Raw genomic sequence first — 72089 nt, 5'->3', positions numbered from 1 at the left:
ATTATATGATGTCTCATGTGTGTGATGTGTCTTATTTTATTGGTTTAATAAATATTTAATTAAAATAATAAAATAAAGAAAGTTACATGAAAGGAAGTTACATGATTATTTTGAAATGTAACCAACTTGATGCAAGTTGGTTTTTATAAAAACATATCAGGATTCAGTCCTCTCTTCCTACCTATGAAGTCTTTCTTCTTCACTCACCATCAATAATAAAATTGAAGAAAGAATTAAGAAGGCAAAGGAATAGACAAAGTGAATTCTTCCTAATACTATTATTATTATCATGGATCAAGGTTAGTAACTTTTATCATTTCTATTTGTGATAATCATAAATTTCAAGATCTTCTTGTGAATGATAATTTTATAACGTACAGTAAAATTATATTAAGTTTTAACATGTGGTATCAGAGTTTTAGGTTGTGAAATTTGTGATTGCCAATGAAAATGTAATTTTACTGCAAAATTGATATAGCATGAAATCTGCTGTTATAAGAACTTGTAATTATATTTTCAGTTCATGAAGTTTCGTGCATGATTGTTTAATGTATGGATATATATATGATTATAATGGATAATGCTTGTATGTATAAGTGATCAAGACATTGCTATTATGCTGTGTATATATTGAAATTAGTTTTCTCCTGTTAATAAGACCAACGCTCTAACCAACTGAACTATGGGGCCTTAATATGAAATTGGTTTCCATAGTTACGGACTGCGTTATTATGTTTGCATATCTATGAACAGCAATTTTTTTTTAAATCCAAAGTAATGAGGAAGCTCTTTCAATTTCTTTAATTTTTCTACCTATTTGTATAGCAAAGTACTCAAATTTTAGCCAAAAAATAAACAGTATCTTTTATTTTGTAACAATAAAAAAAAATTTTGTATTGAAATTTTAAGGTTTGTTAATCACCAAAGTGATCAAATCTAAAATTTTAGTTAATATCATATTTATTATTTTTATCAATTATATATAAAAAGATGCTAAATGATAATTATTTATATATTAATTGAAGTTCATTATTATGAGACATTTAAGGATCACCCAGAGGTTGATTAGTTGATCTTATAATTAATGAACATGATTGTTAGCATATATATGTACTGTTATTAGTATTTAAATATCCAAAGATATTAAATATTTTTAATTGGTGCATGTATCTTTACTAAATAAAGTTAAATTTATTAGCATCATTATGTTATTGTACATTAATATATCACCCAAAGGAGAATATTAATATACATTGAATGTTTCTATGAATGCTCTTTGAATCTGAATAATGTGTTATCTTATGACTCAAAGTGTTAATATTAAGTATGTGATAATTGCATCAATTCTTCCTATCGCATTACATTTGCATGCTACGTCTGTTCCAATGTTTAATGAGTTGAATTTTTCTGATTGGTCTGAACAAGTCGAATTTCACCTTGGTGTCTTGGATCTTGATTTGGCACTTCAAGTTCAAAAACCTGCTGCTATTATTGTTCTTAGTAGCAATGAAGAAAAAGCCCATTATAAAGCTTGGGAAAAGTCAAACAGACTTAGTCTTATGTTTATGCAGATGAGCATAGCAAACAGCATTAAGTCAACTCTTCCTAAGTCTAATAATGCTAAAGAATTTATGAAACTTGTGGAACAGCGCTCCAAACTGCTGATAAGTCTCTTGTTCGAACGTTAATGGGTACTTTGACCGCCATAAAATTTGATGGTTCTCGTACTATGCATGTGCATGTCATTGAAATGACAAATATTGCAGCAAGACTTAAGTAATTGGGAATAGAAGTGGATGAAAATTTCCTTGTGCAGTTTATTTTAAACTCATTACCGTCTGAGTATGGTCCTTTCCAAATGAACTATAATACCATGAAAGATAAATGGAATGTGTATGAGTTGCATAGTATGTTAGTTCAAGAAGAAACCAGACTTAAGAATCAAGGAAATCATTCCATCCATTACCTGAACCATCAAGGAGTTGGAAAGAAAACTGAAAAGAAGCATGGAAAGGGAAAAGGAAAGGAACCATTAAAGACTGTTGAGTCCTCTTCTAAAATTCAAAAGAAAGATAAGTGTCATTTCTGTAAGAAACCTGGACACTTCCAAAATGATTGTCCAAAGAGGAAGGCTTGGTTTGAAAAGAAAGGTAATAAGCTTAATTATGCTTATATATATATTGAATCAAACTTAGTTGAAGTTCCTCGTAATACATGGTGGATTGATTCTAGAGGTACGACTCATGTTTCTAAATTGATGCAGGAATTCCTTACAATCCGAACCATAAAGTCAAATGAAAAGTTTGTCTACATGGGAAATAAAGATAAAGCTCAAGTAGAAGCTGTTAGGACTTATCGGTTGATTCTCGACACTGGACATCATTTAGATTTGCTAGATACTTTTTATGTACCAAGTATTTCTAGGGATTTAGTTTCTTTATCTAAACTTGATGTTGCTGGATACTCTTTTAATTTCGGTAATAATTGTTTCAGATTGTTTAAGCACAACTATATGGTTGGATCTGGCATACTTTTTGATAGTTTATCTAAATTTAATACTGATGATTTATATGCTGAATCACTTATGACTTTGCATCATAAAGTTGGCACTAAACGTGGTTTAGTGAATGAACGTTCTGCTTACTTGTGGCATAAACGTTTAGGTCACATTTCTAAGAAAGAATGGATAGGTTAATAAAGAATGACATCCTTCCAAATTTTGATTTTACTGATCACAATATTTGTGTAGATTGTATTAAAGGAAAGCAAACAAAACACACAAAGAAAGGAGCCACAAGAAGTACCCAACTTCTTGAAATTATGCACACTGACATATGTGGACCCTTTAATGTAAACTCTTTCAATAAAGAAAAATATTTTATCACCTTTATTGATGATTATTCACGTTATGGTTATGTCTATCTACTTTATGATAAATCTCAAGCAGTTAATGCTTTAGAAATTTATATAAATGATGTAGAAATACAGTTGGATAAAAAGGTGAAAATCGTTAGATCTGATAGAGGTGGTGAATATTATGGAAGATATTATGAAAGAGGACAAAATCCGGGTCCATTTGCTAAATTCCTTGAAAAACGTGGTATATGTGCTTAATACACTATGCCAGGTACACCTCAACAAAATGGTGTATCAGAAAGGCGAAACCGTACTTTAATAGAAATGGTTAGGACAATGATGAGTAATATATCTTTACCTATATCATTGTGGATGTATGCTTTAAAAACTGCTATGTATTTGTTAAATAAGATTCCTAGTAAGGTAGTTCCTAAAACTCCTTTTGAGTTATGGACTGGAAGAAACCTAGTTTAAGACATCTACATGTTTGGAGATGTCAAGCTGAAATAAGAGCTTATAATTCGCAAGAAAAGAAGCTGGATGCAAGAACAATCAGTGGATATTTCATTGGTTATCCAGAAAAATCAAAGGGGTATAGATTTTATTGTCCTACTCATAGTACAAGAATAATTGAAACTGTCAATGCACGGTTTATTGAGAATGGTGAGACCAGTGGGAGTACAACTTCATAAAATGTGGAGATTAAAGAAGTAAAAATTCAAGTTCCTTCAACTTGTACTTCTACTTCTAAAGTTGTTATTCCAAATGTTATTGGGCCTAATCACAATCAACAGGAACAACAAATTATTGATCCTGTTGTTGTTGGACTAAATAACATTTGGAATAAATTATTGATCCTGTTATTAACAAGAACTTATTAATCCCATGGTTAATGAGGAGCTGATAATAGAACAACCACAAGAAATGGCATTAAGAAGGTCTCAAAGAGAAAGAGGATCTGCTATTTCTGATGATTATGTGGTGTATTTACAAGAGTCAGAAAATGACTTGAGTGTTGCTAATCATCCAGTTTCTTTCTCACAAGCCATTAATGGTGATAATGTTGATAAATGGTTAGAGGCCATGAAAGATGAGCTTAAATCAAATGAACAAAATAAAGTATGGAACCTTGTGGAATTACCTAAAGGATGCAAGAGAATTGGGTGTAAATGGGTCTTTAAGACTAAGCGTGACTCTCATGGCAATCTTGAACGTTACAAGGCTCGTCTTGTTGCCAAAGGTTTTACTCAAAAAGATGGCGTTGATTACAAAGAGGCTTTCTCACCAGTTTCTAGAAAAGACTCTTTAAGTATTATCTTGGCTTTGGTGGCTCATTATGACTTAGAGCTACATCAAATGGATGTTAAAACCACCTTTCTTAATGGGGATTTAGAGGAAGATGTTTACATGGATCAACCAACAGGATTTTTGGTTGAAGGGAAAGAACAAATGGTGTGTAAACTTAAGAAATCACTATATGGACTTAAACAAGCATCCCGCCAATGGTTTATCAAATTTAATGATACCATTCTGTCCTTTGGATTTAAGGAAAATACCGTTGATCGGTGTATATACTTGAAGGTCAGTGGGAGTAAATTCATTGTTTTAGTTCTATATGTTGATGATATTTAGCTTGCATCTAATGATCTTGGTCTATTAAGAGAGACTAAGAAATATCTCTCTAATAACTTTGAAATGAAAGATATGGGTGAGGCAAGTTATGTGATTGGAATAGAAATATTCCGAGATAGATTAGTGCACCAAATTGTGATCATCAACAATAGCGCCAAAGACTTGGAGCTCTCAAACGTAAATCACACTTTGTCACAATTCCGCACAACTAACCAGCAAGTGCACTGGGTCGTCCAAGTAATAAACCTTACGTGAGTAAGGGTCGATCCCACGGAGATTGTCGGCTTGAAGCAAGCTATGGTCATCTTGTAAATCTCAGTCAGGCAGATTCAAATGGTTATGGAGTTTAAGGTGATGAAAATAAACATAAAATAAAGATAGAGATACTTATGTAATTCATTGGTGGATTTCAGATAAGCGTATGAAGATGCTTTGTTCCCCTTGAACCTCTACTTTCCTATTGCCTTCTTCCAATCATTCATACTCTTTTCCATGGCAAGCTTTATGTTGGGCATCACCGTTGTCAATGGCTATATCCCGTCTTCTCAGTGAAAATGGTCCTGATGCTCTGTCACAACATCGGCTAATCAGCTGTCGGTTCTCGATCATGTCGGAATAGGATCCATTGATCCTTTTGCGTCTGTCACACGCCCCACAATCACGAGTTTGAAGCTCGTCACAGTCATCCCTTCCCAGATCCTACTCGGAATACCACAGACAAGGTTTAGACTTTCCGAATCTCAGGAATGGCTGCCATTAATTCTAGCCTATACCACGAAGGTTCCAATCTTAGATTAGAAACCCAAGAGATACGCATTCAAGCCATTGCTAGTAGAACAAAGGTGGTTGTCAAGCACATGTTCATAGGTGAGAATGATGATGAGTGTCACGGATCATCACATTCATCAAGTTGAAGAACGAATGAATATCTTGGAGAAGAAATAGACTTGAGTTGAATAGAAAAACAATAGTACTTGTATTAATTCATGAAGAACAGCAGAGCTCCAAACCTTAATCTATGGTGTGTAGAAACTCCACCGTTAAAAATACATAAGAACAAAGTCTAGGCATGGCCAAATGGCCAGCCTCCCAAACGTGATCAAAGGATCAAAAGATAATCCAAAGATGAAAATACAATAGTAAAAGGTCCTATTTATAGAGAACTAGTAGCCTAGGGTTTACAGAAATCAGTAATTAATGCAGAAATCTTCTTCCAGGACCACTTGGTGTGTGCTTGGGCTGAGCATTGAAATTTTTATGTGTAGAGACTTTTCTTGGAGTTAAACGCCAGCTTTTGTGCCAGTTTGGGCGTTTAACTCCAGCTTTTGTGCCAGTTTTGGAGTTAAACGCCAGAATTCTTGAGCTGACATGGAACGCCTGTTTGGGCCATCGAATCTCGGGCAAAGTATGGACTATTATATATTGCTGAAAATCCCAAAATGTCTACTTTCCAACGCAATTGAGAGCGCGCCAATTGGGCTTTTGTAGCTCCAGAAAATCTACTTTGAGTGCAAGGAGGTCAGAATCCAACTGCATCTGCAGTCCTTTTTCAGCCTCTGAATCAGATTTTTGCTCAGGTCCCTCAATTTCAGCGAGAAAATACCTGAAATTACAGAAAAACACACAAACTCATAGTAAAGTCCAGAAAAGTGAATTTTTATTTAAAAACTAATAAAAATATAATAAAAACTAATTAAAATATACTAAAAACATACTAAAAACAATGCCAAAAAGCATATAAATTATCCACTTATCACAACACCAAACTTAAATTGTTGCTTGTCCCCAAGCAACTAATAATCAAATAGGATAAAAAGAAGAGAATGTACAATGAATTCCAAAAACATCTATGAAGATCAGTATTAATTAGATGAGCGGGGCTTTTAACTTTTTGCTTCTGAACAGTTTTGGCATCTCACTTTATCCCTTGAAGTTCAGAATGATTGGCATCTATAGGAACTCAGAATCCAGATAGTGTTATTGATTCTCCTAGTTAAGTATGTTGATTCTTGAACACAGCTACTTTATGAGTCTTGGCCGTGGCACTAAGCACTTTGTTTTCCAGTATTACCACCGGATACATAAATGCCACAGACACATAACTAGGTGAACCTTTTCATATTGTGACTCAGCTTTGCTAGAGTCCCCAATTAGAGGTGTCCAGGGTTCTTAAGCACACTCTTCTTTTTGCTTTGGACCTCGACTTTAACCGCTCAGTCTCAAGTTTTCACTTGACACCTTCACGCCACAAGCACATGGTTAGGGACAGCTTGGTTTAGCCGCTTAGGCCAGGATTTTATTCCTGTGGGCCCTCCTATCAACTGATGCTCAAAGCCTTGGATCCTTTTTATCACACTTGCCTTTTGGTTTAAAGGGGTATTGGCTTTTTCTGCTTGCTTTTCTTTTTCTTTCTTTTTATTTTCTCTCTTTTTTTTTTTTTGCCCTTCTCTTTTTTCTTTTTTCTACAAGCTTTTCACTGCTTTTTCTTGCTTCAAGAATCAATTTTATGATATTTTTAGATCATCAAATAACATTTCTCTTTTTCCCATCATTCTTTCAAGAGCCAACAATTTTAACATTCACAAACAATCAACTTCAAAAATATGCACTGTTCAAGCATTCATTCAGAAAAACAATAGTATTGCCACCACATCAAAATAATTAAACTGTTTTAAAATTTGAAATTCATGCACTTCTTTTCTTTTTCAATTAAAAACATTTTTCATTTAAGAAAGGTGATGGATTCATTTTCATAGCTTTAAGGCATAGACACTAAGACACTAATGATCATGTAATAAATACACAAACATAAATAAACATAAAGCACAATTTTCGAACAACAGAAAATAAAGAACAAGGAAATTAAAGAACAGGTCCACCTTAGTGATGGCGGCTTGTTCTTCCTCTTGAAGATCTTATGGAGTGCTTGAGCTCCTCAATGTCTCTTCCTTGCCTTTGTTGCTCCTCTCTCATGGTTCTTTGATCTTCTCTAATTTCATGGAGGAGGATGGAATGCTCTTGGTGCTCCACCCTTAGTTGTCCCATGTTGGAACTTAATTCTCCTAGGGAGGTGTTGATTTGCTCCCAATAGTTTTGTGGAGGAAGATGCATCCCTTGAGGCATCTCAGGGATTTCATGATGAGGAATTTCCTCATGCTCTTGATGAGGTTCTCTTGTTTTCTCCATCATTTTCTTAGTGATGGGCTTGTCCTCATCAATGAGGATGTCTTCCTCTATGTCAATTTCAACTGAATTGCAGAGGTGACAAATGAGATGAGGGAAGGCTAACCTTGCCAAAGGAGAGGACTTGTCCGCCACCTTGTAGAGTTCTTGGGATATAACCTCATGAACTTCCACTTCCTCTCCAATCATGATGCTATGTATCATGATAGCCCGGTCTATAGTAGCTTCGGACCGGTTGCTAGTGGGAATGATTGAGCGTTGGATGAACTCCAACCATCCTCTAGCCACGGGCTTGAGGTCGTGCCTTCTTAGTTGAACCGGCTTCCCTCTTGAATCTCTCTTCCATTGAGTGCCCTCTTTAAATATGTCCATGAGGACTTGGTCCAACCTTTGATCAAAGTTGACCCTTCTAGTGTATGGGTGTGCATCTCCTTGCATCATGGGCAAGTTGAATGCCAACCTTACATTTTTCGGACTAAAATCTAAGTATTTCCCTCGGACCATTGTAAGCCAATTCTTAGGGTCTGGGTTCACACTTTGGTCATGGTTCTTGGTGATCCATGCCTTGGCATAGAACTCTTGAACCATTAAGATTCTGACTTGTTGAATGGGGTTGGTGAGAACTTCCCAACCTCTTCTTCGGATCTCATGTCGGATCTCCAGATATTCGCCCTTTTTGAGCTTAAAAGGGACCTCGGGGATCACTTTCTTCTTGGCCACAACTTTATAGAAGTGGTCTTGATGCACCCTTGTGAGAAATCTCTCCATCTCCCATGACTCGGAGGTGGAAGCTTTTGCCTTCCCTTTCCTCTTTCTAGAGGTTTCTCCGGCCTTTGGTGCCATAAATGGTTATAGAAAAATAAAAAGCTTTAGCTTTTACCACACCAAACTTAGAAGGTTGCTCGTCCTCGAGCAAAAGAAAGAAGAGAGTAGAAGAAGAAGAAATAGAGGAGATAGAGTGGGCTTTGTGTTTCGGCCAAGGGGGAGAAGTGGTGTTTAGGTTGTGTGAAAATGAAGGAGTGAAGATGGGTTTATAAAGGAGTGAGAGGGGTGTGTATGGTTCGGCCATAGAGGGTGGGTTTGGGAGGGAAAGTGGTTTGAATTTGAATGGTGAGGTAGGTGGGGTTTTGTGAAGGATGAATGTGAATGGTGAAGAGAATGGTGGGATTTGATAGGTGAGGGGTTTTTGGGGAAGAGGTATTGAGGTGATTGGTGAATGGGTGAAGAAGAGAGAGAGTGGTAGGGTAGGTAGGGATCCTGTGGGGTCCACAGATCCTGAGGTGTCAAGGATATCTCATCCCTGCACCAAGTGGCGTGCAAAACGCCCTTTTCTTCCAATCCTGGCGTTAAACGCCAGGCTGCTGCCCATTTCTGGCGTTTAAGGCCAGCTTCATGCCCATTCCTGGCGTTAAACGCCAGTCTGGTGCCCTTTTCTGGCGTTAAACGCCCAGAATGGTGCCAGACTGGGCGTTTAACGCCCATTCTGCTACCTTTACTGGCGTTTAAACGCCAGTAACTATCTCCTCCAGGGTGTTCTGTTTTTCATTCTGTTTTTCACTTTGTTTTTTGCTTTTTCAATTGTTTTTGTGACTTCACATGATCATCAACCTACAGAAAACATAAAATAACAATAGAAAATAGAAATTTAACATAGATAAGTAAAGATTGGGTTGCCTCCCAACAAGCGCTTCTTTAATGTCAATAGCTTGACAGTGGCTTTCATGGAGCCTCACAGATGTTCAGAGCAATGTTGGAACCTCCCAACACCAAACTTAGAGTTTGAATGTGGGGGTTCAACACCAAACTTAAAGTTTGGTTGTGGCCTCCCCACACCAAACTTAGAGTTTGACTGTGGGGGCTCTGTTTGACTCTGTTTTGAGAGAAGCTCTTCATGCTTCCTGTCCATGGTGACAGAGGGATATCCTTGAGCTTTAAACACAAGGGAGTCTTCATTTACTTGAATGATCAATTCTCCTCTGTTAACATCAATCACAGCTTTTACTGTGGCTAGGAAGGGTCTACCAAGGATGATGGATTCATCCATACATTTCCCAGTCTCTAGGACTATGAAATCAGCAGGGATATAATGGTCTTCAACCTTTACCAAGACATCCTCCACAAGTCCATAAGCCTGTTTCTTTGAATTATCTGCCATCTCTAGTGAGATTCTTGCAGCTTGTACCTCAATGATCCTAGCTTCTCCATTACAGAGAGAGGCATAAGGTTTATGCTTGACCCTAGGTCACACAGAGCCTTCTCAAAGGTCATGGTGCCTATGGTACAAGGGATTGAGAACTTTCCAGGGTCCTGTCTCTTTTGAGGTAATCTCTGCCTAGTCAAGTCATCCAGTTCTTTGATGAGCAATGGAGGTTCATTCTCCCAAGTCTCATTACCAAATAACTTGTCATTTAGCTTTATGATTGCTCCAAGGTACTTAGCAACTTGCTCTTCAGTGACATCTTCATCCTCTTCAGAGGAAGGATACTCATCAGAGCTTATTGATAAACCACTATTTTATGGTTTATCTTGTACTCAATTGAGTGGTTTTTATTAAATCTTTACCCACTTATTCATACTATTTGCATGGTTTTATATTTCCTTCCTAATTATGTGTTTTGATTGAAAACATGCTTCTTTGATCTTATATTTGCTTATTATTAATCCTCTCTTATTACCATTAGATGTCTTGATATGTGTGTTAAGTGTTTTCAGATATTATAAGGCAGGAATGGCTTGGAAGATGGAAAGGAAGCATGCAAAAGTGGAAGGAATACAAGAAGTTGGAGAAATTACTAAGCTGTCCAACATGACCTCTTCGCACTCAAACAGCTATAACTTTAGCTACAGAGGTCCAAATGATGCGGTTTTAGTTGCGTTGGAAAGCTAACGTCCGGGGCTTCGATTTAATATATAATTTGCTATAGTTTCCCTGACGCTAGGCAACACGACCGCGTGATCCATGCGGCCGCATCGCAGTGACAGAAAACAGCGCATTTGAATTTGCAACCAGCGAATTCAGGGCTATTTCTGACCCAGTTTGCAGCCCAGAAAACACAGATTAGAGGCTATAAAGTGGGGGAATGCATCCATTCATGGAAGGCTCTCATATATTCACAATTTTAGGAGTAGATGTAGTTTTTAGAGAGAGAGGTTCTCTCCTCTCTCTTAGGATTAGGATTTAGGACTTCTCTTAGTTTTAGGAGTGACTCTCAATCCCAGGTTCTTTATTTTTATTTATTTTTCCAATTTAATTTATGAACTTTTCCATGTTAGATTTTACTGCTTTGAATGTATTTTATTTGAGGTATTCCAGATATAGATATTTATGATTTTAATTTAGCTTTCTACATTCTTGGCTTTGGTTAAGAAATCAGTAACTCAGGAATTATCCAGCTCAACAGCATAATTGATAACTGTTATCTTTGCTAATTGAATTGAGCTTCAATAATTCCAACCTTTTCTTAGGAAATAAATAGGATTCGAAGATCAAACTAATTAGTCCCTTGACTTTCCTTTGCTTCAGCAAAGGTTAACTAAGTGGAATTAAGATCCAACTTTCATTATTATTGATAAGGATAACTAAGTCTGGACTTCCAATTTCTAATACCTTGCCAAGAGTTTATGTTTATTGTTATTATTTTATTCCCTCTGCCATTACTTTTCTAACTTTTTACCTTGATCCAAAAACCCCAAAACATACCTTTGCATAACCAATAATAAGAACATACTTCCCTGCAATTCCTTGAGAAGACGACCCGAGGTTTAAATACTCGGTTATCAATTTTAAAGGGGTTTGTTACTTGTGACAAACAAAACGTTTGTATGAAAGGACTTTTGAAGGTTTAGAAACTATACTTGCAACGAGGACTTATCCGCAAATTTCTAGACCACGCAAAAGTTGTCTCATCAAAATGGCGCCGTTGCCGGGGAATTGCAAACGTGTGCCTTATTATTGGTTATTGTAAATATTTTCTTTTTACTTGTTTATTTGTTTTTATTTTTGTTTTTATTTTTACTTTTTTGTAAATTAAGAGGTTATTGGTTTTTATTTAGTTATTAAAAAAAATTTCAAAAATTTGTTCTTAGTGTTCATCTTGATCTTCAAGATGTTCTTCACGTTCATCTTGACCTTCAAGTTGTTCTTAGTTGTTTTCTTCGTTTTGATCTAAAAATTTGAAATTTGGTGTCATTTTATTGTTTTTCTCTTTCCTCATTAAATTCAAAAATATTTTTAATTAATTTTTTTCGAAAAAAAAATTTCAGATTTTTATTTTTAAAATTTTTATCTTATCTTATCTTATTTCAAAAATCAAATTTCAAAATTCAAATTTAAAAATTTTCAAAATTTAAATTTAAAAATTTTCAAATTTCAAATTTCAAATTTCAAACATTCAAATTTCAAAAAATTTAAAATTCAAATTTCAAAATTCAAATTTCAAAATTTCAAATTTCAAATTTCAAAATTTAATTTTCAAATTCAAAATTTAAATAACCTTTTAATTTAAATTTCTTTTTATTTTCATTTTTAATTTTTATTTTCTACTATGAACTCTCACCCCTTTGGCTATGAGTCTGGTTACAATTATGTTGCAGGAAGAAGAAATTACAATGAGAACAAGCATCAAGGTTGGAACAATCAAAGATGGGAGGAGCCACAAGGATTTGATCAACCCTCATGGCAACAACCACCTCCAATGGACTATCAACAACCACCTCCATGTGCCTATGAACCCTTTCCTCAACAACTTTGAACTACCACACTCACAAGCCAACTACCACCATTCACCTCCATATGACCCTAACCCTCAACCACCATACCAACCACCTTATGAGCCATATGAACCATATATAGAACCACCCCAATTCCAATCCAATCACTCCCAACCACCACCACTTTCTTTTGTAGCATGTCCAAGTCCGAAAACCCGAGAAGCAGAGGATCGCCTAAGGGAAACAGTAATTAAATTTCAGGCAACCGTTCAACAACTAGGGCAAGTATTAATTCAATGGGCTTCTAGACGCTTAAATACACAAGGATCAGCCACAGCCCCATGTGGACAGTCTAGTGAAGAGCATAGCATGAAGGAGATATCAGAAACCCCAGTAGACAAGACAGAGAATGAATTCGTACTAGAACAGGTAGAAGAAGCTGTCATTGTTCAAGAAGAAGAAGAAGTGGTTGAAGACTTAGGAGATGCAGAACCTCCATGGGAAAGTCCAGTCATAGAACTCCCTTCCAAGACGGTTGAAATTGATGCTGAGGAGGGTGTACAACCTCCAAAGCATATCATAGTTGAAGACTTGGAAGAGGTTGATCAAGAGATGGAGATTCAAGAAGAAGAAGCACAACCTCCCATGCCCTTGGAAAGCAATGAAGAGGAGATTGAATTGAAAGAAAGCTGCCAAGAGGAAGAGGTTGAAATTGAAGAAGCTTGCAAAGAGGTGGTAATTATCAGAGAAGAGCACAAGGGAGTGGAACTTGCAATTTCATTAAAAATACCTCCCCCTAAGTTGCCATCATCCTTTACAACATTCAAGTGGGTAAAATTCATATCCCATAGCTTTCTAATCCCACTTGAATATGGGCTACTGGAGACGGATGGTCAACTTAGAGCTCTTTGTGATATTAAGAGTAAGAGGAAGATGGCCAGTGGTAAGAATTGTCCTGCAAGGTTCATCATGGTTGGAAGCCTTAAGTTCAAACGCAAGGGTTGGTATAAAGCTCAACTGAATGGGTCTAGGAAGCTGTTTGGTCGCTACAGTGAGAATTCAATTTACTTATCACCCGGCTAGAAAAATACAGATCCCGACAAGAATGGGTGTAAAAGCAAGGTTTGGGATCCTGGAATCTGTTCTGACATCCAACACCCCGGGAGCCAAATAATCCTTTTGAAGCTGCTCAAGGGTTTTACATGCCTAGTTTGGGACCCCGGAGGTTACTGGAATCATAAACACTGGTGGAGATTCCTGGATGAGTTCAAGCATAAGCCACCATAACAGGAAGCTCATCAAATGTCCAACTTAAGGACTTTAACTAAAAGTGCTAGGTGGGTGACAACCCACCATGGTATGATTGTTCCTTTTTTATTTTTAATTAGTTTTATTTGTTTTTGAGTTTCATTTTATTTTATTATATTGAACCTGGAGTTTTGCATCATATTCATATTAACACTGCATTCTGCATCTTTTCAGATTAAAAAAAAAAAGAGCGAGCACGCGATGCGACCGCATCAGCGACGCGTCCACGTCGCAAAGAGATGGGAGATAATATTAATATGAACAGAGAGTTTCACAGGAGTAGCGCTGGAGGCGTGCCAATGGCACAAATCACCCCACGCGACCGCGTCGCTGACGCGTCCGCGTCCCATGGGAACTTTGGCCTCCCACGCGACCGCGTCACCCACGCGGCCGCGTGACCTGAGAATCGACGTCAAAAGGGTGCATGGCCGAAAGTTATGCTGGAGTTGGGCTGGACTCGTGCTGTAAGCCCAAGCCCTCCCACGCGAACGCGTGCCCCACGCGTCCGCGTCACCTGACCTTCTTGCGCACCACGCAACCGCGTCGCCAGCGTCGCACAACCTATCCAGATTAGTGCCAATTTTCTTATCTTTTCTTCTCCGAATCCTTATTCTCTTATCTTTTCTTATTTCTTTCTTCTTCCTCTCTTATTTTCTCTCACTCCCATTCTATTTTATTTAATTTATTTGCATACTTTCATTCATTGCATATTTTTATTTTTTTAAATTTATTAATTTTGGTGTTCAAAAGTTCTTATTCAACTGTTACATCTTTTCTTGAATTACTTTGGTGCTTAATAACTTGTTTTACACTGTGGGATGATATTAATTATCTGCCAATGCCAATCTTTTATAATACTTGCACTTCATTTGCATTGCCACGAACTTACATTGTCTTTCATTACCCACTCTCTCCTCCCATTGTTACAAATTTTTGCACTCTTGATCTGCCATGTACTTCTATCATTTTCTCACTTGCATGTTGTAGCTACCATGTAATTGAGACCCCTATTATCTGGCATTAACACCCACATTTTATTTATTTATTTTCTATCTTTTTTTGGGTTACTTTTTCTTTTCCCTCTTCTTTCAGGATGGCCACCACAAAGGGAGAGGAAAAGCTTCTTAATAGGAGAGACAAACAAGTTCCTATGCACATTCCTTGATGAGAAGAGCATCAGTCGAAGCAACCCGTCCACTTGCACATCTTCGCATGCACCGAGGACGGTGCAATCTTTAAGTGTGGGGAGGTCAATACCGATCTCCGTGGGTTAGTACTTTCTTTTCAACACCAATAATCTTATTTTCTTTATTTGTTCATTGTTGCATCTGCATATTTGATTGCATATTTATTTGATTTTGTGCATTTAGTTACTACTTGGTTAAAATAATAAATCTCTTTTTAAGATCCTATTTTTGAAAAAAAAATTTTCACTAATTTAAATAAAAAATTTTAAAAATTTTTATGTGTTAAATTTGTTTGAAGTTGTATTTGGAACATGGTTTTTGAGTCAAAAGAACACATAACCTGTGAGACTTTGAGCTTATTTACATGGTTACATTATTTAACCATAAATATTTTATTCCTGTGTGTTCCCTTCTCTATGATTGTAATCTATATTTTGTTCCAACCTATATGTCCATTATTTAGTGTATTTACATGTTTGCATATGATTGAGGCCATTATTTGATTTTAGCTCACTTATCCCAAATAAGCCTACCCTTTAAATCACCCTTGTCAGCCACTTTGAGCCTTTTAACCCCCTCTTGTTCTGTATTTTACTACATCACTAGCCTTAAAGCAGAAAAATAATTAAATATCTCAATTGAATCTTTGGTTAGCTTAAGATAGTGTGTTAAATAAGTATGGAGAAACTGTGGGAACATGGGTTAATAAAGGAAAAGTATAATGTTTCTAATTTATTTGAATATTAGGAATTTGGGAACCTACTCATGAAAAACTAAAATAGAAAAATAATAGAAAATCCATGTGCATTGATAAGTTATGTTTGCTTCTCTAAATAAAAAAAAAGAAGAAAGAAAAAAAAAAGAGAAAAATCCAAAAATACTCAATAAATAAGTAAATAAGGGGACAAAATTACCCCAATATTAAGTTTAATAAAAGATCAATGCACATGTGATAAAAATTTAAAAAAATTTGGTACATGAGTGTGGGAATTATACAAAAGTGAGAATTATGGGTAGCTAGGCATGAATTTAAAAGTATATAGAGTATATGTATATTAGGTGAGAGCTTAGGTTAATTGAAGATTTAGATTTTAGTCCACTTGGCCAAATACAATCCTACCTTGACCCTAACCCCATTACAACCCTTAAAAGACCTCTTGATTTGTGTATTTGTACATTAAATATTTGTTGATTGGTTAGATGAAGAACAAGTTTTAGAAAGCATGACTAGAGAAGAGTAGAGTGAATAACCCTATACACTTGAGAGATTAGAGTGATATACACTACCAGTGAGGGTTCAATGCTTGATTCTATATTCCTTGCTTTCATGAGCTATCTTCTTACAAGTTTACCTGATTTTTATTTTATGATTTGAATTAGTGAAATCTGATTTATGTTTGTCTTGGAGAACTTATTTATTTTTAACTAAGTAGGTAGAAACATTTTGCATGTAGTTGCATTCATATAGATAGGATTGCATTTCATACATCCTACCATTCCTCTTTATCTTTATAGCTTCTCTTGAGCTTAGCATGAGGACATGCTAATGTTTAAGTGTGGGGAGGTTGATAAACCACTATTTTATGGTTTATCTTGTACTCAATTGAGTGGTTTTTATTAACTCTTTACCCACTTATTCATACTATTTGCATGGTTTTATATTTCCTTCCTAATTATGTGTTTTGATTGAAAACATGCTTCTTTGATCTTATATTTGCTTATTATTAATCCTCTCTTATTACCATTAGATGCCTTGATATGTGTGTTAAGTTTTTTCAGATATTATAAGGAAGGAATGGCTTGGAGGATGGAAAGGAAGCATGCAAAAGTGGAAGGAATACAAGAAGTTGGAGAAATTGCTAAGCTGTCCAGCCTGACCTCTTCGCACTCAAACGGCTATAACTTTAGCTACAGAGGTCCAAATGACGCAGTTCCAGTTGCGTTGGAAAGCTAACGTCCGGAGCTTCGATTTAAAATATAATATGCTATAGTTCCCTGATGATTGGATTTTTGACGGTTTAGAATTTTGCAAATGAATTCTCGTTGCAAGTATAGTTTCTAAACCAAGCAATAATCCTTTCATACAAAAGATTGTTTGTCACAAGTAACAAACCCCTAAATTTATAAACCGAAGTATTGGAACCTCGGGTCGTTCTCCCTAGGAATTACAATAAAGTGTCTTGTTATTGGTTATGAATTATTTTTGGGGTTTTGATAAGAGGCATGAAAGATAAATGGCAAGAAAGTAAACTAATGGCTAAAAAGGTCTTGGCAAGGGTTGGTGGTCAAGGATCTCTATCCTAATCACTAACCACAATATGAGAATTGGCAAGGATTAATCTCATTAAATCATCCTCTAACTAGTAGTAAAGGAAAGTCAAATGAGCTATATCAATCCTACTCCATAAGTCCTAACTCTCCACTAATTCAATTAGTGAGAACTAGAGTTAATGGATCCCAATCATCAATTACTTGGACATTAATAACTCAAGAGTTCCTAAGTTACCTTTCCAAGCCAAGAACATAAAACTCTACTCTAAAATCCAACCAAGCATTTCATCAAACACTTGGAAGGCACAAAAGGAAAACATAGTAAATCAATCACAAGAATTAATTCTAACTACAATCAAATGTAAAGAATTAACAACAACAATTAAAGGAAACAAGATCTACATGAATTACCTCTTATTGAATTGAAAGAAAATGGAATGAACAATAGTAGGTCTACAACAAAACATAAGAACAACATAAAGGAAATTGCAATGTAACAACAAAGAATTGAAAGGTAGAAGTAGAAGAAAGCAAAGATAAAAACCTAGATCTAAGATTATTGAACTAAACCTAATCCTAATTCTAGAGAGAAGTGAGAGCTTCTCTCTCTAGAAACTAACTCTCACTACTAAACTAAGCTAAAACTAAACTAATGATAACTAACATGTCCATCCCTCTTCAATCCTTGGCTTAAATAGGATCAGAAATGAGTTGGATTGGGCCCACAAGGCTTGTAAATTCGCTAGCCACGAGTTTGCATGAAGTGAATCACGTGCACCAACGGCACGTACGCGTACAGTGCGTGTACGCGTTCTTATACGTATAGCAACTATGGCAAATCTTATATCGTTTTGAAGCCCCGGATGTTAGCTTTCCAACGCAACTAGAACCGCATCATTTGGACCTCTGTAGCTCATGTTATGGTCGTTTAAGTGCGAAGAGGTCGGCTTGACAGCTTTTGCGATTCCCTCATTTCTTCATGAGTTCTCTATTTTTACATGCTTTTCCTTCATTCCCTTGATCCAATCTTTGCCTCCTAAATCTGAAATCACTTGGCAAACACATCAAGGCATATAATGGAATCAAAGGTAAATCAAGATCAAACAATTAAGGACCTAAAAAGCATGTTTTCACTCTTAAGCACAATTAAAGGAGAATATATAAAACTATGCTAATTCATTGAATAAATGTGGGTAAAAGGTGATAAAATCCCCTAAATCAAGCACAAGATAAACCCTACAAATGGGGTCTATCAACCTCCCCACACTTAAACCAAGCATGCCCTCATGCTTAAACCAAGAGAAGGCAAAGGGGTATCAACATTTATTCAATGAAATCTAACTAAATGCAACCTAAACTATATGAAATTATCTACATGAATGCAAGTGCTTGGTCAAAATAAATCAATTCCCAAGATGCATATATGCACAAGGGCTAAAGGTATTAACAACCATGCCAATCTACAATTGAATTGAGCTATTAAATATTTTTACAAACTTGCATGAAGAATGATGATCTTAGGTGAAAACATGTAATTGAGCATCAAACCCTCACCAGATGTGTTTGCACTCTATTCGCTCAAGTGTTTAGGGTTGATTCACTCAATTCTCCTCTATTTCATGCTTTCCAAGATTTGTTTTTCTTCTAACAATCAACATTTATTTTATGCATGCATACAAGTATCACAAGGTCTTCTCATTGGTTGTAATGGGGCTAGGGTCAAGGTAGGATGCATATTTGGTCAAGTGAGCTTGAAATTTGAATCTTTGATAAGCTTAAACTTCCCACCTAACCTATGACATCCTATACAATTAAGTTCTAATCTAGCTACCCATTTTTCACTTTTTCACATACTCATGCATTTTCTTTTCATTTCACAACTCATATGCATTGATCTTATTGAGCTTCACTTTGGGGCATTTTGTCCCCTTATTATTTCTTTCTTTTTCTTTTTCTTTCTTTTTCCATTTTTTCTATACTTTTCATATATTTTTTTTTGTTTTTCTCATTTTTTCTTTCTTTCAAACTATATACAAGAGTACCAATGCATAAGGTCTATACATTTAATCAATACATGAGCATGTACCCAATTCCCAATATTTACAACAAAAATACAAAACTACCCTTTTATTCACCCAATGTCCCAAGGTTCCCACACTTGAATGATACTCAAACACACTAGCCTAAGCTAATCAAAGATCCAAATAAGGACTTTTATTGTTTTCCGCTTTAAGGCTTGTAATGTGCTAAATTAAGAACAAAGTGGGTTAATCGTAGGCTCAAATTTGGCTAACAATGGAAGATAAAAGGTAGACTATTTGGGTAAGTGAGCTAAATGAAATGATGGCCTCAATCACATAAATGCATGAATACACAAAATAATGGACATAAAGAATCAAACAAATCAAAGATTACAATCATAGAAAGAGAATAATACACACAAGAAGGAAAAATTAGTGGTTATAAGATGTAACCACACCATTAGGCTCAAATCTCACTTGCTTGTGTTCTTAGCTCAAAAATCATGTTCCACAATATATATATATATATATATATATATATATATATATATATATATATATATATATATATAATTCAAGCAAGTTCTATGAAAAGTTTTTTACTCAAATCAATTGGTGCCCTATAGATAGAAATCTTGAAAAATTTCATTATTTTGACTAAGCTTATTGTGTATACCTATGCAAAAATAAGAAAATGCAACAAAAATCCTAAAAGACCTAAAAAAATGAAATGCAAAAGTATTGAGATTAGAAACCTGTCACCTAAAATCCTCGACGGTCGGACGACCTCCCCACACTTAAAAGTTTGCACCGTCCTCGGTGCATCCAAAGATGAGCAAGGGGGTACGGCGACTCTCCGGATTGCTGTCTGTTCTTTCTCTTGCTTCCAATTTTGCTTGCGGTGCATCATTTATGAAAAACAAAAATATAACACCATAAGATGAGAGAACACAAAAACAAGGAAGCATACATTGTTGGAATGAGGTACTAATCACTAGAATTGAGTGAGTGAATTAGTGTGACATTAGGAGAATAGGGATGTGAGTTCTAAATTAGGCGCCTTTTAGAACACACATTAGCATAAAAAGTTATGTCACAAAAGAAGCATGTACATCACTCATCCTAGTGTGCTTGAGATGCTTTAAGTAAACTTGTAAGGTAAAACAAGCATTAAAGAAGCATGAGAGCATTCAAGCTAAAAGCATATGGATGCATATGATCATGAAGCACAATGCATTAAGATAAATGCTCAACATCCAATGTCAAGAGATTGCCTAATCAAAGAATAGGGTTCAAATCACATGGTGGCCAAATCATGCAATTCAAGAAGAGCTACGAGCTCGAAGGCAATTCTCATCACTTGGTATTCTTAAAAGGTAAGCATGAAAAACTCAAAACTAAGTGGCAAAAGGTAACCTCAACAATAGAATCCAACAATGATTATAAACATAATGATGTTAAGATAACATCCCTTCTTAAAACTCAGCAGCAATTAATGGTAGACAAGAATAACAATCCAACACTTACAATGAAAAAGAGAAAATGAAATGAAAACTAACTAAAACTAACTAATCAACCAACTAACTAACTAACTAATTAACTAACTAAAATAAATGGTTATTAATGGTGTTTGGGAGTGTTGGATAAGGGGTAGAAGAAGGGAAGAAGAAAGGAGAAGGAAAGAAATGGAAAGAGGAGAAGAAAAGAAATGTGTGAAGGAGGGACATCCGTGCGTACGTGCGCATGGCGTGCGCGCGGATGGTGGTGCAATGGATGCGACACGTACGCGTACATGGCGCATGCGCGCGGATGGCTTATTTCGAGAGTGACGCGTACGCGTCATGTGCGTGTACGCGCGAGTTGTTTTGTGCCTCGGGCACAGTGCGCGCTCAACACTTGCACAACTCTCGGGTCAATGTATGGAGGAATGAAAATTTGGTACCGACGCGTACGCGTACATGGCGCGTGCGCGTGGATAGGTGAAAATGCTTGATGCACGCGTATGCGTGCAATGCGCGTACGCGTGGATGGTGCTCTATTTTTTATTATTATTATTATTATTATTATTATTATTATATTATTATTATTATTATTATTATTATTATTATTATTATTATTATTATTATTATTATTATTATTATTATTATTATTATTATTATTATTATTATTATTATTATTATTATTATTATTATTATTATTATTATTATTATTATTATTATTATTATTATTATTATTATTATTATTATTATTATTATTATTATTATTATTATTATTATTATTATTATTATTATTATTATTATTATTATTATTATTATTATTATTATTATTATTATTATATTATTATTATTATTATTATTATTATTATTATTATTATTATTATTATTATTATTATTATTATTATTATTATTATTATTATTATTATTATTATTATTATTATTATTATTATTATTATTATTATTATTTTTTTTTTTTTTTTTTTTTTTATTTTTTTTTTTTTTTAAATTTTTCTATGTTTTTGCACCAATCCAAGCATTCCAAACCTCCAAACAGCTACCAAAACACCATAAAAGCTTATTTAACATACTAAACTACCAAATATACTCAACAAATCAACCAAAAACATGAATTTAAACTAATTACCAATATGTACAAAAAGAGAAAATGAAAAGAAGTTACCATGGTAGGGTGTCTCCCACCTAGCACTTTTGTATATTGTCCTTAAGTTGGACTTATGGGGAGCTCCTCTCAAGGTGGCTTGTGCTTGAAGCTATCTTTGAACATCCACCAATGCTTGAATCTCCAATAAGCTCCATTCTTCAAAGTTAATATCTTCAAGCTTTGATGGAGTTCTTTACAAACCATGGGCTCCCAAATTTGATCCTCTTTTTGTGATCCGGGATCCCACACTTTATTTTCACACCCGTCTTGAAGTTGATCATCATTATTAGTCCAACCGGGTGGTGAGTAGGGTGAATTCTCAATAAAATATCCAACAATCCTCCTAGACCCATCTCGGTGAGCACTACTCCAACCTTTATGTCTCATGTTTGATGCGTCAACCGTAATGAGCCTTGATTTGCAACGCCAACCACGAAACATCTTTCTTTTACGCTTCATCCCACAAAGCATCCTAAGTTGGCCATCTGTTTCAAACAAACCATATTCAAGTGGGATAATAAAGCTAATAGAAATGAGTTTCACCCACTCAAATGAAGGTGTAGATAGCAACCTAGGCAAAGGTGATTCCAAGGGTCTTGACAAAGCGTATTCAATTCCCCTCCTCCTTTTTCTAAGGACTTCAACCTCTTTAAAAGATTTCTCAAATGTAATCCTTTGTTCAAAAATACTACCTAACCCTTTTCCCTTACTCAAATCATAAATGGGAGGATGAGAGAGATTTACCTCCACAACACTTTCAAATCCAACGGGAGAAGGTTCTTCATATTCAAAGGATTCTTCACCACTATGACTTGATGCTTGATCGTCATCACCAAGGGAACTCAACTCTTGCTCTATCCCATCCAAGTCTTCATATGGAATATGCCTTGGAAGGTGTGCACTTTCCTCCCTAGCATCAATTTCAATCATCTTGGAGGGGTTTTCTTCAACTCTATGTTCCCATGAAGGCTCCGCATCTCCTAAGTCTTCAACCAATTCTTCCTCTTCTTCAACAATTATAGCTTCTTCCAATTGTTCCAATACAAAGCAACTTCCCTCGTTCTCCACCAATCTCTCCTTCATGTTATGCTCTTCATTTGTTTCTCCACATGTAGCCATGGGAGTCCCTTGAGTGTTCAAGCATTGGGATGCTAACCGGTTTACCACCTCATCCAAGGCAGTCATGAATTGTTGCACATCCCTTGTCATCTCCTCTTGTCCTTGAAGAAGAACACCGAGGGTTTCATCCATTGAGGATTGGGGTGGATAAGAGGGTTCATTATCTTGGAGAAAGGGTTCATTATAGGAAGGTGGTTCTTCTTGGTAAGGTGGTGGTGTATATTGAGGTGGTTCTTGGGAGTAGTAATCTTGGAATTGTGGTTCCATGTATGGCTCATATGGTTCAAAAGGAGGTTGGTATGGTGGGTAAGGATCATGGTCATATGGAGGTGTTTGTTGAAAATAGGCTTGTGAGTGTGGTTGAGACTCATGTTGAGGATATGACTCATAGGCATATGGTGGTGGTTCTTGAAAGTCACAAGGAGATTCACCATAGCCATTGGATTGGTATGCATCATAGAATGGCTCTTCTTCATAGTGCATTGGTGGAGGTTGTTGCCATAGGGATTGATCATATGCATATGGCTCCTCCCACCTTTAGTTGTCCCATCCTTGATACACATCTTCATTGTAGCTCCCATCACCTACAACATAGTTGTAATCACACTCATACCCAAAATGAGAATTCATGGTGAAAAGATAAAATAAAAACAAAAGCTAATAGAAAACAAAAGAAACAAAATTCTACAACTAGCAAATAAAGCAAAAAGCAAGATATTCACACTATTCACATATGTACAATAACCAATAACATAACACCATTGCAAATCCCTGGCAACGGCGCCATTTTGATGATTGGATTTTTGACGGTTTAAAATTTCGCAAATGAATTCTCGTTGCAAGTATAGTTTCTAAACCAAGCAATAATCCTTTCATACAAAAGATTGTTTGTCACAAGTAACAAACCCCTAAATTTATAAACCGAAGTATTGGAACCTCGGGTCGTTCTCCCTAGGAATTACAATAAAGTGTCTTGTTATTGGTTATGAATTATTTTTGGGGTTTTGATAAGAGGCATGAAAGATAAATGGCAAGAAAGTAAACTAATGGCTAAAAAGGTCTTGGCAAGGGTTGGTGGTCAAGGATCTCTATCCTAATCACTAACCACAATATGAGAATTGGCAAGGATTAATCTCATTAAATCATCCTCTAACTAGTAGTAAAGGAAAGTCAAATGAGCTATATCAATCCTACTCTATAAGTCCTAACTCTCCACTAATTCAATTAGTGAGAACTAGAGTTAATGGATCCCAATCATCAATTACTTGGACATTAATAACTCAAGAGTTCCTAAGTTACCTTTCCAAGCCAAGAACATAAAACTCTACTCTAAAATCCAACCAAGCATTTCATCAAACACTTGGAAGGCACAAAAGGAAAACATAGTAAATCAATCACAAGAATTAATTCTAACTATAATCAAATGTAAAGAATTAACAACAACAATTAAACGAAACAAGATCTACATGAATTACCTCTTATTGAATTGAAAGAAAATGGAATGAACAATAGTAGGTCTACAACAAAACATAAGAACAACATAAAGGAAATTGCAATGTAACAACAAAGAATTGAAAGGTAGAAGTAGAAGAAAGCAAAGATTAAAACCAAGATCTAAGATTATTGAACTAAACCTAATCCTAATTCTAGAGAGAAGTGAGAGCTTCTCTCTCTAGAAACTAACTCTCACTACTAAACTAAGCTAAAACTAAACTAATGATAACTAACATGTCCATCCCTCTTCAGTCCTTGGCTTAAATAAGATCAGAAATGAGTTGGATTGGGCCCACAAGGCTTGTAAATTCGCTAGCCACGAGTTTGCATGAAGTGAATCACGTGCACCAACGGCGCGTACGCGTATAGTGCGCGTACGCGTCCTTATACGTAAAGAAAGTATGGCAAATCTTATATTGTTTCGAAGCCCCGGATGTTAGCTTTCCAACGCAACTGGAACCGCATCATTTGGACCTCTGTAGCTCAAGTTATGGTCGTTTAAGTGCAAAGAGGTTGGCTTGACAACTTTTGCGATTCCCTCATTTCTTCATGAGTTCTCCATTTTTACATGCTTTTTCTTCATTCCCTTGATCCACTCTTTGCCTCCTAAATCTGAAATCACTTGGCAAACACATCAAGGCATCTAATGGAATCAAAGGTAAATCAAGATTAAACAATTAAGGACCTAAAAAGAATGTTTTCACTCTTAAGCACAATTAAAGGAGAATATATAAAACTATGCTAATTCATTGAATAAATGTGGGTAAAAGGTGATAAAATCCCCTAAATCAAGCACAAGATAAACCCTACAAATGGGCTCTATCATTCCCCTGACGCTAGGCGACGCGACCGTGTGATCCATGCGGCCGCGTCGCAGTGACGGAAAACAGCGTATTTGAATTTGCAACCAGCGAATTCTGGGCAATTTCTAACCCAGTTTGCGGCCCAGAAAACACAGATTAAAGGCTATAAAGTAGGGGAATGCATCCATTCATGGAAGGCTCTCATATATTCACAATTTTAGGAGTAGATGTAGTTTTTAGAGAGAGAGGTTCTCTCCTCTCTCTTAGGATTAGGATTTAGGAGTTCTCTTAGTTTTAGGAGTGACTCTCAATCCCAGGTTCTTTATTTTTATTTATTTTTCCAATTTAATTTATGAACTTTTCCATGTTAGATTTTACTGCTTTGAATGTATTTTATTTGAGGTATTCCAGATATTTATGATTTTAATTTATCTTTCTACATTCTTGGCTTTGGTTAAGAAATCAGTAACTCAGGAATTATCCAACTCAACAGCATAATTGATAACTGTTATCTTTGCTAATTGAATTGAGCTTCAATAATCCTAACCTTTTCTTAGGAAATAAATAGGATTCGAAGATCAAACTAATTAGTCCCTTGACTTTTCTTTGCTTCAGCAAAGGTTAACTAAGTGGAATTAAGATCCAACTTTCATTATTATTGATAAGGATAACTAAGTCTGGACTTCCAATTTCTAATACCTTGCCAAGAGTTTATGTTTATTGTTATTATTTTATTCCCTCTGCCATTGCTTTTCTAACTTTTTACCTTGATCCAAAAACCCCAAAACATACCTTTGCATAACCAATAATAAGAACATACTTCCCTGCAATTCCTTGAGAAGACGACCCGAGGTTTAAATACTCGGTTATCAATTTTAAAGGGGTTTGTTACTTGTGACAACCAAAACATTTGTATGAAAGGACTTTTGAAGGTTTAGAAACTATACTTGCAACGAGGACTTATCCGCAAATTTTTAGACCACGCAAAAGTTCTCTCATCACTTATGAAAGGCAGAAGTAAATTCAATGGAATCTCTATGGTCTCAGAATGAGCCTCAGATTCCCATGGTTCCTCATTAGGGAACTCTATGGAGGTCAGTGGGCGTCCATTGAGGTCTTCCTCAGTGGGAATCACTGCCTCTTCCTTCTCTCCATGTTCGGCCATGTGAGATGTGATTATGGCCTTGCACTCTCTTTTTGGATTCTCTTCTGTATTGCTAGGAGGGAGTTCAGTAATTTTCTTACTCAGCTGACCCAATTGTGCCTCCAAATTTCTAATGGAGGACCTTGTTTCAGTCATGAAACTTTAAGTGGTTTTGATTAGATCAGAGACAATGGTTGCTAAGTCAGAGTGGTCTTGCTTAGAATTCTCTGTCTGTTGCTGAGAAGATGATGGAAAAGGCTTGCCATTGCTAAACCTGTTTCTTCCACCATTGTTGTTGTTGAAACCTTGTTGAGGTCTCTATTGATCCTTCCATGAGAGATTTGGATAATTTCTCCATGAAGGATTATAGGTGATTCCATAGGATTCTCCCATGTAATTCACCTCTTCCATTGCTGGGTTCTCAGGATCATAAGCTTCTTCTTCAGAGGAAGCTTCCTTAGTACTGCCTGTTGTAGCTTGCATTCCAGACAGACTCTGAAAAATCATATTAACTTGTTGGGTTAATATTTTATTCTGAGCCAACATGGCATTCAGAGTATCAATCTCAAGAACTCCTTTCTTCTGAGTTAACCCATTATTCACAGGATTCCTTTCAGAGGTGTACATGAATTGGTTATCTGCAACCATTTCAATGAGTTTCTGAGCTTCTGCAGGCATCTTCTTCAGATGAAGAGATCCTCCAGCAGAGCTATCCAATGACATCTTGGATAGTTCAGACAGACCATCATAGAAGATTCCTATGATGCTCCTTTCTGAAAGCATGTCAGAAGGGCACCTTCTGATCAATTGCTTGTATCTCTCCCAAGCTTCATAGAGGGACTCACCATCCTTCTGTCTAAAGGTTTGGACTTCCACTCTAAGCTTACTCAATTTTTGAGGTGGAAAAAACTTTGCCAAGAAGGCATTGACTAGCTTTTTCCAAGAGTTCAGGCTTTTCTTAGGTTGTGAATCCAACCATGTTCTAGCTCTGTCTCTTACAGCAAAAGGAAAGAACATAAGTTTGTAGACTTCAGGGTCAACTCCATTGGTCTTGACAGTGTCACAGATTTGCAAGAACTCAGCTAAGAACTGATGAGGATCTTCCAACGGAAGTCCATGAAACTTGCAATTCTGTTGCATTAGAGAAATTAATTGAGGCTTAAGCTCAAAGTTGTTTGCTCCAATGGCAGGGATAGAGATGCTTCTCCCATAGAAATCAGGAGTAGGTGCAGTAAAGTCACCAAGCACATTCCTTGCATTGTTGGCATTGTTGTTTTCGGCTGCCATGGTTTCTTCTTCTTTGAAAAGCTCTATTAGGCCTTCTAAAGAGAATTGTCTTTTAGCTTCTCTTAGCTTTCTCTTCAAAGTCCTTTCAGGTTCAGGATCAGCTTGAACAAGTATGCCTTTATCTTTGTTCCTGCTCATATGAAAGAGAAGAGAACAAGAAAGTAGGGAATCCTCTATGTCACAGTATAGAGATTCCTTGAGGTGTCAGAGAAAAAGAAGAATAGAAGGAGGAGGTAGATAGAAAAGAATTCGAACATATAAAGAAGGAGGGAGTTCGAATTGTACCTTGAGGAGGAGTGTTAGTCCCTTAAATAGAAGGATGTGAGAAGAGGGGAAGAATTTTCGAAAATAAATTAAAAAGCTTTTGAAATAATTAAAAAGAAATTTGAAAATTTGATTGAGATTTCCGAAAACTAAGATTGGAAAAGAAATCAAGTGATTTTTTTTAAAAAAAGATTTTGAAATCAGAAATTAAAAAGATATGATTGAAAATTAATTTTAAAAAAGGGTGTGATTGAAAAGATATGATTGAGAAGATATGATTGAAAATCAAATTAAAAAGAGAAAGTTTTAAAACTAAAGTTGATTACTTGACTAACAAGAAATTAGAAGATATGATTCTAAAATTTAAAATTTGATCCTTTCTTAAAGCCAAGTAACAACTTGAAAATTTTTGAAGTAAATCTTGAATTGAAGCAAGGATTTTTGAAAATAGTAAAAATAAATATAAAATGGAAATAAATTGATTTTGAAAGAGATATGATTGAAAAGATATGATTTGAAAAAGATTTGATTTTGAAAAATTATGAAAACTTGAAAAAAATGTGAATTAAAAACAAAATCTTCCCTCTAGTGTCATCCTGGCGTTAAACGCCCAGAATGGTGCCCATTCTGGCGTTTAACGCCCAAATCTCTACCTTTTTGGGCGTTAAACGCCCAGCCAGGTACCCTGGCTGGCGTTTAAACGCCAGTTTTTCTTCTTCACTGGGTGTTTTGAACGCCCAGCTTTTTCTATTTGATTCTTCTGCTGAATGTTCTGAATCTTCAATTCTCTGTATTATTGACTTGAAAAGACATAGTTTTAAAAAAATATTTTTGAATTTTTGATGATGGGAATCAATAAAAAATGCAACTAAGATCAAATAAACAATGCATGCAAGACACCAAACTTAAAAGTTTGTATACTAAGGACTATAACAATGTAAAAATGCATGTAAGAAACAACAAAACATACAAAACAAGAGAATTTGAAGATCAAAGCAATGAAATCATCAAGAACAACTTGAAGATCAATGAAGAACAATATGTATAAATTTTCGAAAATTAGAAGGATAAAGACATGCAATTGACACCAAACTTAAAATTAGACAATAGACTCAAACAAGAAACATAAAATATTTTTGGCTTTATGATTTTAAAATTTTTTTGTATTTTTTTCGAAAATTATTTAGAAAAGAAAATAAAGAGAATCAAAACTTTTAATAAGAATTCCAGGAATCATGCAATGTTAGTCTAAAGCTTCAGTCTAAAAAGATTAGACATGTTTGGCCAAGCTTCAGCAGGACATTACATTCGATAGCTAAATTGATGAGAATCAATCAGCTTTTGTGATGGTGGGAACATCACCTTGAAACTCTAGAATTCATTCTTAAAAATTCTGGAGAAAAGATACCTAATCTAAGCAACAAGATGAACCGTCAGTTGTCCAAACTCGAACAATCCCCGGCAACGGCGCCAAAAACTTGGTGCATGAAATTGTGATCATCAACAATGGCACCAAAGACTTGGAGCTCTCAAACGTGAATCACACTTTGTCACAGTTTCGCACAACTAACCAGCAAGTGCACTGGGTCGTCCAAGTAATAAACCTTACGTGAGTAAGGGTCGATCCCATGGAGATTGTCGGCTTGAAGCAAGCTATGGTCATCTTGTAAATCTCAGTCAGGCAGATTCAAATGGTTATGGAGTTTAAGGTGATGAAAATAAATATAAAATAAAGATAGAGATACTTATGTAATTCATTGGTGGATTTCAGATAAGCGTATGAAGATGCTTTGTTCCCCTTGAACCTCTGCTTTCCTATTGTCTTCTTCCAATCATTCATACTCCTTTCCATGGCAAGCTTTATGTTGGGCATCACCGTTGTCAATGGCTACATCCCGTCCTCTCAGTGAAAATGGTCCTGATGCTCTGTCACAACATCGGCTAATCAGCTGTTGGTTCTCGATCATGTCGGAATAGGATCCATTGATCCTTTTACATCTGTCACACGCCCCACAATCGCGAGTTTGAAGCTCGTCACAGTCATCCCTTCCCAGATCCTACTCGGAATACCACAGACAAGGTTTAGACTTTCCGGATCTCAGAAATGGCTGCCATTAATTCTAGCCTATACCACGAAGGTTCCAATCTTCGATTAGAAACCCAAGAGTTACGCATTCAAGCCATTGCTAGTAGAACAGAGGTGGTTGTCAGGCACATGTTCATAGGTGAGAATGATGATGAGTGTCACGGATCATCACATTCATCAAGTTGAAGAACGAATGAATATCTTGGAGAAGAAATAGACTTGAGTTGAATAGAAAAACAATAGTACTTGTATTAATTCATGAAGAACAGCAGAGCTCCACACCTTAATCTATGGTGTGTAGAAACTCCACCGTTAAAAATACATAAGAACAAAGTCTAGGCATGGCCGAATGGCCAGCCTCCCAAACGTGATCAAAGGATCAAAAGATAATCCAAAGATGAAAATACAATAGTAAAAGGTCCTATTTATAGAGAACTAGTAGCCTAGGGTTTACAGAAATTAGTAATTAATGCAGAAATCTTCTTCCGGGCCCACTTGGTGTGTGCTTGGGCTGAGCATTGAAGCTTTCATGTGTAGAGACCTTTCTTGGAGTTAAACGCCAGCTTTTGTGCCAGTTTGGGCGTTTAACTCCAGCTTTTGTGCCAGTTTTGGAGTTAAACGCCAGAATTCTTGAGCTGACATGGAACGCCTGTTTGGGCCATCAAATCTCAGGAAAGGTATGGACTATTATATATTTCTAGAAAGCCCAAGATGTCTACTTTCTAACGCAATTGAAAGCGTACCAATTGGGCTTCTGTAGCTCCAGAAAATCCACTTTGAGTGCAGGGAGGTCAGAATCCAACAGCATCTGTAGTCCTTTTTCAGCCTCTGAATCAGATTTTTGCTCAGGTCCCTCAATTTTAGCCAGAAAATACCTGAAATTATAGAAAAACACACAAACTCATAGTAAATTCTATAAAAGTGAATTTTTATTTAAAAACTAATAAAAATATAATAAAAACTAATTAAAATATACTAAAAACATACTAAAAACAATGCCAAAAAGCGCATAAATTATCCGCTCATCATAGATCACAAGGACTATTAGGATTGTCTCACAAATCATACATTAATAAAGTATTAGAGAGACTCAGAATGGCACAATGCTCAGCATCACCCGTTCCAATTCAAAAAGGAGACAAGTTTAGTCTCATGCAATGTCCAAAGAATAATTTGGAATGAAAACAGATGGAAGGAATTCCATATGCATCTGTTATTGGGAGTTTGATGTATGCTCAGACTTGCACAAGGCCAGATATCAGCTTTGCAGTTGGTATGCTTGGTAGATACCAAAGTAACCCAGGATTGGATCATTGGAAAGCTGCAAAGAAAGGTTTAAGGTATCTGCAAGGGACAAAAGAACACATGCTTACTTATAGGAGATCTAATCACCTTGAAGTGATTGGATATTCAGATTCAGATTTTTCCGGTTGCGTAGATACAAGAAAATTCACTTTTGGTTATTTGTATCTCTTAGCTGGAGGAGCAATATCATAGAAGAGTGTGAAGTAGTCAGTAATTGCTAGTTCTACAATGGAAGCTGAATTTGTGGCGTGCTTTGAGGCCATGGTTCAGGCTAAGTGGTTGCGAAACTTCTTTTCAGGGCTTAAAATTGTTGACAGTATCGCTAGGTCGCTAAAAATTTATTGTGATAACTCTTCAGTAGTTTTCTTTTCTAAAAATGACAAGTATTCTAAAGGTGCTAAGCATATGGAATTGAAATACTTTGCCGTTAAAGAAGAAGTTCAGAAACAAAGAGTGTCAATAGAGCACATTAGCACCAATATTATGGTTGCTGATCCTTTGACTAAAGGGTTACCGCCCAAAACATTTACTAGTCATGTTGAAAGGATGGGTATTATGAGTTTATAGGATCAATGTAAGTTTAATGAAGTTTGTGTTGCATGGATATTGACATTTTGAGCTCAAATGAATTAATATTTCGGTATTACCTGATTTTCAATTTGTTGTATACATAATAGAATTAAAATAATTAGGTATTATCTTACAATGAAGACATTATTGTTGGACTAATTATGTTATATACCTCCTAATTATGGCTCATGTTAAGAATGTGGCTAACTTGTAGTACATAGAAGGGACTATGTCAATTAGGTGACATACAACCGCTATGACTCATACTAGTTTTATTCTTATCATGATAAATTAAGCTATATAAGTAATTTCTTAGAAATACGCATTATGATAAATATTTCTTAAACCATCAATAGGAATAATGACACATGAGCCAAGTAGGAGAATGTAAGAAATTATATTATTATATGATGTCTCATGTGTGTGATGTGTCTTATTTTATTGGTTTAATAAATATTTAATTAAAATAATAAAATAAAGGAAGTTACATGAAAGGAAGTTACATGATTATTTTGAAATGTAACCAACTTGATGGAAGTTGGTTTTTATGAAAACATATCAAAATTCAGTCCTCTCTTCCTGCCTATGAAGTCTTTCTTCTTCACTCACCATCAATAATAAAATTGAAGAAAGAATTAAGAAGGCAAAGGAATAAACAAAGTGAATTCTTCCTAATACTATTATTATTATCATGGATCAAGGTTAGTAACTCTTCTCATTTCTATTTGTGATAATCATAAATTTCAAAATCTTCTTGTGAATGATAATTTTATAACGTACAGTAAAATTATATTAAGTTTTAACATGGACAAGCAGAAGTGTCTAACGGAGAAATTAAACGCATTTTGGAGAAAATAGTAAAGCCCCATAGGAAAGACTGGAGTGCAAGGCTACAAGATGCACTCTGGGCATATAGAACAGCGTATAATACACCCATTGGGATGAACCCCTTCCGCTTGGTATACGGAAAGGCTTGCCACCTTCTAGTAGAGGTGGAACACAAGGCTTTATGGGCTGTAAGGGAATGCAATATGAATTTTGAAGAATCTGGTGCTGAAAGAAAACTGCAACTAGCAGAATTGGAAAATCTTCGCCTAAAAGCATATGACAACTCCAGACGATACAAAGAGAAGATGAAGGCTGTCCATGACAAGCACATAAAAAAGAGAGAATTCAGACAAGGGGAGTTAGTTCTTCTTTATAACTCCAGACTGAGGCTTATGCCAGGCAAACTAAGATCAAGATGGGAAGGTCCCTATAGAGTAGAAAAGCCAGAGCCATACGGAGTTTTTCACCTGCGTCATCCTTCTAGTTCTAAATTCATGAAGGTCAATGGACATCGCCTGAAGCTTTATCATGGAGAGAAGATGAAGGATCACAAAGAGCTAGAGGTTTTCCTCTTGGAAGACCCACCAACAGAAGCAGAATAAGCCTGAAGACCGTCCAACTTAAGGACGTAAAAGCAAAGTGCTAGGTGGGAGACAACCCACCATGGTATGATCGTTCTGTTTCAGTCTTAGTTTTATTTTACTTTATTCTATTTTGTTTTTGTTAATGAATCTTCTCATAATCTCTGCATAAAGCCTGCATCTGCATTTGCATACTGCATATAAAAAAAATGTGCGCGACGCGTAAGCGTCGCTGACGCGTCCGCGTCATAGGTGCTTTCGAAACAGGAAGAAAAGAAGCAGAGAGTCACGCAGAAGCGTGGCTGGAGGCGTGCCTTAGGCACAACCATGCCCACGCGAACGCGTCGCTAACGCGTCCGCGTCATTTTGAAAAATAGCCTCCCACGCGTACGCGTCGCCCATGCGCATGCGTGACCCTGCGAACTCAACGTAAATGGGTATATGGCAGAGAGTTATGGTGGAGTGGGGTTGGAATGGTGCTGGAAGCACAAGCCCTATCACGCGAACGCGTGCCCCACCCGTCCGCGTCGTTTTTCAAAATATGGCCGTTCACGCGATCGTGTCACCGACGCGCACGCGTCACCCAAATTTTTGGCAATATGCGTATAAAACAGAGAGTTGTGCGTACGCGAGGCTGCACTCGCGCCAATAGCACAAATCAGGTCACGCGATCGCGTGACCCACGCGTCCGTGTCACCTGAACTTATCACACAGCACGCGATCGCGTGCTCCATGCGTCCGCGTCACATGCGACGCACAGCTTATCCAGATCAGCGCATGATATCTTATCTTTTCTTCCCCAAATCCAAATCTTTTCTTTCCCTTCTTATTTCTTTCTTCTCTCTTCTTCCTTCTTTATTCTTTCTCACTTTTTACTTTCTCCTCCCTTATTTTTCACATTCATTGTCAAGGTTCTTTTCTTTCTTTCTTTACTTTTTACTTTTCCTTTATTATTTTTATTAATGTTTTCTTTTTCTTTTTCTTTTTACTTTCATTATCTATATTTTCTTTTTTTTTCTTTCTTTTCTTTTTATTCCTTTAATTGGTGTTAGAAATTTAATTGGGTGATTATTTTCTTTTACATTTTGCTTGTGACTTATTGTGGAATTGTTTGACAATTAATATTCCTTCTTAAAGGGTTGCTTGCATGTTCAATTTAATGCTTTCAATAACATATTCACCATGCATGCTATGTGTTTGTGAAAAAGCCCATATGGCATTGTGCATTATATTACTCTATTCTACTACTCTAATGCCTGTTTTTCACAAAACTCCTTTTATATTTTATTGATTAAATATAATTGTCAATACAAACAGATTGTTAGTTTGAAAGAGTTGATAATCTAACTTGGACATTTAATACTTGATCTATACTACTCATGCCTTTACCGGTATGCCAATAAACATCTTGCATTTAATAGCCATCACATGCACTTGCTATATTTCTATTGATGAACTTTTCACATGTCATGACCATGTGTTAAGGACATCCTTCTTTACCGTGCATTGATTATCACCTATACCATCCTCTTCCTTGCTCAAACCCTTAGCTTTACATATTACTTTCTTTTTTCTTTTTCAGGATGGCCACCAAGAAGGGTAAAGAGAAAGCTACTCCCAAACCACCAGCAAGGAAAGGAACTAAAAGAACACTAGTGGCAGAGCCATCTTCAACAGCAGTAAAGCCCTCAACAAAGCAAATCAAGAGGATCATCAAGATCGATGAAAAAGAGAAAGCCTTTCCAGCAAAGGATACTGCGCGGTTCATGATGAGCGGATAATTTATACGCTTTTTGACATTGTTTTTAGTATGTTTTTAGTAGGATCTAGTTACTTTTAGGGATGTTTTCCTTAGTTTTTATGTTAAATTCACATTTCTGGACTTTACTACGAGTTTGTGTGTTTTTCTGTGATTTCAGGTATTTTCTGGCTGAAATTGAGGGACTTGAGCAGAAATCAGATTCAGAGGTTGAAAAAGGACTGCTGATGCTGTTGGATTCTGACCTCCCTGCACTCAAAGTGGATTTTCTGGAGCTACAGAACTCGAAATGGCGCGCTTCCAATTGCGTTGGAAAGTAGACATCCAGGGCTTTCCAGCAATATATAATAGTCTATACTTTGGCCAAGAATAGACGACATAAACTGGCGTTCAACGCCAGCCTTCTGCCCAAATCTGGCGTCCAGCGCCAGAAAAGGATCCAAAACCAGAGTTGAACGCCCAAACTGGCACAGAAACTGGCGTTCAACTCCACAAATGGCCTCTGCACGTGCAACATTCAGGCTCAGCCCAAACACACACCAAGTGGGCCCAGGAAGTGGATTTATGCATCAATTACTTACTCATGTAAACCCTAGTAGCTAGTTTATTATAAATAGGACCTCTTACTCTTGTATTAGGCATCTTGGAACGCATTGTTCTTAGACCATAGGGGCTGGCCACACGGCCATGCCTGGACCTTCACTTATGTATTTTCATACGGTAGAGTTTCTACACTCCATAGATTAAGGTGTGGAGCTCTGCTGTTCCTCAAAGATTAATGCAAAGAACTACTGTTTTCTATTCAATTCTTCTTATTTCGCTTCTAAGATATCCATTCGCACCCAAGAACGTGATGAAGGTGATGATTATGTGTGACGCTCATCATCCTTCTCCCTTATGAACGCGTGCATGACAAACACTTCTGTTCTACATGAATTAAGCTAGAATGAGTATCTCTTAGGTCTCCTAACCAGAATCTTCGTGGCGTAAGCTAGAATGATGGCGGCATTCAAGAGAATCCGGAAGGTCTAAACCTTGTCTGTGGTATTCCGAGTAGGATTCTATGATTGGATGACTGTGACGAGCTCCTAACTCGCGATTGCAGGGCGTTAGTGACAGACGCAAAAGGATAGTAAATCCTATTCCAGCATGATCGAAAACCGACAGATGAATAGCCGTGCCGTGACAGGGTGCGTGAGCATATTATTCACTGAGAGGATAAGATGAAGCCATTGGCAAGGGTGATGCCTCCAGACGATTAGCCGTGCCGTGACAGGGCATTGGATCATTTTCCCGTGAGATGACCGAAAGTAGCCATTGACAGTGGTGATGTATCACATAAAGCCAGCCATGGAAAGGAGTAAGACTGACTGGATGAAGATAGCAGGAAAGCAGAGGTTCAGAGGAACGAAAGCATCTCCATTCACTTATCTGAAATTCCTATCAATGAATTACATAAGTGTCTCTATCCCTATTTTATTAATTAATATTCGAAAACACCATTATCACTTTATATCTGCCTGACTGAGATTTACAAGGTGACCATAGCTTGCTTCATACCAACAATCTCCGTGGGATTCGACCCTTACTCACGTAAGGTATTACTTGGACGACCCAGTGCACTTGCTGGTTAGTTGTATCAAAGTTGTGACAATCATGAATTAAGATCAGAGCACCAAGCTTTGGAGCCATTACCAGGATTTGTTCGAGCCTGGAGATCACAATTTCGTGCACCAAGTTTTTGGTGCCGTTGCCGGGGGTTGTTTGAGTTCTCGGCAAGCTTTTGGTCCGGTAACATTAGTGCCAGATTCCCTTTTGATCCGGCAACAGCACCAAGTTTTTGGCGCCGTTGCCGGGGATTGTTTGAGTTTGGACAACTGACGGCTCATCTTGTTGCTCAGATTAGGTAATTTTCTTTTCGTTTTGTTTTCAAAAATCTTTCAAAAATATTTTCAAAAATCTCTCATCTGTTTTCGAAAAAAATAAAAATGTTTTCAAAAATAAAATTTTTATTCAAGATTTTTAAGAATGAATTCTAGTGTTTCATGAAGCATGTGAAGCCTGGCTGGCTGTAAAGCCATGTCTAAATTCTTTTGGACTGAGGCTTCCAAACCATCAGAGGTAAGTTACATACTTGATAAATGATGAGCAGCACTTTGTTATCAAGATCAATATACTCTGATGTTAAAATGCTGAAGCTTGGCTGGCCAATTGCCATGTCTAGTGTTTTGGACTGGAGCTTTCTTTGAAAGTTTGGCTGGCTAGTGAGCCATGTCTAATTCCTGGACTGAAGCTTTAGACTAAGAATGCAAGATTCCTGGAATTCATATTAAAAATTTTGGAATCCTTATTTTCTCTTTTTAATAAATTTTCGAAAAAAATCCAAAAAAATTAGAAAATCATAAAAATAAAAAATATTTTATGTTTCTTGTTTGAGTCTTGAGTCATATCATAAGTTTGGTGTCACTTGCATATGCATCTTGCATTTTTTCGAAAATATCATGCATTCATAGTATTCTTCATGATCTTCAAGTTGTTCTTGGAAAGTCTTCTTGTTTGATCTTGATGATTTTTTGTTTTGTGTCTTTTCATGTTTATCATATGCATTCTTGAATTCTTAGTGCGTAAGCATTAAAGAATTCTAAGTTTGGTGTCTTGCATGTTTTCTTTACATTAAAAGTTTTTCAAAATTGTGTCTATGATGTTCATCTTGGCATTCAAAGTGTTCTTGGTGTTCATCTTGACATTCATAGCATTCTTGCATGCATCACATGTTTTGATCTAAAAATTTCATCATTGCATAATTTTCATGTTTTTCATAAAAATTTCAAAAATCAAAAAAATATATCTTTCCTTTTTTCTCTCATCAAATTCGAAAATTTGAATTGACTTTTTCAAAAAAATTTTAAAATCAAATTGTTTCTCATGAGTCAAATCAAATTTTCAATTTGAAAAACTAACTCTTTTTCAAAATCTTTTTCAAAAATCAAATCTTTTTCAAAATTCTTAGTTATTTTCGAAAATTCCAAAAATATTTTTCAAAAAATCTTTTTCTTATTTTTATACCAAATTTTCAAAAATAACATAATCAATTAATGTTTTGATTCAAAAATTTGAAGTTTGTTACTTGCTTGTTAAGAAAGATTCAAACTTTAAGTTCTAGAATCATATCTTGTGATTTCTTATGAATCAAGTCATTAATTGTGATTTTAAAAAATCAAATCTTTTTCAAAACTAATTTCAATCATATCTCTTCAAAAATATCTTCTTATCTTATCTTTTTCAAAAATATCTTTTCAAAATATCTTTTCTAACTTCCTAACTTCTTATCTTTTCAAAAATTGTTTCAACTAACTAACTAACTTTTTGTTTGTTTCTTAACTTTTTCAAAACTACCTAACTAACTCTCTCTCTCTCTAATTTTCGAAAATATCTCCCCTCTTTTTCAAAAATTTCTTTTTTATTAACTAATTATTTTTATTTTTAAATTTTAAAAATTTTTTCGAAAAAAATACTAACATTTTTCAAAAACTATTTTCAAAAATCACTAACTCCTTTTCAAAAATAATTTTCGAAAATTTCCTCCTTCTCTCTCATCTTATTCTATTTATTTATTCATCTCCTAACATCTCATCTCACCTCTCTTCCATCCTCACAGATGTGTTTCTTCCATTATATTACATTCTTTGTCTCCCCCTCTTCTTCCACTCACACAGGAATCCCTATACTGTGGTATAAAGGATCTCCATTATTATTATTATTTTTCTGTGCCTTCTTCTTTGTCATATGAGCAGGAGCAAGGATAAGAACATTCTTGTGGAAGCAGATCCAGAACCTGAAAGGACTCTGAAGAGAAAATTAAGAGAAGCCAAAATACAACAATCCAGAGATAACCTTTCAGAAATTTTCGAACAGGAAAAGGAGATGGCAGCCGAAAATAATAATAATGTAAGGAAGATGCTTGGTGACTTTACTGCACCTAATTCCAATTTACATGGAAAAAGCATCTCCATTCCTGCCATTGGAGCAAACAACTTTGAGATGAAACCTCAATTAGTTTCTCTGATGCAGCAGAACTGCAAGTTTCATGGACTTCCATCTGAAGATCCTTTTCAGTTCTTAACTGAATTCTTGCAGATAGGTGATACTGTTAAGACTAATGGAGTAGATCCTGAAGTCTACAGGCTCATGCTTTTCCCTTTTGCTGTAAGAGACAGAGCTAGATTATGGTTGGATTCTCAACCCAAAGACAGCCTGAACTCTTGGGATAAGCTGGTCACGGCTTTCTTAGCCAAGTACTTTCCTCCTCAAAAGCTGAGCAAGCTTAGAGCTGATGTTCAAACCTTCAGACAGAAAGAAGGTGAATCCCTCTATGAAGCTTGGGAAAGATACAAACAGTTGACCAAAAAGTGTCCTTCTGACATGCTTTCAGAATGGACCATCCTGGATATATTCTATGATGGTTTATCTGAGTTATCAAAGATGTCATTGGACACTTCTGCAGGTGGATCCATTCACCTAAAGAAAACGCCTGCAGAAGCTCAAGAACTCATTGACATGGTTGCTAATAACCAGTTCATGTACACTTCTGAAAGGAATCCTGTGAGTAATGGGACGCCTATGAAGAAGGGAGTTCTTGAGATTGATACTCTGAATGCCATATTGGCTCAGAATAAAATATTGACTCAGCAAGTCAATATGATTTCTCAGAGTCTGCATGGAATGCAAGCTGCATCCAACAGTACTCAAGAGGCATCTTCTGAAGAAGAAGCTTATGATCCTGAGAACCCTGCAATAGCAGAGGTAAATTACTTAGGTGAACCTTATGGAATCACCTATAACTCAACATGGAGAAATCATCCAAATTTCTCATGGAAGGATCAAAAGCCCCAACAAGGCTTTAATAATGGTGGAAGAAACAGGTTTAGCAATAGCAGGCCTTTTCCATCATCAACTTAGCAACAGACAGAGAACTCTGAACAAAATGCTTCTAATTTAGCAAATCTAGTCTCTGATCTATCTAAGGCCACTGTAAGTTTCATGAATGAAACAAGGTCTTCCATTAGAAATCTGGAAGCACAAGTGGGCCAGCTGAGTAAAAGGATCACTGAAATCCCTCCTAGTACTCTCCCAAGCAATACAGAAGAGAACCCGAAAGGAGAGTGCAAGGCCATTGACATAAGCGCCATGGCCAAAGGACTCTGAGGCTCATCTAGAGACCATAGAGATTCCATTGAACCTCCTTATGCCCTTCATGAGCTCTGCTGAGTATTCCTCTTCTGAAGAGAATGAGGATGTTACTAAAGAGCAAACTGCCAAGTTTCTTGGTGCAATCATGAAGCTGAATGCCAAATTATTTGGCATTGATACTTGGGAAGTTGAACCTCCCTTGTTCATCAATGAACTAAGTGATCTGGATCAACTGACATTGCCTCAGAAGAGACAGGATCCTGGAAAGTTCATATTACCTTGTACCTTAGGCACCATGATCTTTAAAGCTCTGTGTGACCTTGGTTCAGGTATAAACCTCATGCCCCTCTCTGTAATAGAGAAACTGGGAATCTATGGGGTGCAAGCTGCTAAAATCTCACTAGAGATGGCAGACAGCTCAAGAAAACAGGCTTATGGACAAGTAGAAGATGTATTAGTAAAGGTTGAGGGCCTTTACATCCCTGCTGATTTCATAGTCCTGGATACTGGAAAGGAAGAGGATAAATCCATCATCCTAGGAAGACCTTTCATGGCCACAGCAAGAGCTGTGATTGATGTTGACAGAGGTGAACTAGTCCTTCAATGGAATGAGGACTCCCTTGTGTTTAAAACTCAAGGATCTCCCTCTGCAACCATAGAGAGGAAGCTTGAAAAGCTTCTCTCAAAGCAGAGTCAACCAGAGCCCCCACAGTCAAACTCTAAGTTTGGTGTTGGGAGGCCACAACCAAACTCTAAGTTTGGTGTTGAACTCCCATATCCAAACTCTAAGTTTGGTGTTGGAGAGTCTCAACAAAGCTCTGCACATCTGTGAGGCTCCATGAGAGCCCACTGTCAAGCTATTGACATTAAAGAAGCGCTTGTTGGGAGGCAACCTAATGTTTATCTAATTCTTATTTTTATTGTTTTTCATGTTTTCTTAGGTTCATGATCATGTGGAGTCACAAAATAAATAGAAAAATTGAAAACAGAATCAAAAACAGCAGAAGAAAAATCACACCCTGGAGGAGCATCTGTCTGGCGTTCAGCGCCAGAACAGAGCATGGTTCTGGCGCTGAACGCCCAAAATGGGCAGCTTCTGGGCGCTGAACGCCAGAAATGGCACACAGATGGGCGTTGAACGCCCAAAATGGCCACCAACCTGGCGCTGAACGCCCAGAGTTGGATACAAAGGCATTTTTACATGCCTAAGGGGTGCAGGGATGTAAATCCTTGAAAACCTCAGGATCTGTGGACCCCACAGGATCCCCACCTACCTCCACTCACTTCTTCTCACCACTCTCTTTCACACAACCCCATAAACACTCTTTCCCAAAAACCCTTCACCAATCACCTCAAACTATCTTCCCCATCACCTCTTCACCACTCACATCCATCCACTCTTCCCCATAAACCTACCTCATAAACTCCACCTACCTTCAAAATTCAAAACCAATTTCCCACCCAAACCCACCCATATGGCCGAACCATAACCCCCTCCCTTCCCTATATAAAGCCCTCCATTCTTCTTCAAATTCACACAACACAACCCCTCTATACCCTTCTTGGCCGAACCACATCACCCTCTCCCTCTCCTCCATTTCTTCTTCTTCATCATCTATTCTTTTGTTTATTGCTCGAGGGCGAGCAATATTCTAAGTTTGGTGTGGTAAAAGCATAGCTTTTTTGTTTTTCCATTACCATTGATGGCATCTAAGACCGGAGAATCCTCTAGAAGAGGGAAAGGGAAGACAAGAGCTTCCACATCCGAGTCATGGGAGATGGAAAGGTTCATCTCCAAAGCCCATCAAGACCACTTCTATGATGTTGTGGCCAAGAAGAAGGTGATCCCTGAGGTCCCTTTTAAACTCAAAAGAAATGAGTATCCGGAGATCCGACATGAAATTCAAAGAAGAGGTTGGGAAGTTCTAACAAATCCCATCCAACAAGTCGGCATCCTAATGGTTCAAGAGTTCTATGCCAATGCATGGATCACCAAGAACCACGATCAAAGTAAGAACCCGGATCCAAAGAACTATGTTACAATGGTTCGGGGGAAATACTTAGATTTTAGTCTGGAGAATGTGACGTTGGCGTTCAACTTGCCATACATGGAAGAGAACGCACGCCCCTACACAAGGAGAGTCAACTTTGATCAAAGGTTGGACCAAGTCCTTATGGACATATGTGTAGAAGGAGCTCAATGGAAGATTGACTCCAAAGGCAAGCCGGTTCAACTAAGAAGATTGGACCTCAAGCCTATAGCTAGAGGATGGTTGGAGTTCATTCAATGCTCAATCATTCCCACTAGCAACCAGTTTGAAGTTACTATAGACCGGGCCATCATGATCCATAGCATCATGATTGGAGAAGAGGTGGAAGTTCATGAGATTATACCTCAAGAACTCTACAAGGTGGCTGACAAGTCCTCCACTATGGCAAGGTTAGCCTTTCCTCACCTCATTTGCCACCTATGCAATTCAGCTGGGATTGACATAGAGGGAGATATCCTCATTAAAGAGGAAAAGCCCATCACTAAGAAAAAGATGGAGCAAGCAAGAGAGCCCAGTCATGGAGCTCAAGAGGCGCAAGAAGCTCATCACCATGAGATTCCGGAAATGCCTCAAATGCACTTTCCTCCACAAAACTATTGGGAGCACATCAACACCTCCCTAGAAGAATTGAGTTCCAATATGGGACAACTAAGGGTGGAACATCAAGAGCACTCCATCATGCTCCATGAAATAAGAGAAGATCAGAAAGCAATGAGGGAGGAGCAACAAAGACAAGGAAGAGACATAGAAGAGCTCAAGGACATCATTGGTTCCTCAAGAAGGAAACGCCACCATCACTAAGGTGGATTCATTCCTTGTTCTTCTTTCTTCTGTTTTTCGTTTTCTATGTTATGTGCCTATCTATGCTTGTGTCTTCACTACATGATCATTAGTAGTTAGTAACTTTGTCTTAAAGATATGAATGTCCTATGAATCCATCACCTCTCTTAAATGAAAAATGTTTTAATTCAAAAGAACAAGAAGTACATGAGTTTCAAATTTATCCTTGAACTTAGCTTAATTATATTGATGTGGTGACAATGCTTCTTGTTTTCTGAATGTATGCTTGAACAGTGCATATGTCTTTTGAAGTTGTTGTTTAAGAATGTTAAATATGTTGGCTCTTGAAAGAATGATGACTAGGAGACATGTTATTTGATAATCTGAAAAATCATAAAAATGATTCTTGAAGCAAGAAAAAGCAGCAAAGAACAAAGCTTGCAGAAAAAAAAAAAAAAAAAAGAGGCGAAAAAAAATAGAAAGAAAAAATAGAAAGAAAAAGAAAAAGCAAGCAGAAAAAGCCAAAAACCCTTAAAACCAAAAGGCAAGGGAAATAAAAAGGATCCCAAGGCTTTGAGCATCAGTGGATAGGAGGGCCTAAAGGAATAAAATCCTGGTCTAAGCGGCTAAACCAAGTTGTCCCTAACCATGTGCTTGTGGCGTATAGGTGTCAAGTGAAAACTTGAGACTGAGCGGTTAAAGTCAAGGTCCAAAGCAAAAAAAGAGTGTGCTTAAGAACCCTGGACACCTCTAATTGGGGACTTTAGCAAAGCTGAGTCACAATCTGAAAAGGTTCACCCAATTATGTGTCTGTGGCATTTATGTATCCGGTGGTAATACTGGAAAACAAAGTGCTTAGGGTCACGGCCAAGACTCATAAAATAGCTGTGTTCAAGAATCATCATACTGAACTAGGAGAGTCAATAACACTATTCGAAATCTGAAGTTCCTATAGATGCCAATCATTCTGAACCTCAATGGATAAAGTGAGATGCCAAAACTATTCAAGAGGCAAAAAGCTATAAGTCCCGCTCATATGATTGAAGCTATGTTTCATTGATAGTTTGGAATTTATAGTATATTCTCTTCTTTTTATCCTATTTGATTTTCAGTTGCTTGGGGACAAGCAACAATTTAAGTTTGGTGTTGTGATGAGCGGATAATTTATACGCTTTTTGACATTGTTTTTAGTATGTTTTTAGTAGGATCTAGTTACTTTTAGGGATGTTTTCCTTAGTTTTTATGTTAAATTCACATTTCTGGACTTTACTACGAGTTTGTGTGTTTTTCTGTGATTTCAGGTATTTTCTGGCTGAAATTGAGGGACTTGAGCAGAAATCAGATTCAGAGGTTGAAAAAGGACTGCTGATGCTGTTGGATTCTGACCTCCCTGCACTCAAAGTGGATTTTCTGGAGCTACAGAACTCGAAATGGCGCGCTTCCAATTGCGTTGGAAAGTAGACATCCAGGGCTTTCCAGAAATATATAATAGTTCATACTTTGGCCAAGAATAGATGACGTAAACTGGCGTTCAGTTCCAGCCTTCTGCCCAAATCTGGCGTCCAGCGCCAGAAAAGGATCCAAAACCAGAGTTGAACGCCCAAACTGGCACAGAAACTGGCGTTCAACTCCACAAATGGCCTCTGCATGTGCAACATTCAGGCTCAGCCCAAACACACACCAAGTGGGCCCAGGAAGTGGATTTATGCATCAATTACTTACTCATGTAAACCCTAGTAGCTAGTTTATTATAAATAGGACCTCTTACTCTTGTATTAGGAATCTTGGAACGCATTGTTCTTAGACCATAGGGGCTGGCCACACGACCATGCCTGGACCTTCACTTATGTATTTTCATACGGTAGAGTTTCTACACTCCATAGATTAAGGTGTGGAGCTCTGCTGTTCCTCAAAGATTAATGCAAAGTACTACTGTTTTCTATTCAATTCTTCTTATTTCGCTTCTAAGATATCCATTCGCACCCAAGAACGTGATGAAGGTGATGATTATGTGTGACGCTCATCATCCTTCTCCCTTATGAACGCGTGCCTGACAAACACTTCTGTTCTACATGAATTAAGCTAGAATGAGTATCTCTTAGGTCTCCTAACCAGAATCTTCGTGGCGTAAGCTAGAATGATGGCGGCATTCAAGAGAATCCGGAAGGTCTAAACCTTGTCTGTGGTATTCCAAGTAGGATTCTATGATTGGATGACTGTGACGAGCTCCTAACTCGCGATTGCAGGGCGTTAGTGACAGACGCAAAAGGATAGTAAATCCTATTCCAGCATGATCGAGAACCGACAGATGAATAGCCGTGCCGTGACAGGGTGCGTGAGCATATTATTCACTGAGAGGATAAGATGAAGCCATTGGCAAGGGTGATGCCTCCAGACGATTAGCCGTGCCGTGACAAGGCATTGGATCATTTTCCCGTGAGATGACCGAAAGTAGCCATTGACAGTGGTGATGTATCACATAAAGCCAGCCATGGAAAGGAGTAAGACTGACTGGATGAAGATAGCAGGAAAGCAGAGGTTCAGAGGAACGAAAGCATCTCCATTCACTTATCTGAAATTCCTATCAATGAATTACATAAGTGTCTCTATCCCTATTTTATTAATTAATATTCGAAAACACCATTATCACTTTATATCTGCCTAACTAAGATTTACAAGGTGACCATAGCTTGCTTCATACCAACAATCTCCGTGGGATTCGACCCTTACTCACGTAAGGTATTACTTGGACGACCCAGTGCACTTGCTGGTTAGTTGTATCGAAGTTGTGACAATCATGAATTAAGATCAGAGCACCAAGCTTTGGAGCCATTACCAGGATTTGTTCGAGGCTGGAGATCACAATTTCGTGCACCAGTTCACTAACCGCTACTGTGAGCAGATGTTCCTCATCCTCCTGACCAACATTGTTGAATTTGTTGAGCCGCGAATTGAACGAAGACAGTGGGGATTCCTACAGAGACAGCCACGGCAGGTTAATCTTTCATGGGTAGTTAAATTCTACTCCAATTTTCACATGCCAACCATGCAGTCTGTCTATGTCCGTCAGAAGCAAGTCCCCATAACAGAAGAGGCTATTCAACGAGCTTTAGGTCTTCCCCCCTGCGCCAGAAGGATTGGACGCATTCCAAGAAGCCTCATTCAAACGCCAGACATACCAATTTGACTGGGACGCCATTCTCAGAGTTATAGCACAACCTGGCAGTAGATGGATCTATGGATACCATCGATCTCGACCTAAGAGCATATTGGCTTTAGCACTCACCTTGGAGGCTCGAAAATGGGCACAGATTATGTCCCATTACGTCTTTCCGAGCACTCACGAGTCCTCCTTCACTACAGACATGGCTGTTCTACTCTTGTGTATCCTTACATACCAGCACCTTAATTTACCAAGACACATTCGGCATGCTATGGGACACGTACAGATTGCGGACAACCTACCTTTTCCCGCCTTGGTTTCAGATCTAGTCTCAGCAGCCGGAGTTTCCTACAGAGCTGGGGACACAAAGGCCATGATTCTACAGAATGATCAAGTCGTCCCTAACGGGAAGTATATTAGACCTCCAGCAGCCACTACTAGTCGGCCTGCAGAACCGGCCGAAGATATTTCTACTCCTTCCACATCACAAGCACCTTCAACAAACCAACTGCTCCATCAGATAATTGAGAGATTAGACCGGTTTGACCGGAAAGGAAAGCAAAGGGAGCGCCGTAACAAGTGTCGATTTACATACCTCAAGGAGCTGCTTGTTGGTCACCACCCACCTAAAGAAGACCCAGACACCTCGGACTCCACTTCATTTACTAGCACAGGGAGCCATGACGGTCCCAATTGTGGAGATGCTGCTACCAGCCCCCTTTGTTCCTGACTGATGGCACCGAGGACAGTGCCAAGCTTTAAGTGTAGGGAGGTCGGTCAGTACCTGACTTCCGGAGGTAATTTCTCTTTCTTAGCACCAATAGAATAGGATATTTATTTAATTTTTCTTTTGTTAGGATAGGATAAATTACATAGCAATAGGTTATTTGCATGCATGTTCTATTTGGTTAGAAAATAATAAGTTTCTTTTTAAGACCCTATTTTTGAAAAAATTTTCACTAATTTAAATCAAAACTTTTGTGTTAAACTTGTTTGGAAGTTGTAATTGGAATATAGTTAAAAGCTAGAACACACAACCTGTGAGATTTGAGCATAATTACATGGTTACATTATTTAACCATAAAATTTTATTCTTGTGTGTTTGCTTCTCTATGATTGTGATCTATATTTTGTTCCATCCTATATGTCCAATGTTTAATGTGTTATATGCATGCATATGATTGAGGCCATTATTTTATTAACTCACTTATCCCAAATAGCCTACCCTTCCATTTACCTTTGTTAGCCACTTTGAGCCTTTTTAATCCCCTTTGTTCTATATTTCACCAGATTACTAGCCTTACGTTGAAAAATAAGTAATACCCCAAATTGAATATTTGGTTAGCTTAAGATAGAAATTGTGTGTCAATTAAGTGTGGAAAAATTGTGGGAACATGGGTTAACAAGGGAATGTGTTATGCTAAAATAATTGGAAATTTGGGTACCTACTCATGTGAAACTAGAAAAATTATAAATCCATGTGCATTGATAAGCTATGTTTATTTTTCAAAAAAAAAATCCTAAAAATATTCAATTAAATAAGTAATTAGATAAATGAATAAGGGGACAAAATTACCTCAATGCTAAGTTCAGTTTAATGAAAAATCAATGCATATGTGATACAAGTTAAAGAGAAAAGTTGATGCATGAGTATGTAATACAAAAGTGGAAAAATTTTGGGTAGCTAAGGATGATTTAAGAAGAAAATAGAGTATGTATGTTAGGTGATAGCTTAGGATAATCAAGGATTCAATTTATATCTCACTTAGCCATATATATGCCCTCACCTTTACCTTGGCCCCATTACAACCTTGAAAAGACCTCATGATGTTTGCATTGGTGCATTAAATACTTGTTGATTGGTTAGGTGAAGAACAAGGTTTAGAAAGCATGATTAGAGAGGAGTAGAGTGATTGCCCTATACACTAGAGTGACTAGAGTGCATATGCACCATCAGTGAGGGTTCAATGCTTAATTCTATGTTCCCTGCTTTCATGAGCTATCTTCCTACGAGTTTACTTGTTTTTACTGTATAATTTGAATTAGTGAAATTTGATTTATTTTTGTCTTAAAAGAACTTATTTATTTTTAACTAAGTAGACAAAATCATTTTATCATATAGTTGCATTCATATACATAGGTTACATTGCATTGCATGAGTCTTACTTTTCCCTACTCATTTGATTTATCTCCTTAAGCTAAGCAAGAGGACATGCTAATGTTTAAGTGTGGGGAGGTTGATAAACCACTATTTTATGGTTTATCTTGTGTTTAATTGAGTGGTTTCATCAAGTCTTCACCCACATATTCATACTAATTGCATGATTTTACATTTTCCTTTCTAGTATTGTTCTATGGTTAAAAACTTGCTTCCTAGAGATCTTTAGTTAGTATATTTTAATTCTCCTTTATACCATTCGACGCCGTGATCCGTGTGTTAAGTGTTTCAGGCTTTATAGGGTAGGAATGGCTTAGAGAATGGAGAGGAAGCTTGCAAAAATGGAAGGAACACAAGAAACTAAGGAGATGACCAACGAACACTGATGCGCGCGCATGGCTCACGCGAGCGCGTGGAATGGAGAAAATTACAGCGATGTGTGCGTGTGCCTGACGCGTACGCGTGGATTGGGGTCTGCACAAATGATGCGAACGCGTGGACGACGCGTACGCGTGACAAGGAAAATCGCTGAATGACGCGCACTCGTGGACGATGCGTACGCGTGACCTGCGCGATCTACAGAATTAACAGAAAATGCTGGGGGCAATTTTGGGCCGCGCTTTGACCCAGTTTTTGGCCCAGAAACACAGAATAAAGCTAGGGAACATGCAGAGACTCAAGACACCTTTTTACACAACTTTAGACACATTGATACATTCTCATTAGGATAGTTTTTAGGTTTTTAGATCTGAATTTAGAGAGGATTACTCTTCCTCTAGGTTCTCTTTACATTCCCAGTTTATTGCTTTTGCTTTTGGATATTAAAGAGTCATTACCTCCGTTGAAGATACTATTCTAGTTTGTTTCCTTACTTACTCTTTTATTTATTCCATATTCTTAATTCTTGTTTAAAGTAGTAATTGGATTATTTTCATGTATTGTTAATGCAAAGGATTACTTTTACTTTTAATTAATTTAATTTAATTTATCATGTCTTCTTCTTATATTTTTATGAGCGTTATATTCATGTCAATGGAGTAGACTCAATACTTGACATGGGGTTGATTAAAAGGAGACACTTGAGTTGGAAGGCTTAAGTGCTGATTAAACTGGAAGTTGTTGGCTAGTTCTGTATTTACTAATGCTAGACCTTCCCAAGGGAGAGGACTAGGATTTGCGAATAAGAGTTAGCTCAATCACTTGACTTTCCTTTATTTAGTAAGGGTTAACTAAGTGAAAACAACAACCTTTTTAATACTACACTTAAGAGACCTCAACAAGGATAGAACTTCCAATTAATCATTCCCCCAGTCAAGGCCTTTTATCTAGAATATTAATAATCATTCTTAGTTTTTATTGCTTTAATTTACAATTATTTAATTGCTTATTATCCAACTCAAACTCTCTTGAAAATTCCTAATTAATAAAATAGCATCCTTTCTTGCAACTCGTTGGGAGAGGACCTGGGACTCATACTCCCAGTATTTTTATTCTAAATTTTTGTGACACATTCCTTAATTGGTGAGGCAAATTTTAGCTGGTTAAGAGCTATACTCGCAACGTTGTTATTACATTACAATCTCTTAATTGGCCTAACTTCTGCTGCGCACCAATGCATGTTCTAATTGTAGCTTCCATTCCCTACAACATAATTTTAACCAAACTCATAGCCAAAGGGGTGAGAATTCATAGTAACAAGAGAAAATAAAAACAAAAACTAACAAGAAATAATGAAATTAAACTCCTAAAACTAGCAACAACTAACAAAAAAACAAAAAGGCAAACATATTCACAATAACCACTAATAAGGCACACATTTGCAACTCCCCGGCAACGGTGTCAAAAACTTGATGGAAGAAAATTCGTCGGTAAAGAATTTCTCAAAATAACTTTGTTGCAAGTATAGTTCTAAACCGACAATTAAACCTCAATCAACGTTTACTTAGGTTGTCACAAGTACAAACCCCAATAAAAATAAACCGAAGTATTCAAACCTCGGATCGTCTCTCAAGGAATTGCGGGAAAGTGTGGTTTATTATTGGCTACGAGGTATATTTTGGAGTTTTTGTAATAAGAAACAAGAAAGAAAAATGGCAAGAAAATAAACTACTAACTGAGAAAGCTCTTAGCAAGGAAAGAGAATTAGAAGTCCTATACTCATTATCGTCGTCAATTGCGATGGTAAATGTAAATTGCGATGGAAAGTCAAGTGCATACAATCAACTTGAGTTCACAAGTCCTAGTCAACTCATAGTGAGAGACTAGATTTAGTGAAGTTCAAGCTAACCAGCAATCTTCAATTACCAATCAACAAGAGACTTTGACAACTCAAGAGTCTCTAATTACTCAATCCAAGTCAAGAACACAAAAATCTATTTTAAAATCTAACCAAACATTTTATCAAACACTTGGAAGGCACAAAATAAAAGCATAGAAAATTAACAAAAAAGAGTAAAATCTAAAATACCCAATTGCAAGACAACAATAACTAATAATTAAAGAAAGAACAATAATAACATGAAAATATAAATTGCATTAATCTAAATCAAAAGGGAGCAAGAGTGCATCAACAAAAAAATAAACAAATGAAAGCATTAACAAATAAACTAAAAGAAGTAAGATGTTAAAACAAATAAGAGTAAAGGAAAACTAAATTAAAGCAAGGTGAAAATATGAATCTAAGAAGAAATAAGGAAAAACTACCAAAGTATCCATGAAGTTTACGAACGCTGACAAAGGTACCCATAAACTAAGGAAATTAACGCTGTACCCATGAAAGATGGGTTCCGTATGACAAAAGTATCCAAATCTTAATTTTTTGTTGATTTTTTAATAAAATTCCTAAACTACCCTACACTCAACCTCAACTCACTTTTTCAACTTTTCATAACTCAATTTGCACCAACTCTTGCCATGGAGTCCAAAACTACTCCTACAACAAACCAAACCGAAATCAATGGTAGTGGTGGTGGTGGTAGAGGATCGGACCTCAACCGATTCACTCATAAGTTTATAATCCATACCCAAACCAAATTAATCAAACACCAAAAAATACTCAAAACATAAAAATTTTCAAATCCATTCATCCAATTTCAATTCACTTTAGCAAAACTAGAAATAGAAAAAGCCATCAACCATAAAAAATCAACAAATCCATTCATCCAATTTGAAATTTATTTCAGCAAAAATCAAAAGTAGAAGTAGCCATCAACTGGATCTTCTGTAAATCAATCTCAGCCTTCATAAAAAATAGAAGCAGATTTTAAAAAAAAAATAGAACAGTATCAATTTAGTAGTAACTAAATCAATTTCTGAAAAGAAGAAAAATAAAATAAAAATGTTTTAAAAAAAAAGAAATACCTTTTTCTTCGCCGGCAGACTCTAACATCGTCAATGGCAGAACCTCCATCCACAGTGCCGCCTCCCTTTCTTCTCTGATTTCTCTTTACCGAACCCGCTTTCTGCATGCAAGAGTACCATGACCCCTCTCTCTTCTCAGGTGTGCGACGACGGTGTTCTCCTCATCTGGGTTAGACGCGCCACGACGACGTTCTCCTCGACTACAACAGGCGCGCCACAGCAGCATTCTCCTCAGGTTGGGTCACAGGTGTGCGATGAAGGTGTTGTAGTCACCTTAATAGTGAGAGGGAGAAGTAGTGAAAGGAGAAGAGATTGGCGGTAATGGAGTAGGTGGGTGGCAGACGGCAATGAGGAGGTAGAAGGAGAGTTTCTGTGACTCTGTAAGGGTTTTTGAGAGATAAGTGAGGAGAGAGGAAGAAGAGAAGAGAGGGAGTGACGGTAGAATGGGGTTAGAGTGGGGTAGTTTAGGAATTTTATTAAAAAATCAACAAAAAATTAGGATTTGGATACTTTTGTCATACGGAATCCATCTTTCATGGGTACAGCATTAATTTCCTTAGTTTATGGGTACTTTTGTCAGCGTTCGTAAACTTCATGGGTACTTTTGGTAGTTTTTCCAAGAAATAAAACTAAAAACCCTAAAACCTAGAGAGAGGAGAGAGCCTCTCTCTCTCTAGAAACCTACATCTAAAACCTAAAAATGTGAATGAAAGAATAGTGAATGAATGAATCTTCCAGCTTCACTCTGCAGCCTCTTGTCCTCATTTTCGGGCCTGAAATTGGGACAAAAGTAGCCCAGAAACCACCCCCAGTATTTTCTCATAATTGACACACGTGACACTTGTCACGCGTACACGTCAGCCACGCGTACGCGTCGATGGATATTGAACTGGCAACGCATACGCGTCGTCCATGCGTGCGCAACGGCTCCATCTTCTCAAATCCTCAATTTCTTGTATTTCTTCCACTTTTGCATGCTTCCTTTCCATCCTCTTAGCCATTTATGCGCTATAAAGCCTAAAAACACTTAACACACATATCACGTCATCGAATGGTAATAAGAGAAGATTACAAATTAGCAATTTTAAGGCCAAAGAAGCATGTTTTTAATCATAGCACAAAATAAGGAAGGAAACTTAAAAACATGCAATTTACATGAATAAGTGTGAGAATAGTTGACAAAATTCACTCAATTCAGTACAAAATAAACCATAAAATAATGGTTTATCAAGTATTAAAAATATATAATAAATAAAAAATATAAAAAAATAACAAAATATATACTAAAATATAATTTTATTTATTAACAATAAAATGTTATCAAAAATAACATTATTTAATCACTAATATATGATACCTACTTTAAAATGATGTAAAAATCATAATAATAATTAAATTTAAGAGGTTATTGAATTATTGAGACTATTATTTATATGCTTAACCTTCTAAGATTTTTTCTTTTAAAGTTAGGAGTGAGACTAGAATCCAAGACCTTTAGGTGAGAATGAAAAGACTATGCCTTTTGAGTTATAGCTCATTGGCTAACCTCCTAAGATATTAACACCAATTAAACTTAAAAAAATTATTCCCAAGTGAAAAAATATTTTTTGTTTGGCTTAATTGTTAACTGTGGTAGCACAAATAGCTTTAATTCTATGCCTATTTTATGTAACATTACAACAACTAAATTCTAAAATTTTTTAAAGAACATAAACAGAACACTTGAATTTGGCAAGATATTTCTTCTTCAAGTATTGCGAAATATGAAGAGTTTCATATTGAAATTTTATAAATCATCTACATTAATTTTGTAGTTGACCAACACTTACAAATTTAACTTTATAGATGACTTGATTCAATTATATGCAACTTTCAAAGTGTTGCGTTCATAAGTATTGCACAAATATTTTTAATTGTTTATGTAAAAAATTTCATATTAATTATGAAAATGATCCTATTTCTTTAAATAATAATACTCATTCTCGTCTTCATCGTTAAAGAATAATAGAATATGACACCTATAAACTACGTTAAATTAATATCTTATATGATGAAAAATAAATATGAGTTGTTTATTTTAAAAATTATTTCTGTTTAAAAAAAATGCCTTTTTAAAATTAATTTATAATTTATTTTAAAAATACATATAAAATTTTGTATATAAATAATTAAATTTGAGATAAATAGATTAAAATTATTAGAATTTAAAATTTATTAATTTTTAAAAATAATTTTATATAAATAATTAGAAAGGATTGTTTTTAAATTTTTAAAAATTTTTTAGGAACTATTTTAAAATTTTTTGAAGATTATTTTATACTTTATTTTAAGGATTGATTTATTTAGAATGCACACATGAACATTTAATGATTACGTGTGTGAGTTAACATTCTACATTAGCAGTCATCAATAATAATTAACAAAAAAAATTATATTACCTAACAGAAATAAACGTTAAAAATTATTTTATATATTTTAAAATCTAAAAAACTAAAGTTTCTAATTTCAAAATATCCAAAAACTAACTTAAATAATTAACCAAATAAAATCTAAGTTCCATAATTTACATAAAAAAAATAAATATGTAACAAAATTTAATATAAGACAATTAGATACTTTGATTTCTTATTCATAAATTACCGTTTTTAAATATTAGAATTGGACAAACTTAACGGACTAAAATGTGACTACATAAATTTGTATATGTAGCAGCTATTTTTTAATTGCTATTTAAAAAATAAAAAAAGGTAAAATATAAGGTAAAGAGCAAAATTTAAAGATGTGCTTAGGTGGCAAAATCCAAACCACACATTCTAAAATCACACTTTTCACTTAAAACCGTAACTCTTCACAAAAGCGTCACCTAATGGAAAAAAGTAAATTAGAAGATTTAAGAGAAGAAATAATTAAGTTATCAAAATTAATAGATCAAAAATTAATGATTTTAACTAATGTTAACTGTAATGACACCGAATTCTTAAAATCAATACAAAATGATTTTTCTCAAAATCTTTATTTTACTATAAGTTTTATTGAAGGACTTCAAAAACCTGAAAAAACTTATTTTTCACATGGAATTTCTAAAAGATGTTACCATGGAAATGATTCACCACATCTTCATCATACCTTTAACCCACAATTAAATTCTATAGTAGACATGCTTGAAGAAATATTAGTATCTATAAAATTTCAAAGAAATAAGGAAAAAGAGAATCCCAAAGAAGAAAAATTTCACAATATAATCAACATAACAGATTTAAAAGTAAAACCACCACTAAAATTATGAATATTGAAGAAAAATTAGAAGAAGTTACAATGCTTTTTAAACAATTAAAGATGGCTCAAGAAAATAATATTATGGAACAAGGATTTCAAATAGAAGAAGAATTAGTAAACCCTGAAAATATAAAAAATGAAGAACACATCCTAGATTATTCAAGTGACGAAGAACCAGCAATTCCAATACAAGTAAAAAATGAAGCTGGAACATCTAAGGATAATCAATCTCAATTTAAATGGGAAACAGGTTTTGATAATTATGCTTTTAAAAAAGAGTTTACAAATAAAGATTCAAAATATACAAAAATACCATCAAAATATGTTCCTAAAATCCAGGAAATGGAAGGAGAAAGAATGCTCGATTTAGACTGTAAAAAGAACGAAAAAGAAATTTTCGAAAATTGGTTGAATTCCTTTTTATTAGAAGCCTTTACTAATCCAAAACTTAGTGAATTGTCTGGAAGAGATATTTGGAATTACATAGGATTTCATACTAAAGGAACTATAAGAGATTATATGACATCAATAGAAAACCAAATAATAGAAGAATTAGCAACAAAAACTACAGCTTATGATAAGATATTATATATAATGATGATTCTATATAAAGAATTTTTTGGAAAAAATATTATAGATCATAGACAAGAAGTTTATAATAAAGAATATCAAGAAGCAAAAAATCATTTAGCTAATATTCAGATATATGATCTATGTAATGTAGAGTCTTATATATGTGAATATAGAATACATTATTACAAATTAAAAGAAGAAGATAAAAATCATTATCTTAGTATGTATATAACAAAACTTCCATATCCTGCTAATGAATTTATAATGGGAAGATTTATAAGAGAAATAAATAGAGAAACAATTGAAAATAACTTTGGTGGAGCAACCTCTGCAATAAGAGAGGAAATAAAAGAACGTTGTATGCAAGAAGCAACTCAAAAAAGATTTGCAAATATAATTAGAATTTGCTGTCAAGATAATGAAGAGATACCTCAAAAATATGGTCTTAATAAAAATTTTCAAAGAAAAAGAAAATATCAATTTAGAAAAAGAAAATACTATCCAAACTGGAGAAAAAAGAGATATTTTAGAAAGGAAAATAATAATAAAAACAAAAGACAAAGAAATAACTATTGTCCGAATAAAAAAGAAAATTGTAAATGTTGGTATTGCCAAGAAGAAGGACACTATGCAAATGAATGTCCGAAAAAGAAGGATAAAAAGGATCTTACTAAACAAATAGAAATTGCTAAGTCTTGTTTCATGGAACCTTTAGAGGAATCTGATGATAACTTAGACTATATTTTTGAATATGTCTCGAAAACAGACTCAGAGACTGAGTAATAATGCTACATTTATTACTATAAAAATAACAGAAAAGTTTATAAATGCTTTCATAGATTCTGGAGAAACACAATGCTTTGCTAGTTCAAATATAAAACTTGATTGGAAAAAATTAAAGAAACCATTAAGAGTTAGAATAGCTGACAAATCAATACATAAAATTAACCAAAAAGTAGAGATGGTTGAAATTTTTATTCAAAATTATAGGTTCATTGTTCCATCTATATATATGTTAGATTCTGGAATGGATTTTATCATAGGAAATAATTTTTTAAAGATATATCATCCATTCATTCAAGAACTAACATATATAGTTTTAAAAGCTCCACACGATTCTTCAATAAATCAAAAATCAAAACGTATAAAAATATCGACTACTACTATAGATAAGATCTTAAAATTTAAAATATTTTCTATATTAGAGACATGTTATTTAAACTTATACTTTCAGATAAATATCCCAAAAAATAATCTTGAAATAAAGATAGAAGAACTTTTGGATGAAATTTGTGCTGAAAATCCTTTAGATATTAAAATTACAAATAACGAATTAGTAAGTATTAAATTAAAAGAACCTACAAAAGAGATAAATGTTCCTAATAAAATTCCTTATTCCGCAAGAGATAGAGAAGAGTTTTCACTAAAATGTAGAGATCTTTTGGAAAAAGGAATTATAAGATTAAGTAAAAGTCCTCATGCGGCTCCAGCCTTTTATGTCGAAAACAATAATAAAATTAAAAGGGGAAAACGAAGAATGGTTATTAACTATAAGAAGATGAATGAAGCAACTATTGGTGATGCTCATAAACTTCCAAGAAAAGATTCTATTTTAGAAAAAATCAAAGGAGCAACTTGGTTTTCATCTCTTGATGCAAAATCAGGATATTGGCAACTCCGTTTAGACGAAGAAACAAAGAAATTAACTGCTTTTACTTGCCCAACAAAAGAATCAACAAGTGTGTTGCTCTATGAATGGAATGTATTACCATTCGGATTAAAACAAGCCCCAGGTATTTATCAAAGATTTATGAAAGAAAATCTAAAAGAGTTAAATGAATTTGTTTTAGTGTACATTGATGATATACTAATTTTTACAAAACAGGATAGAGAAGATCATCTTCAAAAATTATTAGTAGTTTTAGAAAGATGTAAAGAAAAAGGATTAGTTCTTAGCAAAAAGAAAGCAAGAATAGAAAAACAAGAAATAGAGTTTCTTGGATTAATTCTATCCACTCAAGGAAAGCTAAAACTTCAGCCAAATGTCCTAGAAAAGGTAAATTTATTTCCTAATAAAATAGAAGATAGAGAACAATTACAAAGATTTTTAGGGTGTATAAATTATATTTCTGATCAAGAATTTTTAAAGAATATAACAGAATACACTAAAAGCTTATTTCCAAAAATAAGTACTAAAAAAGAATGGAAATGGGATGAAAAAAATAGTATGCAAATTCAAAGGATTAAAGAATTATGTGAAAAACTTCCAGAACTTTATATTCCAGAAGAAAATGACTACTTAATAGTAGAAACAGATGCTTCAGACATAACCTGGTCAGGATGTCTAAAAGCTAAGAAAGCTATAAAAAGTTTGGAACAAGAAAAAGAATCATTAGATTCTAAAGTTTCCCCAAAGGAATTACTTTGCAGGTATATTTCAGGGACTTTTACTCCAACAGAACAGAGATATACCACTCATGAAAAGGAAACTCTAGCAGCAATTAAATCTCTTAAGAAATGGAAAATTGATTTACTACCCAGAGAATTTACATTAAGGACAGATTCAAGTTACCTAACAGGTTTCATACGATATAATTTAAAAGTTGATTATAATCATGGACGATTGGTAAGATGGAAATTATTTTTGTTACAATATCCAATAAAAATTGAATATATTAAGGGTGACAAAAATGTTATTGCAGATACATTAACAAGAGAATGGAGTTCGTCTACAACGCATTAGATCAAGAAATTCAAAAATATGAGCAAGAACTCAAAAAATGCAAGCATTGTCAGCAAATAAGGACAAAGATCCAATCTCTCAAGAAGGCCATCGAAGCAATGAAATCAACACAACAAGCAAAACCATCAGAGTTCAGCCAGCTAAGCGTGGTGGACAAATCAGGTGAAGAAAAAATTTCAGAAAATAAAACAATTGCTGAAATCATTAAAAAATCCACCCAAGATAAAAAATATTATGTAATTTATAATGGCCCCATGAAAGGAGTATATGATGCCTGGGAAAAAGCAGCACCATTCACACATCAATCAAGGATAATTCATAAAGGAGGGTTTCTAACACTGGAAGAGGCAAAGGAATCCTTCAGGGAATATGAAGCTCTCCATCCAGAGCAAACCTTAAAAAGAGCAGATAAAGCTCCAATTCAAACCCAGAGAACAGGGATAATAAGAAACATTCCTACAAGGGCTGAAATCAAGGAAAAGAAAATGGTCTGTAGATCAAATCTCAGAGAAACCCTTAACATAGTCCTGAATTGGACTGAAGAAAAAAGGGCAATTTTGGGATATTATCCTATTGCCAAAGAACAGCTAACAAAGCTGGTTATATTCCCAGATGCTTCCCCATCTGACACCTATCAGTTTTTCCAATATGGATTAATTGATACAATTTTAATTTTTAATGATCTAAAAATTATTAGTGAGTTTCCTGCAGGATTCGTTGATGCAGTAAAGAGATTTAAAAATATGATTGACAATGTAAATCCAAGGGATATATCCCTAAAATTTACAAACAGTCAACCTATTTTTAATGAAGAAGAAGAATGCTTGGTTCCAGCACACCAAGTAATATTCATGTCTGTCTTCCCAGAAAATTTTCAACCAATTGATCAGATTCAAGACTTAACGATTTACAGTCATGAAGGAAGGTTAGCCAGCACATTAGCAAGGGTCTTTGAAAGAACTCAAAAAATAACGAAGGAATCTCACACAAGGATTAATTATAAAAGTAGAAATACTATGCTTGTGTCTAGTAAAAGAAATGAAATTGAAGAAAGAGAGATGAGACTCTTGGTGGAATTTGAATCAGCATTCTACAACTTATCTGGACTTTTAGAAAAGCTCCCTGAAGGGATAAAGAGGAATCTCTGCTATTTGATAAAAGACAGAGAAGACCACAAGTGCCAGCTATGTGCCTCAGAGATATCTGAAGAAAGCAATAATGAAACGGAATCAACTCACATGATAAAAGAGGAGGACAGTGCATCTGAAGCATCTCTCAACATTATTGCATAGTGACGTAAGCACTTAGGTCATAGAGCACCAACAATGTAGCTGGTGCAAAAGAACAAACAATGACGTAAGCAATGACGTCATAAGAAGGGTAAGGATGGGAATTATCCATCAAACCCAACTATTATAAATAGGTTGCTTAGGCAATTGTAGAAGCATCAGACATTAGAAAGCAGGAGGCTAAGAGTACTCATATGCTAGGAGAGCAAGGAGGAAGCTGCTAAGGCGATTCTATAGTCTGAAGAAGAATTCCCTTAGGGAAAAATAATTCTAAACTCCCCTCTGGAGTTAGCATCTACAATCTCCCCTCTGAAAATAAAAACACCTTATGTAAAATATACTAAATAAAGAAAATTTTTCTCCAGAAAGGTACATCTTCATCCTAGTCTTTCATTTATGAATTATTTAGAAAGTTTAGAATTAACAGAAGAATATGATTATTATAGATTAACTGCTTTATTAGATAATGAAAAACAGGCTGTTCTAAAAACAGAATTAAATCTTAAATCAAATGAAAATTTTAATAAACAAAATCTCTTAAAAGAAGTTTTTAATAGAAAAAATATAGTATACTATGGAAAAATTCAACTTGAAGCCCCTATAAAGATAAAATCCGCTAATGGAGAACTTGAAATAGCTTTGATAAATGATGAAGAATTGAGTAAACAGATTGAGAAAATTAAGGATCAACAAAAAAGATCTAAAATTGGATGGATTCATATTAGTACTATACAAGTCTTAATCAAATCTACATATATGAAAGGAATTAATTCACCAATAAGCTTAGCAATCTGTGACAAAAGAATTACTGATGACCCAATAGATCAAATAATCGGAATTGTTCATGGAAACCTGGCAAATGTAAATGTTAAATTCAACGCCCATCTTGGATATGCTATACCTTTATCAACTGAAAACCTTGGTAGATCTATAAGTTTGGCTTATAAATTTCACAGAAAGAATCTAATGGAACAAGATGATAAACCATTTTCGATTACATATGCTATAAATTATGCTTTAACAAATAGCCATCATAGTATAATATTTAAAAACAGAGAAAGAATTTATGTCGATGAATTATTTCAGAAAATTGTAAAAACAGAAATACCAAAATATAAAGCTATTGAAAACCCAGTTCTATTATTAAAAGAACCATCAGGAAAATTAGTTTCATCGAATTTTCAAATAAGAGAATCTAAAATTAATAGCCCTTTAAGTTTATCTAAGTTAAAAATTAAAGAAGAAAATTCTGAAATAAAAGAATTAACAAAAAAGGTCGAAAAGTTAAATGAAACTCTAAACACTAAATTATGACAATAAATAAAGAAGAAATATATATAACTTATCAAGACAAGAAACAAGAGCTCTTTGAAAGAGAAAATCGTTTAAATTATTTACAGTTTTCTAAAATAAATCAAAGAGCATTTAAAGCTCTAAAAATAATCTATGACAAGTTGAAAAGAGAAGTTGAAGAGCTAGAAAAATTAATAGTCTCTAGAAAATAGTGATGAATCGATGATAGAATTTGCAGAAATTCTAAGATAAATAATGAAGCATACAAAGATTGAAAGACCAGAAAACAAAATAAAAAGAAAAAGGGCGAAAAAATTAAAAAGTAAAATAAAGGAGTATAAAAGGGAATTAAATAATCTTTAGTTCGAAATTAATGATCTTATAATAAAAAGGATAGAAATAAGAATAAATATAAACAAGTTGGAGTTAAATTTAAAAAATTTATAAATGCCTGAAAAACTATATTATGACTTAAAAGAATTAAAACTGTTGAAAGAAAAAATGGAGAACGAAGTTGAAAAATTAAAAAGATATTTAGAAACAACAGAAAGTGTAGAAATAAAAGAAGTTTTTGAGGATTTGAGAAATTATATTAAAGAAAAAGACAAACAGATAAAAGATTTTATATACAATAATCCATGCAAAAAAGAATATTATAAACTAAAACAAGATTGAAAAATTATAAATGAAATCAGAATTACAAAAACTAGTAATAGTAGAAATGGTCAATACTTTTATAAATTCGAAGCAAAATATGAAAGAGTTAATAGAAATTTCGAAAAAGAAATTAAAAGAAAAAACGACTTTTAAAAATTGGTATCAGAGCCAAGTTAACGATTAAGGGTAACACTTTTCCTTTAAGCAACACTTTTAGTACTACGCTTTTAAACAACTATAAAAAACAAAAATCTGCACAACTACATCTATACACTAGATGGCACCATAAAAAAATTAATGCACAGCATCACATGTTTTTATCATGAGATTAAAGGCAATCACAGTTCTATGAAAATATTTTTTTGGACTCGTTTTTGTTTTTCTAGACTTTTCCCAAAGTGTTTGTTTCATTTTTTAATATATTTACGAGAGGAGTATTTTGTTTGTGAATGTGCATGAGGGATGACGTGGCGTGGGTTTCGTAAAGGGGGAGCCCCGAGGCTATTGTCGGGACAAGAAATGGAAAGTGGGTTCCATGCAGGTTCACACAGCTGGCAATCACACCCGTCCTTTCTCTTCTAATAATTCTCTGATGGACGGATACGATTGGACTTTTGCATCACACTTCACAATAAGTTGACATTTCGATCACTCATCTCATCTCAATAACGCATCTCTCTCACTTTTATGGGATTTGATTCTCACTACACAACGATATTGCTATGCTACTATTATTACTTATTATTTTTATTTTTATTTTTTCAGGAAACCCTTTTAAATTGATTGAATGAATGTGAGTGTCAAAGGGCGTACGATTTAAAATTAAAAAAAGTTACGCTACGTGTACACTAAAATCAGCCACTAAAATTAGTCATTAATATAAAATATATGTTAAAATATAAATATATATTAAAAATAAATTAAATTATACATATATTTATATCTAAATATATTGATGACTGATTTTAGTAATTGATTTTGATATATAAATATTATTTTTTATTAAAAAATAGATTGATTTTGTTATAAAATGATTGTTAATGTGGATATTATCATACATAATAAAGTATAAAATATTATTCATTAACGAGATATGTGTTTTGTTAATGTGTTTTTACTAATTAAATAAATAATATTTTAAAGAGATTCTAAAATAAATTAGATAAATAATATTTTATTATTATTTAATTTAAAACCATCAATAAATAGTTTTTTAAAAAAAATTTCAAAACACATCAAATTTACAAGTTTTTTATTTTTCTAGTTCTTATATTAAATCTTTGTATATTATTTTTGTGTATTAAAAAACTCATTCTCATAAATTATCAAGTGTTATATGATGAAAAAATTACGAGAATATATACAACTCTTCCATATTTTTATATATAAATCTTTATTCCTTATTCATCTACTTTCATCATATTTTCGCAACAAATTTATTTTTTTCTTAAACTAAATTAAATTAGTCATTATTTATGTAAGTAAAACTAAATTTATTATATATTTATATAGTTTGTACTAAAAAATAAAATTTAAAAATTTAGTTAAAAAAACTAATATTACAATAACAAAAAAATTTATATAATTCAAAAAAAAAAAAAAAGGAAAACGAGCTAACTTATGCTCGTTGGCCTCAAATTCACTTAACTTAGGAGTAATTAATCGAATAAAAGTGATCTGCTTATAAATTATTCATATTTTTATAATCTCTTCAACTCATTCATTCTTATGAACAAACCGAATCGACTAATGCGTCGTGGTTCATTTAAACGACTAAAATGAACGAATGAAGCATCGGATCGACCACAAAACATTGTAAAAGTGTATTTCAAAAGCAAGAAGAGAACCAAAGTCACCATAAACCAAAATGAATATATCGTACAATACAACACCATTCACTGTTCCTTGTTGCGGTTAGAGTTAGTAGCAGTGGCTAGGGCAACCCAAAAATATAATTTACCAGGATTATTAAAATTAGAAATTACTTCTAAGAATCTTTAGAGAATGAAGGATGAGAGTTGAAGACATAACAAGTAATAATTTAGAGATGGATTATATTGCTTATATTAAATCTCTACCCTTTTAGAAATGGAAATAGACTAAAATTTGGACGATTTGTTACAGATCTTTAATCTAGTTTGCATTTAGTTTGATTTGACTTTATCTGTTTAAAAATTTAACTATATTAATAAGTCAGATTTATATGAGAAAAGGACAATTTAGTCCCTAACCTTTTAAGCCTCAGACATTTTCGTCCCTGAGCATTGGAAAATACATTTAAATCCCTGACGTTCCTGAAAATAAGACTGATTAGTCCCTCCGTCCATGAGCCACCCTCAGAGCGGACAGAAAATGCTGAGCTGGCTCTCCCTATACTTACCTGGCTCAACGGCGTTCCCACGTGGCACGTTAGTAGGATGGAAGTTTTAAAAACGGGACACATAAGTCCCTCTCACTCAATTAAAATGACTACATTGCCCTTAACCATAATTCTATCCTCACCGCCTCTCTCCTCTTCACCTGCGCAGCCCCCAACCCTCCTCTCCTCACTCTTTCTGGCTTCTCAACTATACACACACAAAACAAATGCATTCACACACATGGAAGAGAGATCCGAGAAGGGAGATGCATCGCCGGTAGGGTGTGGGCCGCCGTCACGCCATCGTCAAGCTGGAGGGAGGAGCCGTCGCCGCCACGCCTCACCGTCGATCTCCTCTTCACCTGCGCAGGAAGAGTTGAACCGTTGAAGTGCATAAATCTCAAATTACGCCCTATTTCAGATTTTAGAAGGAAAAAAGTTGAAAACTCTTTGCATCTCTCTGAGACTCATAAGAGGAATGAGGCCTCCGAAAAAGTCGATCCACGCTGTCACCACATGGGTGCGGCGGCAGCCTCCGAAGGTAAAGGCTTTTCTCGCCATCGTTTCGGGCATGGCGGCGCTCGTGTTTCTCCGCTTCATCGTTCACGATCATGACAACCTTTTTGTCGCCGCTGAAGCTGTCCACTCCCTTGGAATCTCCGTTCTCATCTACAAGCTCATGAAACAGAAGACTTGTGCCGGTTACCCCTTCCCTTCATCTTCTCACAATTTAATTCAATTGCTCCATCGAATTTCTTGCTTTTCTTGACATATTTATGTATTAAAAATTCTTCTTGTTTCTTCGGTTCTTTTTGAAGACTAAATTGTTTGATGCATGGTTGGAAGGCTAAGAAAACACGGCAATGAAAAAGCTTAATTTTTATTTAACCGGGAATAAGATCATTGTGGCCAGAAAATTTTTTCCCCCTTGAGATTATTGGCTTCTTTTGTTTGGTTTCATTTATAAAGCCAAAATCCCTTCTTCTTTTATTATGGTTGAGAAGGCAGAAAGAGTGAGGAGAGGAGGGTTGGGGGCTGCGCAGGTGAAGAGGAGATCGACGGTGAGGCGTGGCGGCGACGGCTCCTCCCTCCAGCTTGACGATGGCGTGACGGCGGCCTACACCCTACCGGCGACGCATCTCCCTTCTCGGATCTCTCTTCCATGTGTGTGAATGCATTTGTTTTGTGTGTGTATAGTTGAGAAGGCAGAAAGAGTGAGGAGAGGAGGGTTGGGGGCTGCGCAGGTGAAAAGGAGAGAGGCGGTGAGGATAGAATTATGGTTAAGGGCAATGTAGTCATTTTACTTGAGTGAGAGGGATTTATGTGTCCCGTTTTCAAAACCTCCATCCTACTAACGTGCCACGTGGGAACGTCGTTGAGCCAGGTAAGCATAGGGGGAGCCAGCTCAGCATTTTCCGTCCGCTCTGAGGGTGGCTCATGGACGGAGGGACTGATCGGTCTTATTTTCAGGAACGTCAGGGATTTAAATGTATTTTTCAATGCTCAGGGACGAAAATGTCTGAGACTTAAAAGGTCAGGGACTAAATTGTCCTTTTCTCGATTTATATTTATAAATTGGCCTAATTAGTCAATTAGATTTACGCATGACCTGTTAAGATATAAATAGATATATTAATTAATATTTGTTTATAATTAAAAAGTTATATAAAAATTATTAGAACTTTTAAATTTTTTAAACTTTATTATAAATATTTTTATATATTTTTAGTATTTTAAAGTAGTTTACATATTGTTGTAAACATTAAATTCGATATATTTCATAAACATAATTTTTCATATAAAAAGAAATAGTTATTTTTGAAAAAGTAATTTTTTTAAAATTAAAAAAAAAATTATCAAACCTTCTAATAAGTTTTAGTTTAAATTAGGCCAAATTTAATAGCAAAGCAGACTCAGAAAATAATTTACAACATGCTATACAATCTATAATTACATTACAAACCTAACCAATTAAAATGTGAATGTCACCTATTTCTACTCTAAACTCTTTACTGAACAGATACAATGCATATAATACATTACTTCTTTCACTACTCAATCAGTTTTACGGTGTCAATGTTATTGACTTATTATTGTTGTTGCCCTGACTATGAGAAAGGACCTCTATGTAGTCTAGTAGTGTATACTCTATACAACACAATTCATAATGTAGATCAGAGTACCTCATGGTTTGTTTTCTCCGCGATATTCACGATACGATTCAATCATTATAGCAGTTGACGAACATGTATGTTATTACATATATGTAACATAAATTTGGCTTTCATTTTGAGAGCAAAATTCGATAAAATATCTTGTGAATAACAATAAAAAAGAAACATTTATTAAAGGTTGATATTATTATGAAGTAAAACAGAGCATAGATAGACCGTACGATTGAGATTGCCGACTTGAATGGAGAGTGTGTGTCATGGATTGATTCGATGGCGATCATTACAATGGGGTCACCTTTGGGATGCATTATTATCATCCAAAAAGCTTTGGTTGCCCAATAAAGAGCCATCCCTAAAATTCAAATAAAATTGCTGCTTACGGATGGTTGTCACCATAAGAGATAGTGATTCATCGAGATCATTTGTGGGGCCTATGTTTCAATTTCATCATGCACTTCAATTCCTTTCCCACCCCCAATTCCAGTAAGGCCTCCTCTCTGCCTACATTCATCTCATTAGCACCTCATAATACTCATTGACGTAAGAATGAGTAATAAGAAATCATCTTTTAATTATTTAATATTTAATTCATTTTTAATTTAAAATTAAAAAATAATTTATAAAAAATATTAACTAATATTAACTGAAAAAAGATTAATTTTCTAATTAAACTTATAATTTAGTTATTAGCAGTGGCGGATCCACGGGGGACCTAAGGTGGCCATGGTCCCCCCAAAATTTTTTAAAAAAAAATAGTAAATAGTAATAATTAATAATATTAAATTTTTTTATATATAATATTAAAAAAAATATAAGTTACAAAATTTTATAAATTAAAATAACTAAAAACTGCATTATGTATTGGATATTTGAATTATTGTTGCTCTTGTTAACAAATAGTCCATTCTAATAATTAATAAAAATGGTTCTATTATACTAGCTCAAGTCCATACTATTAATTAAAGTAACCCTAGTACATTTTTCAAATATTTGTTTCAAACCATCAGAGGCATCAGAGGCATCAGTGCCACTTTTCTCTCTCTTTTAGTGGTTCCCAAACTTTTGGTCTTCTACTATTCTCATTCTAATTTTTCTTCCATACTAAAACAAGACATATGAAGAAAAACCATTGAAGAGAAGTGAACAGCAAAATATTAACCATTGAATGCACAACAAAGATTCAAAGAGGTATATTTCAATTTTTTTTTAAGTTAATAACAATGTCAAGTATTATTTATATTATTTATTTAAAATAATTAATTTATTTTTTTTATAATGGACAGTGTTCAAAGATTGAAGTGAGGACAAAACTCAATAGAATTATTTTTTGGTGAGACTTGGAACAAAAAAATAATAAGGTAAATCAATAACTTTATTTTTGGTTATTATATATTTGTGTTTCTAAAATTATTTGTTATTGCTCAATAGGTTTAATATTTTTTTTAAGAAAATAATATATATGCAATTATTTTTGTTTTTTTTGTTAGATAGTTCAAGTTAAGTTAAAAATGTCAAAGATGAAAATAATTCACTCATTTTTCAAGAGAAAAGAGAGAATATATGATGAACAAAATTCAGCTTCAGATTCTTTGAGTAATGTTCAAAATATTATTGAACAACCTGTGACACAACTTGTTGAGCAAGATATTCAACCCCTGCTTCCAAAATAACAAGGACTGAAATAGATCAAGTTAATATTGATACATTGATGCGTGATCCCGGAAAGCGTCCGTAAAAAGGATGTTGTCACTGTTGAACACCACTATCGTGTTGACATTTTTACTAGCGTGATAGATTTTCAATTGAAAGAGCTAAATAGTAGATTTAGTGAGCAAGCAACCGAGCTCCTCATATTGAGTACATCTTTAGATCCTAAAGATGCTTTCAAGTTATTCAGTGTTTGCAACATATGCAATCTTGTAAAGAATTTCTATTCTTTAGATTTTTCTGAGCAAGAAAAGATTCAATTGGATTATGAGTTACAACATTATGAACTTGATGTGGTTAAAGCTCCAGATTTTCAGAATTTGTCTGCTCTTGCTGAATTGTGTCAAAAATTGACAGAGACAAGAAAAATCAAATATATATCCTTTAATTGATAGATTAATTCGTCTTGTTTTGACTCTTTCTGTGACAACAGCAACAACTGAACGGGCCTTTTTAGCTATGAAGATTATTAAAACAAGGCTTCGAAACAAGATGGAAGATGAATTTTTAGCAGATTGTATGATTGTATATATTGAAAAGGAAATTGCTTCAAAATTCACTTCAGAGATGATAATTGATGATTTTAGTTCCATGAAGCATCGTCGAACAAGTTTAAAAATATCAAAATCTTAAAGTATGTAGTTGAACATTGACTTTTATATAATATAATTACTTTTTTGATATATATGCTACAAATCATATTTTGTTAATTTTTTGTTATATTTATATTTAATTGACCCCTCTTATGAAATTTCTGGTTCCGCCAGTGGTTATTAGTTCATCTCACCGGCCACTAACTTGAACAATCTTGATTCATTATTTATGTTTGATCTATTTTTCAAAACTCTAAACACTTTGCATGTACATGCATATTTCAATTTTGAGATTTACCAGGCCAACTATATTTTATTGTTTTTTCAATTTCATTATATTTTCTAGGAATTAATGTTTATGCATGTTTTTAATCTAAAAAAGTTCTTTTTGTTATCAACTAACAATCTTATGATTAAAGACTTGTTTCATGAGGTAGAGTTCCCATAACATGATTAAATCAATACAGATTGTTATCCATTATTGTAATTATTCACTGTAATTCTTTTTCTATAATTTTATTGGCTAAAACCCTGTCAGTATATATAGAAATTATTCTCTTCTAATATACAATCATTCAAATTGATCCATCAACAAGTAATTTGAGTAATATACATCAATTTAAAAATTCAAACTATATTGTCGTAAAAAAAAAAAAAAAAAAACTCTTAGAGCATCTCTAGTGCATACAATTGGAGTTTCGTTTTTTTTTTTTTCTTCTGACCAATCTATAGGAATTGATACACCTTACTACTTCTTGTGTCAATAGAGTGAAAATAATTGAGACAAAGAGAGAAGGCTGAATGTGGATTAAATAAAACTTTCTCATATCTCTTTTTCATATTTTAATAATATTTATCAACTATTAGCTTTAACAGTATAACCTTTTAATAATATCTTCTGATTTGTGACAACACAGTTGATGATATCTGGAATCGTTTACTCTAGTAGATGCTCTTATTTATATATTCAATTTATACCATTTGATTATATTAGTGTGGCTGAAAATGAAAACATCACGGGGCACATTAAGGCGGGAAATAATGGAAAGGGAAATAAGTAAGTAGTGGAGCATTTGAAGCCTCGATTCGATTTTACAAATTGTGCGTGATATCTAGGGTTTTTGTTTATGGGAGTGGGTTGTCAAAGGCTCTAAAAAGAAATTTTAAAAAAGAAGAAAAGAGAGAAAGAGGGGGAGGGGGTTTAATGATGAAAAGTGAGAGAGAAAGTTAGAGGGCCATTGATTTTAGACAAAGTAGTAATTAAAGGGAGTATCTTTTCGAGGAGCAAAAGTATCCATTTTTTAATGATTGTGATGAAAATGAACACAGGTGGCATGCATATTATAGCCGCCGGGTCAATTTTTTCCCTTCTCTCATATATCTCTATCACAGCGCTAGCAAAGGTGCAGCCAAATATTTGATACTCGAGTTCAGCCATTGCAAGTCCTTTTCGGTTTTTATTATATACAGACACTACTTTATGGGACCTTGCATTACTTCTCATTATAATTTATAAATACGTGTATGTATGCATCAACTGATGGTCTGGCCTGCCATATGGATTTTAATTATTGTCAACATACATATTTTTTTTGGAAAAAAATACTCAGTTTTAAATTATTACTGTTTTGATATATCCCTAAATATATATTGATTTTAAACCCAATCTACTATATACAAGCCCAAAGATTGAAAAGTTATGGCCCACCAAAAAAAGAGAGAAGTCATGGAATCTTGGATATTTGTTACCGTCATAAATGGAGTTAAAATTTAAATTGATATTTAAAATTTCACTCGAGTCTTATTCTAATACTTGAAATTTTAATTTACTCAATTTGCACACTCAATTTCGACCCCCCAAATTGACCTCTGTCACTATTATTAGTTATTAGTTCTATTTCTATTACAAAATCGATAATAATGCACTAAAGGTGGATTCAAGGTTTGCACGTTGAATTTTCTAACGATAATCCAATATGGTAATTAAATTTTAGACCTCAATTTGGTCCCTATGAACACTTTAAAGCCCTAATCTTAATATCACTTGAAGATAACCCTACACCATTGAAAGCCTTTCTTTTTCATTTCTTCCACTTGAGTTAGACAGCATTTTCAGAGCATGATGAGTGACGACAATAGTGTAATTAGGAGTTTCCACGACTAACACTCTAATAGAAGTTGTGCCAGGATAAACACTAGAAACAGAGATGCACGATTTTCAAAGTAGTGTGTGCAGATGTCGACCCATTTTACAATGGTTAGGTAAATATAAGAATTGTTTATATCCGGACCCAAAACATAAAGTCTAGCCTAATATGGATAAAGGGTCCAACTTTAGAAAGTGGCTTCTATCCCATATCTAACCTCTTCTAAGAGGTCGGACACTGACAGAGGAGTCAAACTCTATTTGCCCAAATAAATAATTGCCTACGGATATCCCTCCCCTACATCTAGAAGGGAGATCCTAACAGACTCCCAAGATAAAAGGAACAGTTATCCATCAATAAAAATGGAACAACTCCAATAAAAGTGGTTACTGAATCTACTATAAATATACTGACACCCCTCAAGTATAACATATGTTCCACTCTACTAAAAATCTGCCTAAAAGCCTTGCTAACTTAAGTATCGGAGTCTCTTGTAGGTACCATCCTGATAAGAGAACTTTTGCGTGGTCTAGAAATTTGCGGATAAATTCTCGTTGCAAGTATAGTTTCTAAACCTTCAAAAGTCCTTTCATACAAACGTTTTGGGTGTCACAAGTAACAAACCCTTTTAAAAATTGTTAACCGAGTATTCAAACCTCGGATCGTCTTCTCAAGGAACTGCAAGGAAGTATGTTCTTATTATTGGCTATAAAGGTTATAATCGGGGTATAGAAGGTGAGAAGCAAGTGATTTAAATGACAAGTAAAGTAGAGGGTAATTAAAATAAATAAATACTGTAAAGCAAACTTCTGGCAAGGTAAGAGAAATTGGAAGTCCAACTTAGTTATCTCTCTCAACAATAATGAAAGTTGAATCTAAATTCTACTTAGTTAACCTTTGCTAAGACAAAGGAAAGTCAAGGGACTAATTAGTTTGACCTTTGAATCCTATTTATTTCCTAAGAAAAAGTTGGGATTATTGAAGTTCAGTTCAATTAGCAAGATAGCGATTATCAGTTATGTTGAGTTTGATAATGTTGAGTCACTGATTTCTTAACCAAAACCAAAAGGGAAAAAAGTAAAATTGCTGGAATAAAAATGTCCTTAGATAGAAGCCAATGAATTAAAGAGAGCAATCATAAACTGGAATACCTCAAATATCATTAATTCAAATAACAATCTGTAACATGGAATAATTCATAAATTAAATTATAAAAGTAAATAATCAACTCAAGTCCTAAATCCTAATCCTAATCCTAAGAGAGAGAGGAGAGAATCTCCCTCTCAAAACTAAATCTAAATCATGGAAAGTAGTAAAAATGCGAGCTCTCTTTGAATGGATGCATTCCCCTACTTTATAGCCTCTAGTCTGTGTGTTCTGCACCTGGATTTGGGCCAAAAGGGCTTCAGAAATCGCTGGGGGCCTATTCTGTAAATTCTGATGCGTGGCCTCTGTCACGCGTCCGTGTGGGTCACGCGGTCGCGTCATTCAGAGTTTTCCTTGCCACGCA

The 72089-nt window shown here is 35.0% G+C and overlaps 2 non-coding genes across 2 annotated transcripts; one reads left to right on the top strand and one right to left on the bottom strand.

Moving 5' to 3' along the window:
* Window positions 1–27163: 27163 nt before the first annotated feature.
* On the top strand, window positions 27164–27271 carry LOC112760263 (small nucleolar RNA R71). Its single transcript, XR_003180712.1, has one exon. It is a non-coding gene; the product is annotated as a small nucleolar RNA R71 (small nucleolar RNA).
* Window positions 27272–39386: 12115 nt separating this feature from the next.
* Window positions 39387–39494, bottom strand: LOC112760975 (small nucleolar RNA R71). The gene has a single exon (XR_003181387.1). It is a non-coding gene; the product is annotated as a small nucleolar RNA R71 (small nucleolar RNA).
* Window positions 39495–72089: the final 32595 nt, after the last annotated feature.

Source organism: Arachis hypogaea, chromosome 16 (assembly GCF_003086295.3).
Source record: "Arachis hypogaea cultivar Tifrunner chromosome 16, arahy.Tifrunner.gnm2.J5K5, whole genome shotgun sequence".
In the NCBI taxonomy this organism is placed as follows: Eukaryota; Viridiplantae; Streptophyta; class Magnoliopsida; order Fabales; family Fabaceae; genus Arachis; species Arachis hypogaea.
Note: the sequence above shows the minus strand (reverse complement) of the source record. Positions and strands in the feature narration are given on the sequence as shown.